Consider the following 72089-nt stretch of genomic DNA (forward strand, 5'->3'; position numbering starts at 1 on the left):
GCCTGCACACCCATGTACCCCTACTACACACATTCTGCACCCCCCATTCTGCCCTATATGAACAAGAGGAGGGAATGGGTGTGCAGGCTGTGTGTGAGCAAGGAGGGGGGATGGGAGTGCAGGCTGTGGGTGAGTAAGAGTTTGGTGGAATGGGGGTTCCCCCCTCCAGATCACCCTCTTCCTCGCACACAGCTTGCACCCCCATTTCCCCCCTTGCTTATACACACCCTGCACCCCACGTCACCCTCTTATTCACAAACAGCCTGCACGCCCATATACCCCTCTTGGAGGGAGCCCCATGTCAAAAGTTCGCCACGGGGCCATTCCTAGTTATGCCACTGCTGTGCACAAATAATACTATATAGCTCTCATATAATACTCCTATACACTGCTCAACTAATATAATTCAAAGATCATCTAGTGCACATTATAAATGACATATACAGTATTTTACTTATGGATCTATAATTATAAGACCCCCTTCCTTACATAGACCTCCTGCGCCCCTATCCCAGAATTACAATGTGTCAATACAATGTGGCGGTTTTTCTTATATGTGGATGTTATATGTTTAATGTTCTTTTCTCTCATTTCTCAGATTTGACTCATTCCTGACATTTTTGGACTGAGGGACAGACTCCGATTCCATTGACCTCAGCCACTGGGACAAGGGTCTCTACGATAGGACTCGGCCACGTTTCCTGTCTCTCCTCATAAGACGATGGAATGAAACAATTCTTCTGTGTATATTATGCGCCTATTATATGACACCTGCACTTAGTGTCACAGGGTACAGGCAGGGCATGATGGGAGTTGTAGTCCTGCACATGCTGGTCCAGACCTCGCCTACACCCTCCCCCTTTCAAATCCTATTCTTGACCTCAAAGCAGCTGCAGCCCTGGACCTCTCGCAGGCGACAATGTCACATGATACAATATATCAGGTTTATTTTCGGAACCCTCCACCATGACCTGCGCCCGCTGACTATTCTCTGGAATACCTCAAGGCGGGAGCTGTATACATATATACCCCGGGGTGTCAGTGTGGGCCGGAGAGGGCCATTATGGGGTATTTCTGGACTCCGGATCATATCTGAGCTCTTGTCTCTACTGCTGAATTCCTATCTGGAACTTTCTATCCTTCTACAGTAAGTAAAGTTGTATTTATAGTTTTTGGCTAAAGGAGGCCTCCACCCTTAGTAATCTCCATAGACATTGTAACGTATCATTGTTATAGGACATTGTTACATGTTTACCAATTCCAAGTGAGCTTTAGTCCATTTGCACTGCTGGGAAATTCCTGTTGATATCTGGAAACCATCAACAAGCTGCTGTTCCTGGATCTGGTATTCATTTTATGTGTTTCGATTTAGTACTCTGAGTGCTATGAGGTTTTAGTCTAAGGCCCTGTGGCGTAAACGCATTGCGGTTCTTTCCGCAGCACTTGTAAGAGAAAGTTCACCGAGTTTTCCTCCGCGGGCTTTCTCTTAACATTATATCTACGTGAAAGCCGCCGGCGTTTCCGTAGATATAATTGACATGCTGCGATTTGCAAAGCCGCAACAGCTTTGCAAATCGCAGCGTGTCCGCACTGCGATCTTTTCCGCAAAGTGGGCATGGGATTCGCATGAATTCCATCCACTTTGCCTGCACTGTACAACGCCGCGATTTTTCCGCTGTGGGCAAATCGCGGCGTTACGTCCCGTGAGGCCCCGGCCTACAGGGGTTTTCTGGGACTTCTTAGGATAGGTTATCTATTGAATGACCTTGGGGGTACAAGGCCCGGGACCCTGGAGGACAGGTCAGCTTCAGGTTCACAGATCATGTGACGTCAAGTCCATTGTTCCATGACCTGGATTGGGGTTGAGTTGCAATACCAAATACAGACACAATATAATATATGGCGCTGTTCTTTCCGATTACTCCAAAGGCTGCAGATTCTTCAAATAGCTGGGGGTCTGGGTGTTGGACCCCTGACCACTCCTAAGGATAGGGTGTGTGAAGGGTCGGCTCTGCATGTTGATGGTTTCCAGAGGTTAGGTTTTTTGTACATTGTACAAGTTATTACTGAATTCAGTCAGACTTGTGGATGACATATTTACCTTAGTAAGTAGAAATATAGAAATGATCCCTGGTGTAAGTATAGGGGTCGCTGCTGCAACTGTGTCCATAAGCCAGGGCCCCCCGTCCCCCTGCTCCCAACACACTGGGGCTGGATAAACTTCTTAGAGCTCCTGTCTGATCTCCTTCGATGGTTGGCAATCTGTGCAATGTAAATGTATCACCCCTGCCCGCTGGTGCACTGTAGTGAGAAGATTTAACATACACAGCCTACTACTGTCAGAAAGGAGAACATTAATCATTTAATGGCCAAAGTAGCAGAAAATAGGTATATAATAAAAGAGGGATAGTTCTGAGTGGTGCAATGACACAAAAGGGGTCACAGTTACTATGTGGGGGCATTACAATGTGGGGGCACTGACGGGACGGGAATAATGAGATGCTTGTGTATACAGACATGTCGTGAACAAGTATTCATGGCGGTCTGGGCGAGATAGATAAGAAAAGGGAAATGTAAATGTATCATCCCTGCCTCTGGTGCACTGGAGTGAGAAGATTTATCATACACAGCCTACCACTGACAGAAAGGAGAAAATGAATACTTTAATGGCAAAAGTGGAGAGGAGAAAAGGGAAATGTAAATGTTGCAATGTTGCTAAAATGTCCGGATGGGACGTTGCTGAGGAGAAGTTGTGCCAGGAGCCAGAACTCAGCATGGACCAGGGGGCCTTTAGTTCTACTTGTCCACTATCCCAAAACACCCGTGAGGCTCCCATGCTGTCTCAGAAGGGTTAACAACTTTCCTGGTCCAGCAGCTCTCTGTTATATGATGTGGAACCTTTATGGGCTGGTCACATCACAAAAAAAGACATCTGGTGCCCACAAAAAACTGGGGGTGACACACATAAAAAAGGGGTTAACATGCCCCCAAATGAGGTAGGGATTTGGACCGCTCCGAGTCCCCTGGGGCCAACGTGTAAAAGTTGACAACTATGCTTTGGTTACACAACCGCGAGCCGATAGTCCATCCCTGCCATTTGTGAGTCTGCAATGGTGGCCATGTTGATAGCCACCCAGCTTTCCAAGGAACTGTTTTATCAATGCTCTTTACACCAATGGCCCCTGGCAGACCCCATTCACTTACAATAGGGTCCACTGGTTTTTCTCTATTTGACAGAGAATGACAGAAGAATTTTTGTTTTGGGGGGCGGGGGGACTGTTTTTGAATTTTGTCCATTTTCGTGAAGGGTTCCTTTAATCGAATGAATGACACTCTGGGTTGGGCATGTTTTGGCTTCATAGTCTTAAAGTTCTTGCATCTTTATTCCTCCAATTGCTCCAGGATCCTCCCTCCCATCAGACATCGCTCCGTCCTCCTTCTCGTGTCCCACAGGCTGCCGGAGCCCTGCACTGCACCGCACTCTCCTCACCATGGGCTCCCTGATCCTGGCGACCTGTATCCTGTCCAGCCTCGTGTCTGTGGGTAAGGGGACGTCTAGGGGATATGTGTATATATATATATAATGTCTGTGTGTATTTGTATGTAAGTGTATCATCATCACCACCTGCATCATCATCATCTTCCTCATCATCACCACTACTACTACACCATCATTATTATTATTATTATTATTATTATTATTATTATTATCATTTTGATACTTTGTATACAATTTGTATCTCTTCTATTGACATCCCTTCTGTTCCGGAATCCCGCACCTTGATACATTGTGTCTTCCTTGCTGCTATATTTTTAGCTTTTGCTGTGTGATCACAACCCCCGTCCCCTCTCGTTGCTGCTATCCTGCAGATGCTCGGTGCAGCCAGCCTTGTTCTGCAGTATTCTGCACAGACTGCACCAAACAGGGCAGGGAAGGGGTGTGAGTGAGCTCTGCTATTTCATGTTATTGGCCGCGATGCTTTAATTCCAGCACCCTGTCTGGGATATCTTGTTGTACAGACAGATCTGGGCAGGAGCGAGCTTGCAGATGTAGCAGAGCTGGGCGTATTAGCAAAGTTACATGGGACTGCAGGTAAATCTACCGGTCTGACGTAGCGTGTAAACAGGACGACTTCGGCTCTGCTATATCTATACGTGCTTAAAGGGATACACCAATAAGGCAACATCATGGGCTAGATTTTTAACCTCTTGTTGCCTGACCAGGTTCATTTAACCAAAATAAGAGTAAAAGTCCATTCTAGAACTTTCAGTGTAAAGATATTCAGCTGCCCAGGATGTAGCAAGGCCACACCTATTGCCTGATTTATGACACACGCGCCTAGTGGACACTGCCGGTACTGCAATGCCTGGTGCATCTGTCTGCAACATTACATAATTGTGTTCTTACAAAATCCATTTCATTTTACAGTAAGAGACGATCAAATGTGGTTTAATTAAGTAGAATTTCTGGAGGATCCGGAATTGCAGAAACAGCTTGTTGATTTTTATTAATAACAGTGCAATGCTTCATTTGTTCTGTGGTGGCGCTACTGGGGAGTTGAGCACTTTTACCTGAGTGCCTTGGTGGATTACTGGGGAGGGGGATCACTGGGGGTCCTGCTATTAGGATGCTGTGATCTGCCAGGGGTCCTTGTAACACAAAGTCAATAGGAAAGTGGAAGATCCCTTTAAGGGTTTATACTCTTCAGCCTAGACTCCTAGTCAGTTGGGTGAAAAATTTGCACTGTTTTATTCTATGTATATAGCTGGTATATATTGTCACTGTATATAGCTGGTATATATTGTCACTATATATAGCTGGTATATACTGTCACTGTATATAGCTGTATATACTGTCACTGTAAATGGCTGGTATATACTGTCCCTGTATATAGCTGGTATATACTGTCACTGTATATAGCTGGTATATACTGTCTCTGTATATAGCTGGTATATACTGTCACTGTATATAGCTGGTATATACTGTCTCTGTATATAGCTGGTATATACTGTCACTGTATATAGCTGGTATATATTGTCACTGTATATAGCTGGTATATACTGTCACTGTATATAGCTGGTATATACTGTCTCTGTATATAGCTGGTATATGCTGTCACTGTATATAGCTGGTATATGCTGTCACTGTATATAGCTGATATATGCTGTCACTGTATATAGCTGGTATATACTGTCACTGTATATAGCTGGTATATACTGTCACTGTATATAGCTGGTATGTACTGTCACTGTATATAGCTGGTATGTACTGTCACTGTATATAGCTGGTATGTACTGTCACTGTATATAGCTGGTATGTACTGTCACTGTATATAGCTGGTATGTACTGTCACTGTATATAGCTGGTATATACTGTCACTGTATATAGCTGGTATATACTGTCACTGTATATAGCTGGTATATACTGTCACTGTATATAGCTGGTATATACTGTCACTGTATATAGCTGGTATATATTGTCCCTGTATATAGCTGGTATATATTGTCACTGTATATAGCTGGTATATATTGTCCCTGTATATAGCTGGTATATACTGTCCCTGTATATAGCTGGTATATACTGTCACTGTATATAGCTGGTATATACTGTCACTGTATATATAGCTGGTATATCCTGTCACTGTATATATAGCTGGTATATATTGTCACTGTATATATAGCTGGTATATATTGTCACTGTATATAGCTGGTATATACTGTCACTGTATATAGCTGGTATATACTGTCACTGTATACAGCTGGTATATATTGTCCCTGTATATAGCTGGTATATACTGTCCCTGTATATAGCTGGTATATACTGTCCCTGTATATAGCTGGTATATACTGTCACTGTATATAGCTGGTATATACTGTCACTGTATATAGCTGGTATATCCTGTCACTGTATATATAGCTGGTATATATTGTCACTGTATATATAGCTGGTATATATTGTCACTGTATATAGCTGGTATATACTGTCACTGTATATAGCTGGTATATACTGTCACTGTATACAGCTGGTATATATTGTCACTGTATACAGCTGGTATATACTGTCCCTGTATATAGCTGGTATATACTGTCCCTGTATATAGCTGGTATATACTGTCCCTGTATACACTCTCTTGTGTCCCATGTTACTGTAGATCCTCAGCGACTGCTGCACCACAATAAGTTCGGACCATCTGCTCCATAATCGCCCCCATTGTCATCCCCGGACCTTGACTTAGTCTTTTCTCTTCTGATATGACATCTGCATTAATTTTGGGAGATTTAGTAAATTACAGTCTATTGTTCTAATCCGCCCTCTGCAGATGTGCAGCTAAGCTAATGAATATACAATCGACATGATGCTGATGTATGCAGATGAGCAGAGATTGAGTTTACATTTAACGCTTTAAGATTTAAAGGGGAAGTCTGTAAGATGTGAAGTCCTATAACTTATATTGAGATGAACACATTCAGCTCTGCTACATCTGATCAGTCTCCATTTGGTCCTGGATGAAAATGAATAGTCAAGGCCAGAAATCTGCTGCAGGGGCTTATTGTGCACTCCATCCGTGCAACATCTCCGCTGTACCTACAGCTGCTATGGGGCCTGTGGGAGGAGGGGGATCGGCGTTGATCTCTTATTGCTTCCAATCCTTCACATTCGTTTTTCTGCATCTACCACTAGGGGGAGATGTTGAGTTCAACGATTGCTGAAATAAATCCTAAGCACTGAGCTCCCCCTAGTGGTGGCTGCAGGCAGCAAGTTTTATCACTCAGAGCTTTACACAGCAGGGATACTAAACTGCAGATACCTGATGCCCTCCCTCCTTGTCTCCTGGCCTCTTCATTATAGACATAGCCTTACAACAACAGCAGCTGGAATCAGCAATCAGCCTTGTTGCCTGCAGACAGCGGTGTAACTAGGAATAGCTGGGCACCAGACAAACATTTCACATGCCCCAACCAGCACAAACTGCATTCCTGCACAAATTATGTCCCATAGTGTCCCCTGCACACAGTATTATCCCCCATAGTGGCCCCTGCACACAGTATTATGTCCCATAGTGGCCCCTGCACACAGTATTATCCCCCATAGTGGCCCCTGCACACAGTATTACGCCCCATAGTGGCCCCTGCACACAGTATTATTCCCCATAGTGTCCCCTATACACAGTATTATCCCCCATAGTGGCCCCTGCACACAGTATTATACCCATAGTGGCCCCTGCACACAGTATTATGTCCCATAGTGGCCCCTGCACACAGTATTATTCCCCATAGTGTCCCCTGCACACAGTATTATCCCCCATAGTGGCCCCTGCACACAGTATTATACCCATAGTGGCCCCTGCACACAGTATTATGCCCCATAGTGGCCCCTATACACAGTATTATCCCCCATAGTGGCCCCTGCACACAGTATTATACCCCATAGTGGCCCCTGCACACAGTATTATGCCCCATAGTGGCCCCTGCACACAGTATTATGCCCCATAGTGGCCCCTGCACACAGTATTATGCCCCATAGTGATCCCTGCACACAGTATTATCCCCCATAGTGGCCCCTGCACACAGTATTATGCTCCATTGTGGACCAACCATGAACAATTATTATAATCTGGCGTCTTTTCAGATACTGATAATATATCAGTGCTTAAGGGACATCATTGGGAAGATGAAGGTTACCTTAGTACCCCCCACAGTATACTGCTACCTTAGAGCCCCCACAGTATAATGCTACCTTAGAGCCCCCACAGTATAATGCTACCTTAGTGCCCCCACAGTATAATGCTACCTTAGTGCCCCCACAGTATAATGCTACCTTAGTGCCCCCCACAGTACAATGCTACCTTAGTACCCCCCACAGTATAATGCTACCTTAGCACCCCCACACAATATAATGCTATCTCAGTGCCCTCCACTCACTATAGTGCTACCTTAGTGCCCCCCACACAGTATAATGCTACCTTAGTGCCCCCACAGTACAATGCTACCTTAGTGCCCCCACAGTACAATGCTACCTTAGTGCCCCCCACTCACTATAGTGATACCTTAGTGCTCCCACACAGTATAATGCTACCTTAGTGCCCCCACACTATAGTGCTACCTTAGTGCCCCCCACATTATAATGGTACCTTAGTGCCCCCCCCCACAGTACAATGGTACCTTAGGGCCCCCCCACAGTACAATGCTACCTTAGTGCCCCCACTCACTATAGTGCTACCTTAATGCCCCACACAGTATAATGCTACCTTAGTGCCCCCCACATTCTAATGCTACCTTAGTGCCCCCCACAGTACAATGCTACCTTAGTGCCCCCCACTGTATAATGATACCTTAGTGCCCCCACACTATAGTGCTACCTTAGTGCCCCCCACATTATAATGGTACCTTAGTGCCCCCCCACAGTACAATGGTACCTTAGGGCCCCCCCACAGTACAATGCTACCTTAGTGCCCCCCACTTATTATAGTGCTACCTTAGTGCCCCCACACAGAATAATGCTACCTTAGTGCCCCCACATTATAATGATACCTTAGTGCCCCCAAAGTATAATGCTACCTTAGTGCCCCCCACAGTATAATGCTACCTTAGTGCCCCCCACTTATACTATAGTGCTACCTTAGTGCCCCCACACAGAATAATGCTACCTTAGTGCCCCCACATTATAATACCTTATTGCCCCCACAGTATAATGTTACCTTAGTTCCCCCACACAGTATAATGCTACCTTAGTGCCCCCACTCACTATAGTTCTACCTTAGTGCCCCCCACTCACTATAGTTCTACCTTAGTTCCCCCCACTCACTATATTGCTACCTTAGTGCCCCCCCACAGTATAATGCTACCTTCGTGCCCCCCACAGTATAATGCTACCTTAGTGCCCCCCACTTATACTATAGTGCTACCTTAGTGCCCCCACACAGAATAATGCTACCTTAGTGCCCCCACATTATAATACCTTATTGCCCCCACAGTATAATGCTACCTTAGTTCCCACACACAGTATAATGCTACCTTAGTGCCCCCACTCACTATAGTTCTACCTTAGTGCCCCCCACTCACTATAGTTCTACCTTAGTGCCCCCCACTCACTATAGTTCTACCTTAGTTCCCCCCACTCACTATATTGCTACCTTAGTGCCCCCACACAGTATAATGCTACCTTCGTGCCCCCCACAGTATAAGGCTACCTTAGTGCCCCCCCACACAGTATATTGTCACTTTAGTGCTCCCCATACAGTAAAATGCCATATCTATCAACTTTCAAAAAACAGAAAGAAGGACAGAATGTATGGTACGCCATGAGCGCCAAACCAAATTTATCCCTACCCACTTTACTTTGACTCCTTCCATACCCATCCATTTCATTTTGTGCCCCCACACTGTATAATGCCCCTGCAGTCACCCAAATATGATATGCGGCCACATTATATTGTCCCCCTTCAATTGCCCGACACAGTATAAAGTCACTCTCTAGCTACCCCCACACCCGACCCCCTACCCCTCGATCCGTCACCTACCTGATGGCCGACCCTGCACTCCAAAGACATACTGATAGGGTATGTAGATTGTGAGACCTATAAGGAACAGTGACTGTCAGGGGCATAACTACCGGGGTAGTAACGGTAGCATTTGCCACAGGGCCCGGGACACTCACATGGGGCACTTAGGGGCCCCTGGTTATATGATCACTGGAGGTCCCAATGACTGGGCCTCCAACGACCGGACACATCCCCAATTTTGTGAGTGGAAAAAACCTCTTTAACCTCTTTGTATGAGTATTTGTTACGTTCTGTCACCTTCCTGAGTCCTCTGAATATTATACTCTGAGATCTGTAGAGACTCCACACCATAATAATGACTCATGAATGGTGAACCCGAAAAATTTTGGAAAATTCCTAATAACTCTGACTTGTTATGAACCAGTTCTCTCATCTCTGACAGTCTCGAACTGTAAATTCCTCCCAATCTCTGTAGTCGTTCTTCGGACTAGTCACTTCTGTAGATGAGGGTCCTAAATGGAAGATCCTATGGATAGGGAATGGCTTGCTTAGTCGGAAGATCTCCAACTTTTCTAAAGGTTGGCAAGCATGCTTCAATGTATACAAGGAAATACTGGTATATAGTCCTATTGGGACTAAGGGGTTGGGGGGGCACAAGGTGCAGTCATACTCAGGTCCTGGAGGTGACCATGTGCCATGGTAGATGGGAGTCCTGTTACAGATTTTCACTGGGTCTGGGAGTCTCGCGTTACCCGTTTGAGTCTTTTAAAGCTTCATCCTTGTCTCTTTCAGGTCAATGTATCACATGTTTTGTCTGTAGAGCGGAAGGAGAATTGTCCTGCACTGGAGAAGAAAGACCCTGTCCTAAGGAATATGTGTGCGCCTCCACCAGCACCATCACCATTATGGGTAGATAAATTTGCTGCTTCTTTTGGGCAAGATTATATTAAGAAACTCAGCAGAAGGTGTCTGACATATAGACATACTAGCAGTACCCGTGACTTCGTCCGTGGAACCCTGACCCCCTGCACGACCCACCTGGAGTGCCCCGCAGGCTTGTTCCTTTGCCTTGTGTCCGCAGCGGGCCCTTCCTACACCTGTGGGCACATGGATCCCTGGGCCTTACCCTGCGTCCCGCTGGATCTCTCTTCCTCCTCTCCCTCCTGGCGCCCGCCAACCCCCTTTCTCCCAACCCGCTCCCCCATGTGCTCACTCATTCCTCCTACCCCGTGCCCCTTTGCCCCCTTCCCCCGTGTTAGCTATCCTGTGCCCCCTTTTTCCCTCCACCCCATGCCCCCTTCCCCGTCTTACCTACCCCATGCCCCCTCCCCCCCCCCAGGCCCTGCCGACCGTGTGTCCCCTTTCCCCCTACCAACCTGTGGCCCTGGCCTCACCACACCCCGGGCTTCCCGTGCACCAACGTTATAGGGGTGCCTATGCAAGCCATGTGGCCCCATGCCATCTGTGGGGGCAGTGGTGGCCCTGTCCCCGTCCCCCTCCCAGGGGCCTCTGGGTGTACCTGCCCAGGCCCCTCTTTCCCGCATCTCTCACTGGACTGGCAAACTCCTCACCCCCAACATCCCATCCGTCTTCCTTCTCAAAGTCTCCCAACTCACCTGTCATCACAGGCCTGATCCCACGGGCGAATGAGAGTGCCGACATCCCCGACGGACTTGTAGTGTCCCGAGAGACCACAGCCGCTGCGGGACAGCTGGCCGAACTGGCATTCCAGAGCCGCAGCAGAGCACTGAGGGCCCGTGGTGAGGCCACACAGGCGGGGCAGTGTATGCACTTGTCACTGCCCCAGAGTATGTTCAGGACGCTCCGGACCTCTGAGAGACGCCATGTTCTTGTGGACGGCGGCCGGCCGATAGCTCCCCCCACATAGAGAAGCAGCACCCAACCAGGTGAGCTGCTGAAAGGGCTGGGATGGTGTCATCCCAGGTCCTGCAGCGAATTCAACAGTGAAAAGCACCAGTCACGGGAGTGAATTGCGGTGGTATATGGGAATTCCATGTAGCCTATCGTTCAATCCGGGACCCAAGGTATGTATGTGCGCAAATTCAGACAAATCCGTTCGCTCGTGTAGGTGTGATTGAGGAACAAACATCCAAACACACAAACCCACAAACATACAAACACACATACATTCACCTTTATAATATTAGTAGGAGTCTACGATTGTATTACATTACAGCTGCTTTCACAGTTGTGTAGGATTCCGAGCAAACATCTGCCAACAGCCCTTGCTTGTTCAGTGCCTGCACATGGTCTGCTCATGGTCTATTTGCATTGCGGAAAGTGAAGTCTTCATCCTGTATTGAGTTTTATTTTAAAGTGTACCTCCGATTATAAAACCAAATTTCATGAATGAATAGTACAGGTGAATATAAGAAACTTTGTAATATATCTTATTCATTAAATCTGTTTCCTTCTCCACTTATCAGGCTGAATTGTGGTTTACATAGAACTCTACGGAGAAGGGAGGAAGAGGAGTAGGCTGCTGGAAAAGACAAATCTGCTACATTATGATTGAGAGAGCTCTTGTGACACTGCTGTGTCTTCAAGAAAGGACGGTGCTACAGAGTGAGGCGAGAAATCCATTTACAGCCTCCCCCTCCCCTCTCCATAGACAGTAAAAACAAAGATGGACTCCATATAAACAAAAAGGCTAAGTGAAGATATGGAGGAAGCAGCCTAATAAATGGAGAAGGAAACAAAGACAGCAGATCTTTTCACTGGTAATACTGGGTGGCCTCACAATTTTCATCCTTGGCCCAAAGCTTGGTTGAATTTTTCATGTATATCTTCTGTCCTTCTCAGACGGGATGCAAACAAAGACATTCACCAGGTCTTGCGAAAGAAGAAACGTATGTGGAGTATCTGGGACCATCGGTTATCAAAGAGGACAAGTTAAGACGGCAACATCCTGTTGTTATACCGATTCCTGCTTTCCTTCTAGCCCCGCATGTAAGTTCCAGATGGGCGTTATCATTGGATGTGGTGTATGTGTTTTCCAGAACTTTACTCTATTCTCACATTCTCATAGTTGATACATACCAAGGGAATATAATCTATACCTTAGAAGCGAACAGATCAGAGCCACAAGGGAACCCTTAAAAGAAAAAACCCAGAGTTGAATTGTCCCATTTTTATAACAGAGGATCCATTTTGGCCTTTTCTTTGAGTTCCCTCTCTTTACTGTGTACATAGTGAGATATAGGACATTATAGAGCCTGATGAAAGTAAATCATGATATGAACAGCTCACCATGTGGCCAGTCATAGTATTGCAAGTGCAGGAACTCATTGGAGGAATGCAGGGAAGAAGTCAGTCCCACTAAACCTATGTTACCACATGGCCCAGGAACAGTAATGATGGGGGACTGCAGTATGGAGGGTGGTAGCAGCAGTTTGTGCTGGATATCTCCCATCTGATGGTGGTTTTGGTGCAATTAATTAATTCATGTAGAATTGAGGAATTTATATAATGCAAAAACTCAGTTTTAGGGAAGTAAGTCAAGTGAATGACAAAAAATAGATTGGAGGCCCAAGCTTGGATACCACTAGTCTGGAGTTGATGGGTGGAGAGGATTCTTCCTGGGGACAGTTTCTCTCTGGTTTTGGATACTCCCCCTTCACTTCTAAATAAACACAAATTGTGATATGTAGGTTCCTAAAAGTTGTCATCAATGATGGACTGAGATTTCTTGGGTCCATTAGATTGAATGGTTCTCTGAGCCCCCCCAAACCTTAAGAAGTAGCCCAGTCTACCATTTCAACTTGGGTGTCTTGTGCAGAACCAGTGGCGTAACTACCACCATAGCAGCGGTAGCAGCTGCCACAGGGCCCGGGACATCAGGGGCCCGGTGACAGCTGCTACCGCTGCTATCATTATTCTCGGAGGTCTTTTCGGACCCCCGAGTATAATGATCGGGGCCCCCTGTTGGTGGAATACTTTCCACCAACAGGGGGCCCCGAAGCTGCAGCAACGGCTGAGACACAGGAGCTGCAGGTCTGGCTCCTCTCAGCACTTCAGGACGTTCCCCCTCTCTCCCCCCCCTCCCTTTCTCTCTGCTGTCCTCTGCCCACCAATGAGAGGGCTGAGGAGAGCCCAGGAGGCGGGGCTTATCCCTGCCGAGCTCCTGCCGTCCTGCACTGGAGGACGAAAGGAAGAAGGAAAATGAAACTAAAGCTACACAGGTACGTACTGGGGTTACTTATTAATGTCAGGCATATGGGGTGATTACTTGTGTTTTAGTAACTCCATGTGCCTCATATTACTAGCAGTTAACCCCATCATCTCCCTCACATTAACCCCTGTGTGCCTCACCATAAGAGTTACTGATATGTGAGACATATGGGGGTAATAATAATGAAGATGCTTTATTATTACCTCCATGTCTCTCACATATCAGTAACTCTTATGGTGAGGCACACAGGGGTTAATGTGAGGGAGATGATGGGGTTGACTGCTAGTAATATGAGGCACATGGAGTTACTAAATTATAATGCACATGACCAGATTTTTTATCCACAATTTGTCCTGGTATAGCGGTCAGCGGGTGACGTGACAGTATTTAGTCCTGTAGGGGCAACTATTGGGTATAATACTGTGTGCAGGGGCCACTATTGGGTATAATACTGTGTACAGGGGCCACTATGGAACATAATAGAGCGTGCAGGAATGCGTTGGAGGGACTCGGTCGAGATCTTCGGTGTCGGGGGGGCCCCATGTCAAAAGTTCGCCACGGGGCCCCGCCATTCCTAGTTACGCCACTGTGCAGAACCATCACTACGTTAGAACCTTGGCCCACCGGAGGCTCCTTAGGTACTCAAGTGGGCCTGTCCGACATTGGTTGTTAGAACTGGCCTGAGGCTCAACGATCCTATTCATAGCTAGGAGGCCCATCTAAAAATTCCCCCAATTTTTGTAAGTATGGAATGAATATGGCCAAGGGCCCTTATACTGCATTATCTACAGGGCCACAACTACATGCCTAATTGTTTCAATTATTTGCCTTTTCCAGTACCACTTGATGATGGACGTAGGAATGGACTTTCTTGTGCCAGCTGCACAGCCCACGACTCCACATGGTGTCTAACTAAAGAAAAAATTGACTGCACCGGACAAGAAAACAAATGTATTTTCATGAGTCACTTATATTCAGGTAACTTAGGATCAATACTGTTTGGAGATGAGAATCCTGTCCATGTATTATTGTGTTGATCCAGAAGAAGGCAAAAAAAATTGTTGTGAGTCACCACTTTGTACTGTCCACTTAGACCCGCCCATGCTTATCGCCCATGGTATGTATATATAGCATTTACCAAAAAGAACATAGGTCAGGACAGACTCAGCAATGAATTGTGTGGTTACAATATTGTTACATGTTATTCTATTCTTATACACCTAAAATAGAATGAAACTAATCAAATATTTACTTTTTACAGGGGCAAAGTACAGCAAAAATGCTTTCCGTGGGTGCGGAACGAAAGCGATTTGTGATCTTGGAAGCCAAAGTCATAATTACGGGTCCGTAAGCCTCTATACAGAGATCAGATGTTCAAACCACGGCCCCAACATTCATTCCAGCTTCCTCGTCTTGCTGTTAACTGTTGCAATCTCCTCCAAATTTCTGATCTAGCCCGTTCCTCGTGGGCGGGGCTCTACAATCCTAAACCTTGCCGCTGTTATCTGAGCGTATGCAACTTTTTGCAGGTTGGGGCAGTGGGAGCACAACATTTACTAGCATTGTTATCATTATTTGTATTGTTTTCTAACCTTAAGCACTTTATTGTGTGCATTGACACTGTATGAATATGCTGTGCATGAGACAAGACTTCACTGCAGGTTACTGTATACATGTCTGCTATGGCCCCATATAGCCCTCAGCCTCCAATAGTGTTGATACCATGACAAAGATATTGGACTATGAGCATGCAAGTCAAAATTACAGCAGACCAGTCACTATACTCTATTGATATACTTATTGATACTATTAAGATTTTCTATTAACCATAATCCTATCCGTATACCTTATTACCATACCTTATGCCCTGTGTTATAATGCAGAGCTACTGGTAGGGTTGACGCTAATCCAAAAAGGCTATAGTAAGGGTTAATGCTGACCCTAAAACTTAATAGCCCTATATTCTGTACTTCAAAGTAGGTACAGGCATGGTTACCTCTCATCCGAACACTAAAAAAACCTACATTATACCCCATAATCTCACAATATAAAAAACTTAAATTTATATTAAAAAATATAATATAAAATTAGGTTGATCAATAATCCTAAACCCCCCCAAAAAAATTTAGGGTTAAGTCTTTAGTTTCAAGAAAACATTGTGGCATTCTTCCAGAAACAGTACCACACCTGAGATGCATGAAACAGTTAATTTTGGGTTTCAAATTTTTGGGTTTACCACCCATGACTTATTATTGTACTCTAGGGTTTCTTCAGAAGGTCAGGGAGGGTTCATACAAATAAAAGCAATTTACTCCGCCAATTATCAGGTTTTCTTTCCCAGACGTCCTTGACATACCAGCAGGTCACTGGATTGTCCCGGTGCCCCTGATGTCAGTGAGAAGGTCGGAAGATGCCAGCGACATCTGGGATAGAAAATGATGCCAAGGAAGGTGAGTATAAAGATAAGGTTTTTGTATATTTTTATTTTCCCTCCCTGGCACCTGATTATTGTACTCTGGGGTCTAAGTAGACCCCAGTATATCCATGTTACTCTAAACCTCAACACCGGCAAATAATCCAGACCCAACAATAGGTTACACTTCTCGCTATTTGCAAACCATTGACCCATGGAACGTTTTTCCCTTTCTGGAATGCCTTGTGCCTTTTCATAAATTCAGCATTTGCTACTGACTGAGATGTTGTGAGTTGACATAAATTTTTTATGTTTTTAGGGAAAGTTTTTATACTTAGAATGAAATTTTCATCTTAGTTATTCGTCGGGTGAGGGGGACCTAGGAGACAAAAACAAATTTGGACGATCCTTAGTGAAAAAAAAAGAAAAAAATTTAGTTACTGAAGTAGTAGACGTCCGGTAATTTTTACGGGACGTCTTCTGACTCCATCTTCCACTCTCTCGAATATGGACAACTACGAGGACTATAATAACAGATGACTTCAATAGATCATGGGGCGGGGAGGGGGGGGGTCACAAGCTTCTACTGTACCGAGTGTTTGCTGTGCTACTGTTACCCTCCATCACAGACTCATGACGAATCTTCATCTTTGCTTCTATTAATCTGCTGAATGATTTCCTTGTTGACTTGTTGACATTTTTCTGGTCTGACGTTCCGCACATACATTATCTAAATAAAATTTGAAAAACCTAAAATTACGTTGGCGTGTGATTTCCATAAAAGTGCTAAGAAGGAAGTGATGTAAAGTTCTTATAAACCAAAACCAGACGGTCCAGAATTTTTGGTAATCCACCCATAGCCAAAAACTGGATTGGACTGACTCGGCACTAGAAGAACTACATCCTTCGGGCCACCAAGGGTCTGACCTAATAGTCCCAAAGGTCTTTAGAGTGACTAAAATCCATGTCCTATAGGTTCAACTTGTCCTGTGTGTGCATTGATAGCAAGAAAAGATTAGGAGGGGATGTCTTCTCTACAGACAAAGGGTCAACATCATCTCCTCAACCTTGGCCTTGATTTCCAAGTAAAATTTTGAATGGTCTAGCCTTGGTCCTTGGTGGAGACTACCTACCGTGAAGCCATTCAGTTAACGATCTACTAGGGTTCAGCCGATCTTGAGACTCGATTTGAAAATCTGATTTCCGATCATTCTCCATCCGATACCGATCGTGAAATTTGCTCACCGATCTTTTCTGAACCCGATCGCTCAACCCTATCTACCAAGGGGTCAGAGCTCGAAGACAGAGACGAGGATGGGAAATGAGTGGGAATAGTTACAATTTTTGGATAAGAAACAAATGCCGCCATTATTAGTCAGATTAAAGTTTGACATTTAATGTCCATTCCCACACATGAAGATTCCAATTATGCCTCTGAAGAATACCATTCATCTCCAGTCAGATATCCCAACTGACTTGCACACAAAAGAACCTTTCTGAGAACAGAAATTTTTGCCATTACTCCAACCCCAGTTATTAACAGCCATGCGATTATTTTTAGATTTGATGGAAATTATTTGGATTCCATGAAGAAAACCGTAGCGTGTCTTGGCTCAAAATAACTTCAAATTTTCCAAAAATGATTCAATGCTGAAAAAAGTTTCCATTTGTTTATATACAGTCTATTTTTTTTTTTTAAAAAAAATAAAATGGAACAAAAACAACCATATAGTGAGGCTGGGTTCAAAATAACTTAAAATTTTCCAAAAATCTGGAAAAAAAAATCCATTTCCATTCTGCTCTATAGCAAAAAAAAATTTCCGTAGCTAGAATCTCATTCACTTTGCTGGAAATGTAAAATGTTTTTTTTTTTTCTGTTGAGTTTCCGCAACAGAGTTGTCCAATGGTTACGACTATGATTTCACAATCTTTCTATGGTCAGAAACTCAGCCATGATGTCCTTATTGTGTCCAGGTTATCAGGCAGGTGCACTACATGTATGAAAAGATATGAAAAGATAACCTGACCACAATAAGGACATCATGGCCGGTTATCAGGAGGACACTACATGTATGAGAAGATAACCCGACCACAATAAGGACATCCTGGCTGGTTATCAGGAGGACACTACATGTATGAGAAGATACCCTGACTAGAGATGAGCGAACAGTGTTCTATCGAACACATGTTCAATCGGATATCAGGGTGTTCGCCATGATCGAATCGAACACAGCGTGGTAAAGTGCGCCAAAATTCGATTCCCCTCCCACCTTCCCTGGCGCCTTTTTTTGCACCAATAACAGCGCAGGGGAGGTGGGACAGGAACTACGACACCGGGGGCATTGAAAAAAATTGGAAAAAGTCATTGGCTGCCGAAATCAGGTGACCTCCATTTTAGACGAATAGTGGATTTCAAATCCGGGTCATATGAGAATGTGAACTTTGTGACTATGAGACAGGGATAGCTGTACAGGCAGGGATAGCTAGGGATAACCTTTATTTAGGGGGGAATGTTATTAAAAATAACTTTTTGGGGCTCTATCGGGTGTGTAATTGTGATTTTTGTGAAATAAACTTTTTCCCATAGGGATGCATTGGCCAGCGCTGATTGGCCGAATTCCGTACTCTGGCCAATCAGTGCTGGCCAATGCATTCTATTGGCGTGATGAAGCAGTGCTGAATGTGTGTGTTTAGCTCAACTACACCGGTGGAGTAGTTGAGCTAAGCACACAGATTCAGCTCTGCTTCAATCAGCGCTGGCCAATGCATTCTATTAGCTTGATGAAGCAGAGTGTGCACAAGGGTTCAAGCGCACCCTCGGCTCTGATGTAGCAGAGCCGAGGGTGCACAAGGGTTCAAGCGCACCCTCGGCTCTGATGTGCGCTTGAACCCTTGTGCACACTCTGCTTCATCAAGCTAATAGAATGCATTGGCCAGCGCTGATTGAAGCAGAGCTGAATCTGTGTGCTTAGCTCAACTACTCCACCGGTGTAGTTGAGCTAAACACACACATTCAGCACTGCTTCATCACGCCAATACAATGCATTAGCCAGTGCTGATTGGCCAGAGTACGGAATTCGGCCAATCAGCGCTGGCTCTGCTGGAGGAGGTGGAGTCTAAGATCGCTCCACACCAGTCTCCATTCAGGTCCGACCTTAGACTCCGCCTCCTCCGGCAGAGCCAGCGCTGATTGGCCGAAGGCTGGCCAATGCATTCCTATGCGAATGCAGAGACTTAGCAGTGCTGAGCCATTTCTGCTCAACTACACATCTGATGCACACTCGGCACTGCTACATCAGATGTAGCAATCTGATGTAGCAGAGCCGAGGGTGCACTAGAACCCCTGTGCAAACTCAGTTCACGCTAATAGAATGCATTGGCCAGCGCTGATTGGCCAATGCATTCTATTAGCCCGATGAAGTAGAGCTGAATGTGTGTGCTAAGCACACACATTCAGCTCTACTTCATCGGGCTAATAGAATGCATTGGCCAGCGCTGATTGGCCAGAGTACGGAACTCGACCAATCAGCGCTGGCTCTGCTGGAGGAGGCAGAGTCTAAGATCGCTCCACACCAGTCTCCATTCAGGTCCGACCTTAGACTCCGCCTCCTCCAGCAGAGCCAGCGCTGATTGGCCGAATTCCGTACTCTGGCCAATCAGCACTGGCTAATACATTGTATTGGCGTGATGAAGCAGTGCTGAATGTGTGTTTTAGCTCAACTACACCGGTGGAGTAGTTGAGCTAAGCACACAGATTCAGCTCTGCTTCAATCAGCGCTGGCCAATGCATTCTATTAGCTTGATGAAGCAGAGTGTGCACAAGGGTTCAAGCGCACCCTCGGCTCTGATGTAGCAGAGCCGAGGCTGCACAAGGGTTCTCGTGCACCTTCGGCTCTGCTACATCAGAGCCGAGGGTGCGCTTGAACCCTTGTGCAGCCTCGGCTCTGCTACGTCAGAGCCGAGGGTGCGCTTGAACCCTTGTGCACCCTCGGCTCTGCTACGTCAGAGCCGAGGGTGCGCTTGAACCCTTGTGCACCCTCGGCTCTGCTACGTCAGAGCCGAGGGTGCGCTTGAACCCTTGTGCACCCTCGGCTCTGCTACGTCAGAGCCGAGGGTGCGCTTGAACCCTTGTGCAGCCTCGGCTCTGCTACGTCAGAGCCGAGGGTGCGCTTGAACCCTTGTGCACCCTCGGCTCTGCTACGTCAGAGCCGAGGGTGCGCTTGAACACTTGTGCAGCCTCGGCTCTGCTACGTCAGAGCCGAGGGTGCGCTTGAACCCTTGTGCACCCTCGGCTCTTCTACGTCAGAGCCGAGGGTGCGCTTGAACCCTTGTGCACACTCTGCTTCATCAAGCTAATAGAATGCATTGAAGCAGAGCTGAATCTGTGTGCTTAGCTCAACTACTCCACTGGTGTAGTTGAGCTAAACACACACATTCAGCACTGCTTCATCACGCCAATAGAATGCATTGGCCAGCACTGATTGGCCAGAGTACGGAATTCAGCCAATCAGCGCTGGCTCTGCTGGAGGAGGCGGAGTCTAAGGTCGGACTTGAATGGAGACTGGTGTGGAGCGATCTTAGACTCCGCCTCCTCCAGCAGAGCCAGCGCTGATTGGTCGAGTTCCGTACTCTGGCCAATCAGCGCTGGCCAATGCATTCTATTAGCCCGATGAAGTAGAGCTGAATGTGTGTGCTTAGCACACACATTCAGCTCTACTTCATCGGGCTAATAGAATGCATTGGCCAATCAGCGCTGGCCAATGCATTCTATTAGCGTGAACTGAGTTTGCACAGGGGTTCTAGTGCACCCTCGGCTCTGCTACATCAGATTGCTACATCTGATGTAGCAGTGCCGAGTGTGCATCAGATGTGTAGTTGAGCAGAACTGGCTCAGCACTGCTAAGTCTCTGCATTCGCATAGGAATGCATTGGCTAGCCTTCGGCCAATCAGCGCTGGCTCTGCTGGAGGAGGCGGAGTCTAAGGTCGGACCTGAATGGAGACTGGTGTGGAGCGATCTTAGACTCCGCCTCCTCCAGCAGAGCCAGCGCTGATTGGTCGAGTTCCGTACTCTGGCCAATCAGCACTGGCCAATGCATTTCTATGGGGAAAAGTTAGCTTGCGAAAATCGCAAACTGACAGGGATTTCCATGAAATAAAGTGACTTTTATGCCCCCAGACATGCTTCCCCTGCTGTCCCAGTGTCATTCCAGGGTGTTGGTATCATTTCCTGGGGTGTCATAGTGGACTTGGTGACCCTCCAGACACGAATTTGGGTTTCCCCCTTAACGAGTATATGTTCCCCATAGACTATAATGGGGTTCAAAACCCATTCGAACACTCGAACAGTGAGCGGCTGTTCGAATCGAATTTCGAACCTCGAACATTTTAGTGTTCGCTCATCTCTAACCCTGACCACAATAAGGACATCCTGGCTGGTTATCAGGAGGACACTACATGTATGAGAAGATAACCTGACCACAATAAGGACTTCATCAGGACATCAAAGAAATTTCCTGCAGTCATGGTCATATCCATTGACAACTCCTCAAGACAACAGATGTCACCACTGAGATCTGCAAAATATTTATCTATTTAAATTTGGAAAAACATTTCACTTCTACATGGATGGCATAGTGGCTATGTTTGTTATTGCAGCTCTATCCTACTCATTTGAATGGGAATAAGCTGCACACAGTCCATGTTACAAATGAATGTGAATGAGCTGATCGGTGGATGCCCTGAGTATCAGACCCCCCCACTGACCACAACTTAAGGAATGGTTATTGATACGTAAATCCCAGAAAACCTCTTGTTAATTCTTTGTAACCTTCCTCTGAGCTCCCATAATGCAATGCTCGGTTATAACAGAATATCAGCAATGCTTATTTTTATTGAGCTTCAGTGACATAAATAGAGAAGTGTCCGTCATGTGAGGATTGTACAAAACATATCAAGTAGTTACAAAGTGTCTCATGATCCCATGTAGATTGTGTCATTATAGATTGTATCATTATAGATTGTATCAGTGTAGATTTTTACAATTTCAACTTTGTCTCTAATACCTTTAGTCCAGATTTCAGTTCAGATTTTAGAGCTATGTGACGGAGGTCATGGAAACGCCTCCCTCTATATACAATGTCACAGTACGGTTTATACATGGTAGCAGCTTGTGGTTGCCATCAACTTGACAATGTATCAGTTATAGATTACTTTCCCCAGGTGTGAACAGCTACACAGTCACAAGTTCTTCTCTTGATGGCGATAAATTAGGCATTGGTGCATTAGAGGAAGAGATCAACAAACTAGGATTCTATTATTTTCAGGTTCGGGTGGAACGTATCCAAGATTTGTTTTTGGTCTGAGCCACACCTTGAAATGGCTTAAAATATAGTCTAGAACACTATTGGGGCACCTAGAACCTCATCCATAAAACATAGTGTAGAATACTCTTAGGGCTCCTAGGAACCTATCTATAATACATAGTGTAGAATACTCTTAGGACTCCTAGGATCCTATCTATAATACATAGTGTAGAATAATCTTAGGGCTCCTAGGAACCTATCTATAATACATAGTGTAGAATACTCTTAGGACTCCTAGGATCCTATCTATAATACATAGTGTAGAATACTCTTAGGGCTCCTAGGAACCTATCTATAATACATAGTGTAGAATACTCTTAGGGCTCCTAGGAACCTATCTATAATACATAGTGTAGAATACTCTTAGGGCTCCTAGGAACCTATCTATAAAACATAGTGTAGAATACTCTTAGGACTCCTGGGATCCTATCTATAAAACATAGTGTAGAATACTCTTAGGGCTCCTAGGAACCTATCTATAATACATAGTGTAGAATACTCTTAGGGCTCCTAGGAACCTATCTATAAAACATAGGGTAGAATACTCTTAGGACTCCTAGGAACCTATCCATAAAACATAGGGTAGAATACTCTTAGGACTCCTAGGAACCTATCCATAAAACATAGTGTAGAATAATCTTAGGACTCCTAGGAACCTATCTATAAAACATAGCGTAGAATACTCTTAGGGCTCCTAAGAACCTATCTATAAACATAGTGTAGAATACTCTTAGGGCTCCTAGGAACCTATCTATAAACATAGTGTAGAATACTCTTAGGGCTCCTAGGAACCTATCTATAAAACTGTAGAATATTCTTAGGGCTCCTAGGAACCTATCTATAAAACTGTAGAATATTCTTAGGACTCCTAGGAACCCATCTATAATACATAGTGTAGAATACTCTTAGGGCTCCTAGGAACCTATCTATAATACATAGTGTAGAATACTCTTAGCACTCCTAGGAACCTATCTATAATACATAGTGTAGAATACTCTTAGGGCTCCTAGGAACCTATCTATAAAACTGTAGAATACTCTTAGGGCTCCTAGGAACCTATCTATAATACATAGTGTAGAATACTCTTAGGGCTACTAGGAACCTATCTATAAAACATAGTGTAGAATACTCTTAGGACTCCTAGCAAACTAATCTAATTTCTAGATCTATTAGGCAAAATAGAGGTCCAAGGATGATGACAAAAATATAAAACATCCATACTCTCCTTCCATTACCTCTTTTGGGCCTTCTCTCTGTGTCCGGCATTCTCCTGATGATGTCATGCGTCCAGTGTCACCACTGAGGCATATACTTCACATGCCCATATTACTACTGATTCCCATCACAATCCTCTGAGGTGACCCCGAGCGCATGTTGTCACCGAAGAGAGTGAAATAATGCACTGCACACTGCAAGTAGGTACAAAAGGGGTAAGAAGGTGAGTATGGCCGCTTTTTTTTTGTGACTTCCCCGTGGGCCTATTATATTCTGGGCTCTCAAGGAATACACTGGAAAAATCTGTTGTTCCATTTTCTTGCTGCGCCACCACAGGACAAATTAAGAATAACACAGAAATGTGCAAAGAAATCTTATTTATGTGTGTCAGGAGATCATTCATATCCTCCATCCTTACTGTCATGTGTCTGTCTGCAGCAGGAGCCTCCCCCTCTTTGCTTCATCTCAATGGCTAAACCCTTCCCCCAGTTGGAAAGGGAACTGATCAGAATACAGAATTTCCACAATTGTTTCTTTCCTCAATGTCTTCCAGCTTTTTCTGGCCTTCTGGGTGAGGTTAGGGGCCACCAGGTCCCTGCTGAGGCTATGACTCTGATGCACCCTGGATGATTATGCCTCGGCAGTCCTTAAGGCTGCTGACGTCATCCCGGAGACATGAAGTTCACCCATGTCAAGTGGAGATATAGCTATCTTATGTGGCAATATAATACTATATAATATAATAAGATTTCATATACTCTTTATATTCTCTGTGACCATGTTCACACTTTTTTAGAATTTTTTAATCTAACGTTATTGTCATGTTTGTGACCAGAAACACAGCCATGTTACTAGCCCGAGTGCAATAGTAACGGGAGTGAGGAAGCCGCCATGTTTCCAGCCACTTCCACTGAAGAGACATGAGTACTTGAACTTCATTTTTAGGGTGCCGAATTGTATCCACTGGGTGCCGAGAGAGCAAATGCTTCTAGTGGCGCATCCACGGATTGCTACGGACCTCCTTATGGGGGCTACAAGAAAACAAAAATGGCATCATTAGAAATCCCTGGATTAGAAATACCCAATTAGAGATGAGCAAAGGGGCCTGGTTTTGGACCATCATCTACTAGATTGGGTTGGAACACTACAGGAAAACCAATGACTTGCTGGGCCCATGGTTGAGTCTTCTCTATTGCAGGGAGGTAATATCTGTTCTGAAGCCAGGAGAGGTGGTGGTGAGATACTGCCAGGTATCTAGTATGAGATCTTGGTGGTATGGACCAGCATCAAGAGATCAAGAGCTGGAGCACCGTGTTGTTTTTGGCTGCTCGTCCACCTTGAGTAGATCATTGTCACCTTTGGTGGAAATGTTCACATTAAACTTTTTATCAATAGGAATGCTGACGGGGCGGCTTGGGGTCCTATTTATTTGGTGGTGGTGCGAGGAGGTCACTTCATGGCCTTTTCATAGCCTTAAGCACGAGAGGTGATGCAACCCCAAACTTTTTACAGCCTGAGAGCTGGGAATGAATTACTACTAGATTCTTATGTTTTAGGACAGGATCTTAATATGGATCAGTGCCAAGTGCTGGAGCATCATGTTGGTTTTGGCTACAATCCCTTTTCTTTTCTAAGATATGAGGCCATGGACTAAGACTTTTGGCTTTCCAGCTGTTGTGAAACTACAACCACCAATGCGCTTGGAATTGTAGTTTTGTAACAGCTGAAGAGCCAAAGGTTCACAAGAGTAGCAAGGTGAGAAGTTGCCTCTTGACCATGGATGAATGCACCCTGGAGGAAAACCCTGTAGCTTCTTCTAAAATCATGGAGAAGGGTTGGTCCATGATTGGGTTTTCCTGTTACAAGGAGATGAATAAGCGTGAAGGCCATGAGGAGTGGTAAGGGGAATTCTTGTCAAGTTCTAATGTTGCAGGATGAGGTCCTGGTGACATGGACCATCACCAAGAGCTGAGCACCATGTTGTTTTTGGCTACAATCTCTCTTCTTTTCTAAGACATGAGGCCATGGACCAGAACTTTTGGCTTTCCAGCTGTTGTGATACTACAACTACCAAACAGCTTGGAATAGTAGTTTTGTAACAGCTGAAGAACAAAAGGTCCACTAGGAAAGCAAGGTGAGAAGTTCCCTCTTGACCATGGATGAATGTACAATGGAAGGCCTCCATGTAACTACTTCTAAAAACATGGAAGGGTTGATCCATGAGGAATGGTGGGGTGAATTACTGTGAAGTTCCAATGATGTAGGATGAAGTCCTGATGGCATGGACCATCACCAGAAGATGGGGCACCATTTTGTTTTTGGCTAGTTCCTTTGTAGACCACGGCTCCTTACAACTTGGCTCATTGGTCGAGATTTACTAACTGGTCAATGCCTACCAAAATGTGTCTGAAGGCCGACATCAGAAACTCATCTTAATAAGTTGCTCCCACTGTCAAGACCTTTGGTGACCATGAGAACATGTTTGGGTCAAGATATGAAGATAAATGGTTGAAGGAGGAATTTTTTTTACCATAATACTCGCTGGTTTGGAGCAGGCAGGCGTCTTCTTCCCCGATACAGTCTATGGTGTGCTTAGAGTAGCACCACTTGGAATATAAAGACAGGCAGGTTTGGCAGGTCAACCCGTTTGGTCTAAAATTATCATCAGGCACTGAAATATAACAAAAATAAATGAATAAAAAAATGAAATAATAAAAAACAAACAAACAAAAAAAAAACTAAGGCTGCAATACACAACACAACCACTGGGTGGCCACATATACACACACATAGTAAACCGTCTTGTGACAGAGTATCACAAAATCAAAAATCATGTTGCCTTAAAAAGTTGGTCATCTTGTGACATATCTGGAATTATACAGCCAACAGGAAAGGTCAGTGGGTGATACTTACATATTGGGGTAGGGGGAGTACAGTTATCCGTGTAACAGCAGGTTGTGCTTCTCCGGATTCTGCCATTAGATGCGCTGATACTCCCGGGGGAGTCACAGTGATGTTTGGGAGCACATAACATGGAGAATATCGTCTCATCTGTAATAAAGGGGCAAGATATCAATGAGGATAAGAAAGATACTAAAAGTGGAACTACAATCCGTATATCCCAGAATAGGGTCCTACTATTCTGAAGCCATTGATGATATTCCATGCACTACAGCACTCCTCTAACTGTAAGGAGTTAATGCAGATCCTCCTGGTTCATGAATAGAATTCCAGAAATAAAGTGAAGACTGACACTAAGACAGTGAAATTGAAGAAAGATGAATTAGACTATGTCAGTATCTACAAACAAAGCGATATCTGTAAAGCGCTGCGGAATATTATAGTGCTACAGAAGTAAGCAAAATAAATACAAATGTGCATAATACATATCATAGAGTGTATAGTGTAGAGTATCATACGTGTGTTTGTCAGGGTGTACGAGGAGGCGCAGACATGATGCTCAGGGCAGACCACGCTGGAGGCAATGCAGGATTTGGCATTTGAGCTTGTACACACTTTGCAGGACAGAGCGTCACCTGTGAGGGGACAGAAAACAACTCAATGAGTGGGGGGTAGGGGTGGGGGGTGTCCCCTAATATATACCATACTATATACAATCCCAATATTGTTAGGATCACCCTCACCTATCTATCTATCTATCTATCTATCTATCTATCTATCTATCTATCTATCATCTATCTATCTATCTATCTATCTATCTATCTATCTCCTATCTATCTATCTATCTATCTATCTATCTATCTATCTATCTTCTATCTATCTAGTGGGGGTAGGGGTGGGGGGTGTCCCCTAATATATACCATACTATATACAATCCCAATACTGTTAGGATCACCCTCACCCTCACCTATCTATCTATCTATCTATCTATCTATCTTCTATCTATCATCTATCTATCTATCTACCTATCTAACTATCTCCTATCTATCCAGGGTCGGACTGGCATGCCGGAGCACCGGGGAATCCCCCGGTGGGCCCCGGGCCCCGACTATACTGCTGCTCATTTTAGCATAGGCAGGGGCCCGATCATCAATGGGCTGGATCAGGATGGTTAAGGGCCCGATCAGGGCCCTGACATTCCAATCGGGCCCCTGCCCAGGTCAGAGCAGGATTAGGGGAGGTGCTTAGGGCGGAAGACCGGGCAATTTTTTTTAATTTTTTTTCCTAAGAACCAGCGCAAGGAGAGCTACCGCTCTCCTTGCGCTTGTTCAGCCATCTATGTATCAGCGTAGGCGGCGTCATCACGCCACCTACGCTGATACACAGACGTCCTGTGAGAGAAGAGGATGCGGCAGTGGGAGCAGCAGCGCGCGGTCGGTCGGTAAGTATAACTCTTTTTTTGGTTTATAATAGGCCGCTGCCTGCTGGAGTATCTACCAGCAGGTAGCGGCCTATTTACCAACCCGGACCTGCTCACTGCCGCCCCCGCTTCCCCTTGTACTTTAGGCCACGGCGGGCGGTAGTGAATATGCCCGGGCCGGGCCGCGATCCCACTGCCACTGATATTATACTCAGGGGTCTTTTCAGACCCCCGAGTATAATAATCAGAGCCCCAGGGGAGGTGAGGGAACATAAACACTGTTACTCACCTCTCCGGGATCCGATGTTAATCCAAGCAGGCTTCGGGCCTATATGGTATTGCCCAGACGTTGCGTGGTCTGAAATATTACCATATAGGCCCGAAGCCTGTGGTAGTAGTAATAACATGTTGGCTGTTACTGCTACCACAGGCTTTGGGCCTATATGTTACTGCTAGCACAGGCTTTGGGCCTATATGGTAATATCCCAGACCACGTGACATTTGACACATTACCATATAGGCCCGAAGCCTGCTAGGAGTAACATCAGATCCCGGAGAGGTAACAGTGTTTATTATGTTCCCTCACCTCCCCTGGGGCTCCGATTATTATACTCGGGGGTCTGAAAAGACCCCTGAGTATAATAATAGTTCCTGGGTGTGCAACTGTGGGGCATAATAGAGCTTGAAGGGTTCACTGTGGCCCCTGTAACCTCTATTATGCCCCACAGTCTATTGTGCCACTGTGGGGCATAATATAGGCTGCAGGGGCTGCTGTGAGATATATATATATATATATATATATATATATAGTGGGGCAAAAAAGTATTTAGTCAGTCACCAATAGTGCAAGTTCCACCACTTAAAAAGATGAGGCGTCTGTAATTTACATCATAGGTAGTCCTCAACTATGAGAGACAAAATGAGAAAACAAATCTAGAAAATCACAGTCTGATTTTGTAAGAATTTATTTGCAAATTATGGTGGAAAATAAGTATTTGGTCACCTACAAACAATCAAGATTTCTGGCTCTCACAGACCTGTAACTTCTTCTTTAAGAGTCTCCTCTTTCCTCCACTCATTACCTGTAGTAATGGCACCTGTTTAAACTTGTTATCAGTATAAAAAGACACCTGTGCACACCCTCAAACAGTCAGACTCCAAACTCCACTATGGTGAAGACCAAAGAGCTGTCAAAGGACACCAGAAACAAAATGGCAGCCCTGCACCAGGCTGGGAAGACTGAATCTGCAATAGGCAACCAGCTTGGATTGAAGAAATCAACTGTGGGAGCAATAATTAGAAAATGGAAGACATACAAGACCACTGATAATCTCCCTCGATCTGGGGCTCTACGCAAAATCTCACCCCGTGGGGTCAAAATGATCACAAGAACGGTGAGCAAAAATCCCAGAACCACGCGGGGGGACCTAGTGAATGAACTGCAGAGAGCTGGGACCAATGTAACAAAGCCTACCATCAGTAACACACTATGCCGCCAGGGACTCAGATCCTGCAGTGCCAGACGTGTCCCACTGCTTAAGCCAGTACATGTCCGGGCCCGTCTGAAGTTTGCTAGAGAGCATTTGGATGATCCAGAAGAGTATTGGGAGAATGTCCTATGGTCTGATGAAACCAAACTGGAACTGTTTGGTAGAAACACAACTTTTCGTGTTTGGAGGAAAAAGAATACTGAGTTGCATCCATCAAACACCATACCTACTGTAAAGCATGGGGGTGGAAACATCATGCTTTGGGGCTGTTTCTCTGCAAAGGGGCCAGGACGACTGATTCGGGTACATGAAAGAATGAATGGGGCCATGTATCGTGAGATTTTGAGTGCAAACCTCCTTCCATCAGCAAGGGCATTGAAGATGAAACGTGGCTGGGTCTTTCAACATGACAATGATCCAAAGCACACCGCCAGGGCAACGAAGGAGTGGCTTTGTAAGAAGCATTTCAGGGTCCTGGAGTGGCCTAGCCAGTCTCCAGATCTCAACCCTATAGAAAACCTTTGGAGGGAGTTGAAAGTCCATGTTGCCAAGCGACAGCCCCAAAACATCACTGCTCTAGAGGAGATCTGCATGGAGGAATGGGCCAACATACCAACAACAGTGTGTGCCAACCTTGTGAAGACTTACAGAAAACGTCTGACCTCTGTCATTGCCAACAAAGGATATAGAACAAAGTATTGAGATGAAATTTTGTTACTGACCAAATACTTATTTTCCACCATAATTTGCAAATAAATTCTTACAAAATCAGACAATGTGATTTTCTGGATTTGTTTTCTCATTTTGTCTCTCATAGTTGAGGTCTACCTATGATGTAAATTACAGACGCCTCTCATCTTTTTAAGTGGTGGAACTTGCACTATTGGTGACTGACTAAATACTTTTTTGCCCCACTGTGTATATATCTATAGGGGTCGGGTGTCTGGAGAAGTGAGGAGTCAAAGATGTCTGTGTTTTAAACTTTACAGAGTCAAGTCACAGCTGGAAGAAGTGGTCATGGCAAACCAAAGGGAAGAGACGGGAAATGTGGGAAGACGTCTCCTGTGAGTATTACTGCACAAAATATCACATTGCATTGTATTTATTGTAATATTGTAATTTATTGTAATGGTACTGCTAGCACCCCAAATTCCCCTGCTGTCTGGGGCAAACGATCAAAAGATGAACAACTCCCCCCCCTTCCCCCCGGATTCAATACGGGGGGTGGGGGTGGGTGGGAGCGTCTTTTGATCGTCTGCAGAGAGGCTAGGTTCACCACTGGGTGAGGGTACATGAAAATGGCCGGCTGGAGAATGTCCCTAGATATTTGGGCCCGCCCCCTGTTGTGAACCTAGCATTAGGCTATGGCTGCTCTATAACTTCTGTCATACAACCAAAGATGTGTCGCCCTGTGATTCTTTCACTCATGTTAGTGAATGAAGTCACATTGCAACCTGAGGGACCCAATGCGGCTCCATTCACTAATGTGAAAGAGTCCCAAAGGGACATTGCGATCTTTGGTTGCATGAAGGAAGTAGTAGTGTAGCCATAGCTGTTTTGCACACTGTATTGTGCATGAAAGTGCACTTTAAACATGTATAATGGCAAAAACTGGACGGGCGATATTACATATGGCAGTAGGGTGGGCCCCTGAAAATAATCCCACTGGTGGGCCCTAGGCACCCCAGTCCGACCCTCTATCTATCTATCTATCTATCTATCTATCTATCTATCTATCTAACTATCTATCTATCTATCTCCTATCTATCTATCTATCTATCTATCTATCTATCTATCTATTTATCTATCTATCTCCTATCTATCTATCTATCTATCTATCTATCTATCTATCTATCATCTATCTCCTATCTATCTATCTTCTATCTATCTATCTATCTATCTATCTATCTATCTATCTATCTATCTATCTATCTATCATCTATCTCCTATCTATCTATCTTCTATCTATCTATCTATCTATCTATCTATCTATCTATCTATCTATCTATCTCCCATCTATCTATCTATCTATCTATCTATCTATCTATCTATCTATCTCCTATCTATCTAACTATCTATCTCCTATCTATCTATCTATCTATCTATCTATCTATCTATCTATCTATCTATTTATCTATCTATCTCCTATCTATCTATCTATCTATCTATCTATCTATCTATCTATCTATCTATCTATCATCTATCTCCTATCTATCTATCTATCTATCTATCTATCTATCTATCTATCTATCTAACTATCTATCTCCTATCTATCTATCTATCTATCTATCTATCTATCTATCTCCTATCTATCTATCTATCTATCTATCTATCTATCTATCTATCTATCTATCTCCTATCTATCTATTTATCTATCTATCTATCTATCTATCTATCTATCTATCTATCTATCTATCTATCTATCTTATCTATCTATCCATCTTTCCTTCCATCTCATCTATCTACCTTAATGTAGTATACTAATATAGTAACACTACAGGCTGGGGATTTCCTGCAGAGTATCACAGCAGCATCGCACCCCTCCTCCCCCTCCTCTCTCCCCCCTCCGTCCCTCATATAATATCTGTATTCTTATCACACACAGACTCTAGATCCAGAATACAGCTCCTCCTCTGCACAGTATACAGTATATACTCTGTATACAGACACGTTCCGCTGCCTCCAGTCCAGCCTGGCCCTCTGACAACCATCATGGGAGGGAAACATCTGTTCTACACATTTGTCGTCACTGGTTTGTTTTGGTCTCCAGGACATTGGGGTGTGGGAGCAATGTCAGGGCGAGGGCGTGGGGAAAGTTCTGTCCCAGCATGACTGTCACTCCCAATATAGGATTACAGCAGACTGAGCGGTACTACAACCCCCATCAGATACTAATACAAGACTATAAGAGCCAGTATAGTGCAGCGGTGTAGCAGAGCTGAGTTTGTTACTTGTACGTTATCTGTGGTTTTACATAGGACTGCAGGTGCATTTCCTTACCTTGGCTATTATAATGTACAATAATCTCAGAGCTTTGTCTGTAGCTAAGATGTGACATTTTCTTTACTGACACAGCAGTGCTGAGTTTGTCGTGTAGCAGAGCCGATCACAAAACTGCAATATCTTATCTTCAGTCTTACATAGGACTGCAGATAGATTTACTCCCTCTGAGTTATCACATTGCACCAGAATACATGCTATACAATACCATCACAGTACCCACTACTGCCCTTAACCTCCGTGTCCCTACGTCAACACTTCCTGTCGCAGAGTCCAGAACCATCATGGGATCTGTCAATGTCCTCAGGGCTGTAATAGGTTGTTCTGTAGGGACAATATTTGGGGATAACCCAGGTCCCTTAATAGTGGGGGCAGTTGTAGGGTTGGTGACACCTAATCCTACAGATGTAGTAAAGGATTGGTCTGACTACTCCAATCCGGTAACAGGACATGCAGGGTTAGTCACTGGTCTGACCGTCATGGTGGAGAAGACTTACCGGGGGTCACCAGAGCAGATAGAAGCCATAGAAGACCAGGGAGAGGCCCCGACCCCATCCCGAAAATCTGCAGCAGAAACAATGTGGATAGAGGATCCTCAGATCCAGCCAGGGAATGTGGAGATGTCAGTGCACAGGGCTGGGGTGGGGTCTGGAGAGGACGGTCACATGTGCCAGAGGATAGAACAACAGTAAAGTCAGTGCTAGAGGAATCTCGGCTTAAAGGGGAGACGGCGATTCTCACGATTTGTGTATTGGACCATTCAGCATGAAATAACAATTCAGGAACAACTTCACTGAAATCCTTGTATCGTGCCGTTCCTCTGTTATTCCTCCGGGAAATGTATTAATAAATTGCCAACTGGGTGTTACCATTTTGAGACAGGTCTCCGTTTTCGTTTTTGACTGACAACGTTCCAAAACCAATAATTCTTATATTTTTCCATATTGGAGCTTCATTTTTGCATCTACAGTGTATTTTCTAATGGAATTATTTAAAATTCCGCATAGGGTAGAATTGGAGAAAAACTGTGTTTGTGCGACTTTTTTACGGACTTGGCTTTTATGATGTTCATTGTGCAGGCGAAATTACATTCTATGGATCGGTGCGATTACTTAGACTCCAAATTTCTGTAGTTTTTTTCAGGTTTTGTATGAAAAATTTCAAAATTTTGCAAAAAAATTTTTGGGAGTCGTCAAATTTTGACATCTTAATTCTTTTTCTTTTTTGTTTCTGTGAATGGAGATGCATAAGGTGTTTTTTTTGTTTTTTTTTGTGGAGCCAGATGTATTTTTTATTTATACCAATTCGGGGAATGCCTATTTGTTTTTTAGCCAAATTTCTATGAGAGATGAAAGCAAAAAAATAAATAAATAAATAAATAAATAAATGAAATGTCTATTTGGCTCTTTTGATTTTTTTTTTAATTTTTTTTAACCATATTGGGAAAAATATATTTTTTGAAGTTTTTAGACCAGGGACTCTTAGGGTGCATGCACACTACGTAACGCCGGGCGTGTATGAGAGCCGTACACGCCGGCGTTACAGCAGGGCTGCCGAACACTTCCCATTCACTTCAATGGGAGCGCTCGTAACAGCGGCGTTTACGAGCGCTCCCATTGAAGTGAATGGGAAGTGTTCGGCAGTCTGCCGTAATGCCGGCGTGTACGGCTCTCATACACGCCCGGCGTTACGTAGTGTGCATGCACCCTTATTCTGTATGTGGGATTTGAAATTTTGACAATTTAAAAAAAAATAAAAATTTGAATTTGAAATTTTTATTTTTCGACTCCCAAGGGGTTTGATCACTAATCCAATACACTGCAATATCAATGCCTGGCGCCTGTGCGGTATTACATACTGTAGCTTACTACGCAATCAATAGTCTGTTCTAAAGAAGAGCGAATTGGTTCAAAACAAATGGAATTAATCAGTTTTTTTTTTCTTTTTTTAAAAATCGAAGTTTGGCCAAATCTGAAAAGTTTGAGTTTTGTCACAAATCATTATTATACTCTGAGGTCCATTACAACAACATTGACAGTGAGGGACGCCCTTTCTTCTTTGCATAAAATTTGATTAGTACAGGAGGCTCCTGAATGGAGGACCCCCCCCCCCTCTGAAATCTTGGAATTTCCTAAAAATCTGTAAAATATGGGTCATCCAAGCCAGATACGCTTTTAGGCCAGGGCCCTAAATCGCGGCGTTGTACAGTAATTGCAAAGTGGATTGGATTAATGCGAATCCCATGCCCACTTTGCGGAAAAAATGAAGCGCAGACACACTGCGATTTCCAAAAATGTTGCGGTTTTGAAAATCGCAGCATCTCAATTATATCTACGGAAACGGCGATGGCTTTCCCATAGATGTAATTGTAAGAGGAAACCTCTGTGAACTTTCTGTTCAAAGCACTGCGGGAAGAACCATAATGCGTTCACGACGCGGTTATACCCGCAGCGCTTTAGCTTGGCGGTTCCAACCCATGGGGCCTTAGCCTTAAAGGGGTCTTAACAGGGCATGAAAAACCTCTCACCCGTCCCCGGGTTGTCTCTGGTATTGCCACTCGGCTTGATTCACTTTAATAATGTAGAGCTGCAATACCAGGCACAGCCTATGGACAGGAGTGGCGCTGTTTCTGAGAGAGGACAGCCATGTTTTTGCTATCCTGATACAACTCCTTTTATCAGAATACAAAGAACACTTCTACGAATTTCTCATATACTTTAAGATCTCTGTATACTGGAACATTGTCCTACATCCAGGGGTTCAATCCAATTCTGACCCAAAAGTGGTGAGGGTAAACTTTTGTTATTTTTTACACCTCCTCGGCCTCCAACATTTCAGACCCCTGAGGATAATAATTTCACTTCCAGTTCTAGCCAATCTTGTTAGACCTGAAACAAATCTTGGACCTGAGCCAGCCAAACCCAAAACGGAATGATATTGGAAAGTTGGTCCATCTCTACTGGAAACACAAAGTCATTTACAAAGGTGAAGAATTGCTGGGTGGCAATTAATAGGACTGACGGTTTCCATGGAACTTGTTGTTCATGGATTACAAAGGGTTAATGGTAGCATCCTAGCTGTCACTGTATAGCGATAAGACACGTGGGTTCACCGACCGCCATCAGCGATGCGGACGCCATTATTGATTCGCTACATTCTAAATATAATGTGAGCAAAATGTAACGTCTGGTTCTAAGCATTCGATACATGGACATCTATATAACGGCGCTTGCAAAAATATAAGACCGCTCCCTCCACAGCCATTTTTTTTTTTTTTTTTGGGGGGGGGGGTTCGTTTTTCACTGCCCACTTCATAGAGCTCTATAGGGGCTTATTTTTTGCAGGACAAAATGTATTTTGTTGAATATTCTGAATTTGTGTCACATTCTTATGAGTTTTGAGGAATGAGAAGTCTCATCTTTATCTTATCGTTACAATAACTTCTCCCTATAGACCGACCTCTTGTATTGAAACTATGTGCCCCCCCCCCCATCATCTTTGATGCCACAGCTCTCCAGCACTACCATAAATCAAACATGACACTTCTATCTACTTGGAGCAAACACATGAGCCATAAAGACCAAAACCCAGACAATTTTCCATCCAACGTTCAAGAGATCGATAAGATTGTCCATGACATCCATCCAACCAGGACTTGTAACCAGAAGTCACCGTGAAGGTCAGCGCTTCCTCCGGTGCAAGAAATCCGGACCTCGACGCTTATACCATTAGTGATCAGCGATTCATTGCCAATATTGCAAATGGTCGGAGTGGCACAACCACGAAGGACGGATTGTTTAGATACAGATCCTGTGGAAGACAAGAATGACCAAGGGTCAATCCACCATCTGTTGAGGTTTCTTGAGAACTGGAGGTGAGAAGGTCTAATAGTGGATCACGGTGATCAGATATCACCTATCTGGGCAACATCTCCAAGACTGAGTGAGGACCAAAACCCAACTCAGCATGAGGAAACCTTTGAGGACTTTGTAACGTATCACGTGCATGGACTATATACAGTATCCAGGAGCCATTTCTGAGATTCTGTCTGGAGTAGTGAAATGGTTGGTGGTAAAAGTCCCTGGTGGTCTAGAGTAATGAAGAGATTGTACATTGACATTCTAAGTCAAGAAAATGGTTCATTCCACCATCCTTGGTGGTCTTGGACACTTGCAAGGGCAACACAAAAGTGAGAAAGTATTCTGTAGACTTGCCATAAGGATTAGGAATGTAATATCCCTTTAAGAACATGGCATTGGCCTCCTTTGCCTGACATACCTGACATATTGGTATACTGCAGAATACACATGGTCTCCTCTCCAGTACACTCCATAGTCCTCCCAGTGTCACACCAGTCCGCACCATCTGCTGTGCAGGTTGGACAAGTCCGACCATTCTTTTTCGTGTTGTCTGCTGGTACTGTAATGGAGATCTATAAGTCACCACTAATACTGTATATCACATGTATATCACCTATATATCACATTGTTACTGGAAACCAATGGACTGATACATTGTCCTAAGTAATGATATCTCTCCCACCTGGGCTACCGTATCTGACTGCGACTCTATAAGACTCAGAATAACCCTATAGTAATCCTATAAATACAATTGTGCCTATACTGTACAAGAGCATCAGATGTCAATGTGTTCCCCTTTAAATTAGGTTGGACATGGCAGGTTTATTCCTACAGCTTTTTATAGGAAATGATGGAGTTGTTGGAACACTTATATACTGTACTGGTGGAGGTACGTATACTTATTTACATAGTTGTGAAGGTACTTACAGTATATATGGGTGGAGGTACTTACGGTATATACTCCTGGAGATACTTACAGTATATATGGGTGGAGGTACGTACGGTATATACTCTTGGAGGTACTTACAGTATATATGGGTAGAGGTACTTACGGTATATACTCCTGGAGGTACTTACAGTATATATGGATGGAGGTACGTACGGTATATACTATTGGAGGTACTTACGGTATATACTATTGGAGGTACTTACGGTATATATGGGTGGAGGTACTGACAGTATATACTATTGGAGGTACTTACGGTATATATGGTTGGAGGTACTTACGGTATATACTCCTGCAGGTACTTAAAGTATATATGGGTGGAGGTACGTACGGTATATACTCTTGGAGGTACTTACAGTATATACTAATGGAGGTACTTACGGTATATATGGTTGGAGGTACTTACGATATATACTCCTGGAGGTACTTACAGTATATATGGGTAGAGGTACTTACGGTATATACTCCTGGAGGTACTTACAGTATATATGGATGGAGGTATGTACGGTATATACTATTGGAGGTACTTACGGTATATACTATTGGAGGTACTTACGGTATATATGGGTGGAGGTACTTACAGTATATACTATTGGAGGTACTTACAGTATATATGGGTAGAGGTACTTACGGTATATACTCCTGGAGGTACTTACAGTATATATGTATGGAGGTACTTACGGTATATACTATTGGAGGTACTTACGGTATATATGGTTGGAGGTATTTATGGTATATACTATTGGAGGTACTTACGGTATATATGGTTGGAGGTATTTACGGTATATACTATTGGAGGTACTTACAGTATATATGGGTGGAGGTACTTACAGTATATATGGGTGGAGGTACTTACGGTATATACTATTGGAGGTACTTACGGTATATACTATTGGAGGTACGTACGGTATATATTATTGGAGGTACTTACGGTATATATTTAGTAGGAGGTACTTACATACTGGCAGTGATGGGGTGCAGTTATCAGTGTAACAACATGAGAACCCCTTCTTGGACTGACTGTTGTAGGTGCTGAAGCTCCCCGGACCCCGACACTGCTTCTCAGGGACACAAGATCTTCCAGAAAATTCATTTTTCTTTACCCCATCTATACAGACAGAAGAATAAGTAATAAGTTACTCCATATTTTACTTTACCTTGTTCCTATACTGATACGATCACCTCTACTGTACCAGAATTTCTATGGGGATATTACTGCTGTATACTGCTGTTTATCCTTTCCATATACATCACTACTACTCCTAATGTTACTACCGCCACCAATGTTACTACCGCCACCAATGTTACTACCACCACCAATGTTACTACCGCCACTAATGTTACTACCACCACCAATGTTACTACTGCCACCAATGTTACTACCACCACCAATGTTACTACCACCACCAATGTTACTACTGCCACCAATGTTACTACCGCCACCAATGTTACTACCACCACCAATGTTACTACCGCCACCAATGTTACTACCGCCACCAATGTTACTACCTCCACCAATGTTACTACTGCCACCAATGTTACTACCGCCACCAATGCTACTACCGCCACCAATGTTACTACCGCCCCAATGTTATTTTTTACAATAAAGTCCTTTCCCCCATTATCAGTCATTGGGGTCGGTGCGCGTCCTGTAACAGATCTGACCCTGCCTTCATTATTTGTGGACACGGCCTTGTATACACATATACACATTGAGGATGTACATATACTGTATATCACAGTACACATATGTGTCTTTACTCGGATTACTACTACCATTATGGATACAGCCGCCATATACTACCACTGCTGCCACTTACACAGTTATATTGGTCACCGCCCTTATACTAGTAGAACATTACTGTCTCCCATAGAGTCAATGACCCGCAGTACACGCTGCGCACCTTCAATGTTGACTGTGTGTGTAGCGGCGCAGACTCTCCCGGGCACGCAGGTGACATTGTTACCAGTACATAATGGCGGACTCTGGACCAAGCAGACGGTGCAGGAGAGCGAAGAACCTGTGCAAGGAACATAACACATGGTAGATATCAGATATGGAGAACAACATTATTTTATATGATTTCAGTGGCTCCCCCCATTGTTGTACAGGGGCCTCCATTAGAAGTATAGTAACCCAATGTTTCCATTCATAAAAAGATCCTATGATCCCTTTAGATTCCTCTAGATACCGCTCATTGAAGGACTCTGGTACAGGACAGTTGTATCTAATCTGCAGTAATGGGATTTGTGAGCTATAAAACACCGGAGCACAATGGTTCCCCTTCCCTGGTGGTCTAGAGTATGAAACTGGCTAATGGTCATTCCCTGGGGGTCTAGAATATAGAACTGGTTGACTGTAAAATCCCTGGGGGTCTGTAGCAGTGAAGGGGTTAATGTTTCCTTCTCCTGTGGTCCAGGGCATATTCCCAGTTCACATTTGCCAGGTTTTCCACCCCAGTTTGCACTCACCTTGCCCCAGAAATAGTGAAATAACACACAGAAGGCCGGCGAGTTTCATGGCGTCGGCTCCTACGGATTGACCACAGTCTTGTAGTATACTTGGTAAACATTATCCAGGTGGGTTGGCGGTTATATATTCGTCAGAGGTGCGGAGGGGATGACGGGCTATAAAATATGAACTTTACAACTTTGGCCGATGTAGACATTTTGATCTTGGTTTAATATTGGAGAAGCTGTAACTGATTTAGCAGAGCTGAGTCTGTCGTATAGTAGTGTATACGTGTCTAGTGTGTATTTCCAGCCTTAGGGTGAATTCACACTGAGTAAACGCTAGCTTATTCTGAACGTAAAACACGTTCAGAATAAGCGGCGTCTAAAGCAGCTCCATTCATTTCTATGGGAGCGGGGATACGAGCGCTCCCCATAGAAATGAATGGGCTGCTTCTTTCACTCCGTGCAGTCCCATTGAAGTGAATGGGAAGTGCCGGCGTGTACGCTCCGGCATGAGCAGAGCTTGCCGTATACGCCGGCACTCCCCATTCACTTCAATGGGACTGCACGGAGTGAAAGAAGCAGCCCATTCATTTCTATGGGGAGCGCTCGTATCCCCGCTCCCATAGAAATGAATGGAGCTGCTTTAGACGCCGCTTATTCTGAACGTGTTTTACGTTCAGAATAAGCTAGCGTTTACTCAGTGTGAATGCACCCTTACTCATCATCAATATATACAGTCCTATGAAAAAGTTTGGGCACCCCTATTAATCTTAATCATTTTTAGTTCTAAATATTTTGGTATTTGCAGCAGCCATTTCAGTTTGATATATCTAATAACTGCTGGACACAGTAATATTTCAGGATTGAAATGAGGTTTATTGTACTAACAGAAAATGCGCAATATGCATTAAACCAAAATTTGACCGGTGCAAAAGTATGGGCACCTCAACAGAAAAGTGACATTAATATTTAGTAGATCCTCCTTTTGCAAAGATAACAGCCTCTAGTCGCTTCCTGTAGCTTTTAATCAGTTCCTGGATCCTGGATAAAGGTATTTTGGACAAACAATTCAAGTTCAGTTAAGTTAGATGGTCGCCGAGCATGGACAGCCCGCTTTCAATCATCCCACAGATGTTCAATGATATTCAGGTCTGGGGACTGGGATGGCCATTCCAGAACATTGTAATTGTTCCTCTGCATGAATGCCTGAGGATTTGGAGCGGTGTTTTGGATCATTGTCTTGCTGAAATATCCATCCCCGGCGTAACTTCAACTTCGTCACTGATTCTTGAACATTATTCTCAAGAATCTGCTGATACTGAGTGGAATCCATGCGACCCTCAACTTTAACAAGATTCCCGGTGCCGGCATTGGCCACACAGCCCCAAAGCATGATGGAACCTCCACCAAATTTTACAGTGGGTAGCATGTGTTTTTCTTGGAATGCTGTTTCTTTTTGGACGCCATGCATAACGCCTTTTTTTTATAACCAAACAACTCAATTTTTGTTTCCAAAATGAAGTTGGCTTCTCCAAATGTGCTTTTTCATACCTCAGGCAACTCTATTTGTGGCGCACGTGCAGAAACGGCTTCTTTCTCATCACTCTCCCATACAGCTTCTCCTTGTGCAAAGTGCGCTGTATTGCTGACCGATGCACAGTGACACCATCTGCAGCAAGATGATGCTGCAGCTCTTTGGAGGTGTCTGTGGATTGTCCTTGACTGTTCTCACCATTCTTCTTCTCTGCCTTTCTGATATTTTTCTTGGCCTGCCACTTCTGGACTTAACAAGAACTGTCCCTGTGGTCTTCCATTTCCTTACTATGTTCCTCACAGTGGAAACTGACAGGTTAAATCTCTGAGACAACGTTTTGTATCCTTCCCCTGAACAACTATGTTGAACAATCTTTGTTTTCAGATCATTTGAGAGCGGGCTGTCCATGTTCGGCGACCATCAAACTTAACTGAACTTGAATTGTTTTCTAGAAAGAAATGGTCCAAAATACCTTCATCCAGGATCCAGGAACTGATTAAAAGCTACAGGAAGCGACTAGAGGCTATTATCTTTGCAAAAGGAGGATCTACTAAATATTAATGTCACTTTTCTGTTGAGGTGCCCATATTTTTGCACCGGTCAAATTTTGGTTTAATGCATATTGCACATTTTCTGTTAGTACAATAAACCTCATTTCAATCCTGAAATATTACTGTGTCCATCAGTTATTAGATATATCAAACTGAAATGGCTGTTGCAAACACCAAAATATTTAGAACTAAAAATGATTAAGATTAATAGGGGTGCCCAAACTTTTTCATAGGACTGTATTTGCAATTACGGGTCCCAAAATGGTCAGGATCAGACTTTTCCAGACCCCTGAAAGGCCAGCCTCCCTATTTATGCAGTAGGATTGTATTACAGAACAGATTAAGAAAAGTGGACTATGGAGTTGACTATGACATTCATTAAAGGGGACCTTTCACCACATCCACCTCTTTGCATCCTTTAATAGTCGTTTCTCCACTGATTCCGGTGCAGTTGGAATTTTTTCTCTAGCCCTTACCGTTCCTGAGCAATCAGTTCTGTTAGTTTAGCATCCAATATTCTAACTGTGCTCCCTACTATCAGGTGGGCGGTCTCTTTTAGTCAAGACAGGACCGCCCACCTAACAGTAGGGAGTGTAATGAGAATATTGGGTGCTGAAACTAATAACGCTGATTGCTCAGCAACGGTGAGGGCTAGAGAAAAAATTCCAACTGTGCTGGAATCAGTGAAGGGGCAGCTATTAAAAGATACAAAGAGTTGAAATTGATAGAGATGGTCAAGGGTCCCCTTTAAGCTTTCCCAAGCTCCTGAATAGTAAATATGCTGTGATACATCACTTGGGCCTTTAGATAGACCTATTGAGTTACTGGATATGAACTTATTTTAAGGATTTGGAGTCTCAAAAATTGCAGAGGCCAAGGGGATTTTTTCTTTAGCTTTGAGTTGGGCTATAGAACTGCATTGAGTTTTTTGTCATGTCTTGGTTTTACACCAATTCTACAATGTTACAGGTTACCGTACATTTCAGCGTACATTTAGTACTGTATCATATATGATTCCAGAATTGCCCCCCACCTATGACCTCAACCCCAATGAAACACATCACACATAACAGAATATACAGGATTTTATTAGACAGTTGAATATTCCTTTACATTCATTGGTTCTTCAGAATGACACAAATCACGGCTGCCAGGATCAATCCGGGGGCGAGGCCGCTGCTCACGGCACCATTGGAGCTGCATTTGAAGCTGTGCTGGACAGAGACCCCCATTATTTTTGCAGTGTATTGCTGAATATCACACAGGGATGGGGACCCACAACCTTCATAGACCGAAGTCTCCCCTGCAAGAAACAAGGAGCTCATGAACACATGAATAAGCAAAAAAAATGTCCTCCAGCTGTGGACTGTTACTCTGCAGTCTCTTGCTAAAGTATTTAACCCCCTACAAAGTGTGGAAATAGTGGTTGGAACAACTTATGTAAAAACCCAATGAGATCCTTCATCTGATTGGCGCGATCATCCTGAACTTTTTGGTGTTTTGTTCAGCTATTCCAAAGATATAAGCCCTGGTGGTGCTGATACAAATTAGGTTCTACTAGCCAAGTGGGCAATAACACTGCATGACATAAGGCATATAGAGACCCTGATCCAGTGTTACCTCCCACTTGCCTTATTTGTATCAACACCACCAGGGCTTATAGCTTTGGAATAGCTGAACAGATTTGGATAAACAATGCTCAGGGTCATAGATGGTCATTGGACTTTTCAGACCTGGTGACAGGTCTTCTTTAACTCCTTCCCGACATCGAGTCATTAAAGAGAGCTGCCGCTATCGCTGCCAGGTCTCCGCTGCTCAGTGTCCCCCCAAAATGACCCCTCAGGGCCAGTCTCCACCAGTCTCCAAAAAGCAATCAAAACATGAGATTGTGACAGGAAGGGGTTAATTTCATTTTTTTTTCCCTTTTTGAAACAACATCCTCTTTAAGGATATGGAATGTTTAGTAATCCCTTTCACATGTCGCCATGAAATTAGGATTTTTTACGGAGCGGTGGTCAGTTATTTAAAGGCGCAGTGCACCCAATTATTGGTGGTCTAGTTACAGTTTTTAAGCATTGACTTCAGCGGGGTAAGAAGTGGTGGCGGTGATTTTTTAGGTGTATCATTAGATATTATGCTCTTCTCCACTATGGCCAAGCTATTCAATGGTATAAACGTTTCCTTCTGTCTTATAATGGACAACGGACAGAACCCAAAATTCAGATTCCATAAAAGACCCATTCCAATATTACATTGGCACATAACATGTTACTTGTGTCTTCTGCCATCCCAGTCGGCTCCCTTTAGATTGAGCTATTAAAATATAAGTCAAATGTCTCTTATTAACCCTTCCCTGTTCATGTTAGTCTGCATTGGCGGATTATTATACATACCCCCCCCCCCCCCATCCCCTGACAACCCAACAAACAGGAGCCATGTGTGTTCTTCCTTATTGACACCTACTCACATATATAGTAACAGCCTACAATACAGTACAGTGTTTTACGTTCTGGAAGAATGTTCTCTGGTCAGATGAGACAAAAGTAGGAAAAGGCATCAACATAGAGATTACAGGAGAAAAAGAGGCCTTCATAGAAAAGAAGACGCCCCCTACAGTCAGACATGGCGGAGGTTCCCTGATGTTTTGGGGTTGCTTTGCTGTCTTTGGCACTGGACTGCTTGACCGTGTGCATGGCATTATGAAGTCTGAAGACGACCAACACATTGTGCAGCATCATGTAGGGCCCAGTGTGAGAAAGCGGGGTCTCCCTCAGAGGTCAGGGCTCTTCCAGCAGGACAATGACCCAAAACACACTTCAGGTCAGCACTAGAAAATGGTGGTGAGAGAAAGCCCTGGAGACTTGTAAAGTGGCAGCAATGAGTCCAGCCCTGAATCCCATAGAACACCTGTGGGGGGGGAGGGGGAGAGATCTCTTGGTGGCAGTTTGGAGAAGGCCCCCTTCACATCTCAGGGGGGACCTGGAGCAGTTTGCCAAAGAAGAATGGTCTAAGATTTCAGCAGAGCCTTGTAAGAAACTCATTGATGGTTACTGGAAGCGGTTGTGCGCAGTTATTGTGTCTGAAGGTTGTGCTACCAAGTATTAGGCTGAGGGCGCCAATACTTCTGTCCGGCCCATTTATGGAGTTTTGTGTAAAATGATCAATGATTTGACTTTTTTTTTTCATTCTCTTTTGTGTTTTTTCATTGCAAGCAAAATAAATGAAGATATTACCAAAGAGTTTGTGCTTGTAATCATTTTCTGGAAGAAACTGAATATTATCTGACAGAATTGCAGGGGGGGGGGGGGGGGCAATACTTTTGGCCAACACTGTATATGGCATAGCTCCTATTGAGTATAAACTTTAATAAGTAAAGAGCGACACCTACTGGTCATCCCCAGAAGAACAGGAACCACAATCTGTTACATTATATATAAAATGTATATACTGTACATCCTCAGAGGTCTCCGCTTCCTTCCATATATCTAATTATTTATTCATTGCATTATATTATTACCTTTGGGCTGATCTTTAACAACAACTATTGCTTATATGAATTATAAACCTGAACATGATTTTATTTGCTAGGTCACCATGATCTGTTTTTCAATAATCCATAAATTTACCTATCAGTGTGTGTGTGTGTGTGTGTGTGTATATATATATATATATATATATATATATATATATATATATATATATATATATATATATATTCTCATATAAACTATATATTTGCACATTGAAATTATTTATCTATTGAACAGAATTATTATTTTTAACTATATGTATATATTTCTGTGGTAGAACAGCACCAGACAACAAGCACCCAACTTTCCCAGGATGGGATTTCTCAGCTTCACAATCTGGCTTAGGTTATAGTTTTTATGTCAATCTAGGACAGATACCAAGGGCTGAGACAAGTAACATTATTATTATTATTATTATTATTATTATTATCTGTGTGATGGAGGACATCACCTCTTCTCCTGTTACACCCCCAGGCTCTTACCTGCGATGAGCTGAGAGTAGGCGACGCACTTTGTCCTCTCCCCGGTACACGTTATATTTCCCGGTGTCTGACATCCTGGAGCCTGGAGGGAGGAGCAGGATCTGCACCGGACTCCATTATATACAGAACTTTCTGTTGACACTGTATAGTCATATAGTATTATATAGTTACTTATATGGGGACAGAATTCACTACTGATACATAGTAACTATACATAACCAGTATACATAAACTATACAATAATACTACTATATAGTAACTATACATAATAATATTGCTATCTACCGCTATACAGAAGATATACAGTATTACTAAGTAGTAACTATACACAATATTACTGCTATACAATAATACTACTACATAGTAACTATATATAATATTACCGCTATACATAAGATATACAATAATACTACTACATAGTAACTATATATAATATTACTGCTATCTATCACTATACATATGATATACAGTAATACTACATAGTAACAATACATAATAATACCGCTATACATAAAACAAGGGCAGAGAAGTAAGACTATTGCTAGCACAGTGCCATCTGCTGGGAGTGAGCTGAATTACAATGCAATTCTTTAGCACATAGAGCTGATGTCACCCGGCACTAGCGCTATAGGCTGTGACACCCCAGTAGAGGGGAGGTGAGTATCTGTGGATTTTAGTTTTCCGCACCTCCCTTGTACCTCTGATTTTTATAACAGAGAACTGTCTATCCTAAAATACTAAAATTTTGTGTTCGTTCAAGTCCAAACTTTTTGAGAAATCCAGTTCGCTCATCTCTGAGCTCAATGAGTTTTGCCTCGGCTGACACATTGTAACAAACTCTGACTTGTAAAATCACGGACCACCAGCAGAGGTCATGTTGGGGATTGATGAAAGTTTTACATATTTGAAACAAAATAGAGAAGTATCATGTGAACGGCTACATAACAGTAAGCGGCTCCTGAGACTCACGCGTCGGTACAGTTGGGGTACAGTTGTTGGCGGAGCAGCATACTATACCCAGAGTCATCTTCATATTGAAATAGGTGAAGCCTCCGACCTTACCGCACATGTGTGAGGGCGCACAGGTCCTGATGATGTCGTACGTGTCTCCTCCATCTAGGTAGAGAATAGATAGGAGAGAAATCTGATTTACTTTCTATAATGAATACATTGATCTGTCTATGAGACCTCCCTGGTGACCACCCTAATGGCACCCAATGTCTCTACGACTTACTCTTAAAGGTTTTCCGGTAGGCCGTGGCGCACTGCTCATTGGTCGGACATTGCACGGTTAAGTCACTTACGCACTGTGGTGCACAACTATTCACAGCCACGCAGGATGTGCAGTTCGTAGCGCCCCCTAGTGGACAAAAACAGTGATGGGGTTACAGGGGTTGTCCAAAGAAAAAATTAAAAAAATTGTCAAAAGCCAGGAACACCATAAAATATAGAAAAGAAAGTTATTTTGTACTTCTTTGGTCCTCACCTAATTCTATTCACTGGCCATGTAATGGCGTCTTGTACAATATACAAACATGTGACCACTGCAGCCAATCACTGACCTCGGCAGTCATAGACTATAGGTGGTCGGACACCATATATTGCTGGTCATGGGTAACTTTGAGATTCTTTGATCAGTTATCATTATAATGGGGACTTCATTGGGTTGTCTACAGTGTCCACCCAGTGTCCACCACCTCCACCCACTCCAGCTCTTTCCATCCCTCACTAGGTGCTGCTAAATTGATTTTGGTACAGTTGGATTTTTTCTCTAGCCCTCACCATTCCTGAGTTCCTGAGCTATGGTGGTCCTCCAGGTCAATGTCAGCTCACCGAGAGGTCCTACCCCCTTGTATTATTTTGGTCCTTCTATTCTATATCCCTCTCCTTATAGATAATATAAACCTACCTGTTCCTAGGAGAGATGCCATGAACCAGACTAATCCCTGAAGGACCTTCATCCTCGACGGATCCAGGAGTCACTTCTGAGACTTGTGGTGAAACGTCTTCATTTATGATACCAGGGCGTGGAGGAAGAAGATCTCCAGTATAAACAGGTGGAGCTGAAAGAAAACAGGCTAAAACCAAACAGATTAAGAAGAAACACAAAGACGCAGCCATTTGGAATACCAGGAAACCAAGACAAATTATAGACGAGCTGATGTTGTTATTAGGAAATGATTGTGATGCGTTATATAGTGGTGTGATGTCCTTATTGTGGTCAGGTTATCTTCTCATACATGTAGTGTCCTCCTGATAACCAGCCATGATGTCCTTATTGTGGTCGGGTTATCTTCTCATAGATGTAGTGTCCTCCTGATAACCGGCCATGATGTCCTTATTGTGATCAGGTTATCTTCTCATACATGTAGTGTCCTCCTGATAACCTGCCATGATGTCCTTATTGTGGTCAGGTTATCTTCTCATACATGTAGTGTCCTCTTGATAACCGGCCATGATGTCCTTATTGTGGTCAGGTTATCTTCTCATACATGTAGTGTCCTCCTGATAACCAGCCATGATGTCCTTATTGTGGTCAGGTTATCTTCTCATACATGTAGTGTCCTCTCCTGATAACCAGCCATGATGTCCTTATTGTGGTCAGGTTATCTTCTCATACATGTAGTGTCCTCCTGATAACCAGCCATGATGTCCTTATTGTGGTCGGGTTATCTTCTCATAGATGTAGTGTCCTCCTGATAACCGGCCATGATGTCCTTATTGTGATCAGGTTATCTTCTCATACATGTAGTGTCCTCCTGATAACCTGCCATGATGTCCTTATTGTGGTCAGGTTATCTTCTCATACATGTAGTGTCCTCTTGATAACCGGCCATGATGTCCTTATTGTGGTCAGGTTATCTTCTCATACATGTAGTGTCCTCCTGATAACCAGCCATGATGTCCTTATTGTGGTCAGGTTATCTTCTCATACATGTAGTGTCCTCTCCTGATAACCAGCCATGATGTCCTTATTGTGGTCAGGTTATCTTCTCATACTTGTAGTGTCCTCCTGATAACCAGCCATGATGTCCTTATTGTGGTCAGGTTATTTTCTCATAAATGTAGTGTCCTCCTGATAACCAGCCATGATGTCCTTATTGTGGTCGGGTTATCTTCTCATACATGTAGTGTCCCCCTGATAACCAGCCATGATGTCCTTATTGTGGTCAGGTTGACTTCTCATACATGTAGTGTCCTCCTGATAACCAGCCATGATGTCCTTATTGTGGTCAGGTTATCTTCTCATACATGTAGTGTCCTCCTGATAACCAGCCATGTTGTCCTTATTGTGGTTAGGTTATCTTCTCATACATGTAGTGTTCCCTCCTGATAACCAGCCATGATGTCCTTATTGTGGTCAGGTTATCTTCTCATACATGTAGTGTCCCCTCCTGATAACCAGCCATGATGTCCTTATTGTGGTCAGGTTATCTTCTCATACATGTAGTGTCCTCCTGATAACCAGCCATGATGTCCTTATTGTGGTCAGGTTATCTTCTCATACATGTAGTGTCCTCCTGATAACCAGCCATGATGTCCTTATTGTGGTCAGGTTATCTTCTCATAAATGTAGTGCCCTCCTGATAACCAGCCATGATGTCCTTATTATGGTTGGGTTATCTTCTCATACATGTAATGTCCTCCTGATAACCAGCCATGATGTCCTTATTGTGTTTGGGTTATCTTCTCATACATGTAGTGTCCTCCTGATAACCAGCCATGATGTCCTTATTGTGGTCAGGTTATCTTCTCATACATGTAGTGTCCTCCTGATAACCAGCCATGATGTCCTTATTGTGATCAGGTTATCTTCTCATACATGTAGTGTCCTCCTGATAACCGGCCATGATGTCCTTATTGTGGTCAGGTTATCTTCTCATACATGTAGTGTCCTCTTGATAACCGGCCATGATGTCCTTATTGTGGTCAGGTTATCTTCTCATACATGTAGTGTCCTCCTGATAACCAGCCATGATGTCCTTATTGTGGTCAGGTTATCTTCTCATACATGTAGTGTCCTCCTGATAACCAGCCATGATGTCCTTATTGTGGTCAGGTTATCTTCTCATAAATGTAGTGTCCTCCTGATAACCAGCCATGATGTCCTTATTGTGGTCGGGTTATCTTCTCATACATGTAGTGTCCCCCTGATAACCAGCCATGATGTCCTTATTGTGGTCAGGTTATCTTCTCATACATGTAGTGTCCTCCTGATAACCAGCCATGATGTCCTTATTGTGGTCAGGTTATCTTCTCATACATGTAGTGTCCCCTCCTGATAACCAGCCATGATGTCCTTATTGTGGTCAGGTTGACATCTCATACATGTAGTGTCCTCCTGATAACCAGCCATGATGTCCTTATTGTGGTCAGGTTATCTTCTCATACATGTAGTGTCCCCTCCTGATAACCAGCCATGATGTCCTTATTGTGGTCAGGTTGTCTTCTCATACTTGTAGTGTCCTCCTGATAACCAGCCATGATGTCCTTATTGTGGTCAGGTTATCTTCTCATACATGTAGTGTCCTCCTGATAACCAGCCATGATGTCCTTATTGTGGTCAGGTTATCTTCTCATACATGTAGTGTCCTCCTGATAACCAGCCATGATGTCCTTATTGTGGTCAGGTTATCTTCTCATAAATGTAGTGCCCTCCTGATAACCAGCCATGATGTCCTTATTATGGTTGGGTTATCTTCTCATACATGTAATGTCCTCCTGATAACCAGCCATGATGTCCTTATTGTGTTTGGGTTATCTTCTCATACATGTAGTGTCCTCCTGATAACCAGCCATGATGTCCTTATTGTGGTTGGGTTATCTTCTCATACATGTAGTTTCCTCCTGATAAGCAGCCATGATGTCCTTATTGTGGTTGGGTTATCTTCTCATACATGTAGTGTCCTCCTGATAACCAGCCATGATGTCCTTATTGTGGTCAGGTTATCTTCTCATACATGTAGTGTCCTCCTGATAACCAGCCATGATGTCCTTATTGTGATCAGGTTATCTTCTCATACATGTAGTGTCCTCCTGATAACCGGCCATGATGTCCTTATTGTGGTCAGGTTATCTTCTCATACATGTAGTGTCCTCTTGATAACCGGCCATGATGTCCTTATTGTGGTCAGGTTATCTTCTCATACATGTAGTGTCCTCCTGATAACCAGCCATGATGTCCTTATTGTGGTCAGGTTATCTTCTCATACATGTAGTGTCCTCCTGATAACCAGCCATGATGTCCTTATTGTGGTCAGGTTATCTTCTCATAAATGTAGTGTCCTCCTGATAACCAGCCATGATGTCCTTATTGTGGTCGGGTTATCTTCTCATACATGTAGTGTCCCTCTGATAACCAGCCATGATGTCCTTATTGTGGTCAGGTTATCTTCTCATACATGTAGTGTCCTCCTGATAACCAGCCATGATGTCCTTATTGTGGTCAGGTTATCTTCTCATACATGTAGTGTCCCCTCCTGATAACCAGCCATGATGTCCTTATTGTGGTCAGGTTGACATCTCATACATGTAGTGTCCTCCTGATAACCAGCCATGATGTCCTTATTGTGGTCAGGTTATCTTCTCATACATGTAGTGTCCCCTCCTGATAACCAGCCATGATGTCCTTATTGTGGTCAGGTTGACATCTCATACATGTAGTGTCCTCCTGATAACCAGCCATGATGTCCTTATTGTGGTCAGGTTATCTTCTCATACATGTAGTGTCCCCTCCTGATAACCAGCCATGATGTCCTTATGGTGGTCAGGTTGACTTCTCATACATGTAGTGTCCTCCTGATAACCAGCCATGATGTCCTTATTGTGGTCAGGTTGACTTCTCATACATGTAGTGTCCTCCTGATAACCAGCCATGATGTCCTTATTGTGGTCAGGTTATCTTCTCATAAATGTAGTGTCCTCCTGATAACCAGCCATGATGTCCTTATTGTGGTCGGGTTATCTTCTCATACATGTAGTGTCCCCCTGATAACCAGCCATGATGTCCTTATTGTGGTCAGGTTATCTTCTCATACATACAGTGTCCTCCTGATAACCAGCCATGATGTCCTTATGGTGGTCAGGTTGACTTCTCATACATGTAGTGTCCTCCTGATAACCAGCCATGATGTCCTTATTGTGGTCAGGTTGACTTCTCATACATGTAGTGTCCTCCTGATAACCAGCCATGATGTCCTTATTGTGGTCAGGTTATCTTCTCATAAATGTAGTGTCCTCCTGATAACCAGCCATGATGTCCTTATTGTGGTCGGGTTATCTTCTCATACATGTAGTGTCCCCCTGATAACCAGCCATGATGTCCTTATTGTGGTCAGGTTATCTTCTCATACATACAGTGTCCTCCTGATAACCAGCCATGATGTCCTTATTGTGGTCAGGTTATCTTCTCATACATGTAGTGTCCCCTCCTGATAACCAGCCATGATGTCCTTATTGTGGTCAGGTTGACTTCTCATACATGTAGTGTCCTCCTGATAACCAGCCATGATGTCCTTATTGTGGTCAGGTTATCTTCTCATACATGTAGTGTCCTCCTGATAACCAGCCATGATGTCCTTATTGTGGTCAGGTTGTCTTCTCATACATGTAGTGTCCTCCTGATAACCAGCCATGATGTCCTTATTGTGGTCAGGTTGTCTTCTCATACATGTAGTGTACTCCTGATAACCAGCCATGATGCCCTTATTGTGGTCAGGTTGACTTCTCATACATGTAGTGTCCTCCTGATAACCAGCCATGATGTCCTTATTGTGGTCAGGTTGACTTCTCATACATGTAGTGTCCTCCTGATAACCAGCCATGATGTCCTTATTGTGGTCAGGTTATCTTCTCATACATGTAGTGTCCTCCTGATAACCAGCCATGATGTCCTTATTGTGGTCAGGTTGTCTTCTCATACATGTAGTGTACTCCTGATAACCAGCCATGATGTCCTTATTGTGGTCAGGTTATCTTCTCATACATGTAGTGTCCTCCTGATAACCAGCCATGATGTCCTTATTGTGGTCAGGTTGACTTCTCATACATGTAGTGTCCTCCTGATAACCAGCCATGATGTCCTTATTGTGGTCAGGTTATCTTCTCATACATGTAGTGTCCTCCTGATAACCAGCCATGATGTCCTTATTGTGGTCGGGTTATCTTCTCATACATGTAGTGTACTCCTGATAACCAGCCATGATGTCCTTATTGTGGTCAGGTTATCTTCTCATACATGTAGTGTACTCCTGATAACCAGCCATGATGTCCTTATTGTGGTCAGGTTATCTTCTCATACATGTAGTGTCCTCCTGATAACCAGCCATGATGTCCTTATTGTGGTCGGATTATCTTCTCATACATGTAGTGTCCTCCTTAAACCAGCCATGATGTCCTTGGCTGGTTTATATCCATTGACAACCAAACTAGACAACACTGGACTGGCTAGAAAAAATCTATAAAACTTTGCAGTTGTGTAACTTTTTATTGTCTACAAATTGCTTCATAAAATACTCCAGGTAAGATAATCTTTTAATAGTCCTGCCATGGGGGAAATACATAGTTATGTTTATGGGAAACCTCCATACCTCTATACCATGCAGGGAATTTGGAGTTTGCATCAGAAATACTGATCAGACTATACAGATATATGGAGAAACAGATCAGCCCAGAATATTGGGTAGTCATATATCCTGTGATACGTCCTCCTGTATTCGGGATACTGTAGCGCTGATATTCTCTTGTCCTGTCTCTTTGAGGTTTTACTTCCTCATTACGGAGCAGACGGAGACGTTCTCTGTAATTTGTGGTCAGACCTGGGGATGGCTGTGGTGTCTGCTGCTTGTTGTTCTTTCATGATAGTCATTTTATAGGATATGAATAGAGATGAGCGAGTACTATTCAGAACAGCCATTTCGAATAGTATGCATCCATAGGAATGAATGGAAGCGGCCGGCATGCAGACTTTTCCGGCGGCCAGATGCTTAACCCCCTGCGTGCCGACTGCATCCATTCATTCCTATGGGTGCGTGCTATTGGAAAAGGGAGTTTTGAATAGTACTCACTCATCTCTAGACATGAATATTAGGACATTACATTTATTGCACTCTCTAGGGGTCTGGAACCCCAGGGTGTCTGATTAGTAATGCAATGTATTACAATGGTAATGCATTGCATAATACCGGCGCTTCTATTGCAAGTTACGTAGCCTAGGTTGCAATAGAAGCGCCGGTGTTATGCAATACATAGACTGCGATAGCACCGTGGATTTTATGCTCTGCTTTGCATAATACTGGTTGGTGGGCGCAATGATCGTCCACATTAACCCTTCCATCGCCTCAGTCACAGCTGACTGAGGCGCCATTTCCTCCGCCGGTGCGAGGGCGCTGCTATGTTCCTTCTCCACGCCGCCACCCAGACCAAGCTCCGGGGTCGGCGTCATGTTGTTATGGCAGCCGGGAGCGTTGCGCAGGGTTGCCGGCCTGTCGGTCTTTTGCGCCTACTGCAGTCTATGCTACGTAGCCTGCAGTAGAAGCGCTGGTTTTATGCTATGCTATAGCAGCACTTCTATTGCAGGCTAGTTAGCATAGGCTGCAGTAGGAGCGAAAGACCGACAGGCCGGGGACCCTGCACAAGGCTCCCGTCTGCCATAGTAATGTGAAACCAGCCCCGGAGCTTGGTCCGGGTGCCGGCGCAGAGAAGGAACATAGCAGAGAAGGAACATGGCAGTGCCCATGGAGGACATGCCTTGGTCAGCTGTGACTGAGGCACCGTTAGGGTTAATAGGGAAGATCGTTGCGGACACCGGACACCCTCACCCCACTGGACTCACCTTGTGCATTCTGTCTAGTCTGCAACATCTGCCGGCATGAGCGGTCCAGTGTAGCCACCCGGCATGCCGGCAGTGTGTAGGTGGTCTGGGATGGCAGCGGCGGCCGGAACATGTGGGCTGCCACCATGTTGACTACCATCTTCCCTGGTCAATCGCCCCATCCACACTTCGCTGGCAACGTATGGTGCTGCAGCACTGGCTCCATAGCCCGCCCACACCCTGCCATGCACCAATAGGAGGTGCATGGAAAGACCTGGGCCGGCGTAATGCCAGCTCCTACAGCAGAGCCGGAGTGAACTTTTGAGGGTCGCGGTGGCGATTTGGGGTGAGTGACCCACATTTAGAGTAGCCTATCCTTCCTTCTGGGGCAATATGACGGTGTGTGTGAAATTTTAACAAAATCCATTCAGCCGTTTGGCTGTGATTGAGGAACAAACACACAAACATCCAAACACACAAAGACACAAACTTTCACCAGAAAACTGAAAAGGTTTTTTAATAAGGTTTTTAATATATTCCTTCATTCTAATTTTCTTCCATACACTCAGTGCAATAGACAAGTACACGGACTTTTACAATCACATTTTTTATGGATTTCTGTCTAAACTTCTTTTTAAAGCAAAACTTTCACCAAAACCAGCAACGTGACTGCGTACATGTAGAATGTCCCTTGGAGATGGGTGCAGCCGCTACAGAAGGTCGTCACAGTCGTATGTAGGCTTCCATAGGTGGCCTGGACATTGCCTAGTATATCGCAGACACTAGCAGTGGCGCAGCCTCGGATGGCGTCTGACGTCTGTGAAGGACCTGAAGACGAAAAATGAAATATTGTTTAAGAAGGGTAAATGACGTGTGAGCGTCCTCCTTGTATTACTGATACATGATTGGCTACATAATGACTCCGTTTCGAGGTTGGAGATTGTTTTTTCTGATGCAGAGCTTAAAATCCAATGTGAATGGATACTTAATATAATTCTGTATGATGTCAGAGTGACTCGAGTCCCAATGGGGCGCGTAATGTCACCCTGGCGGCTGGACGAAGACGCTATGTATAATAATAATAATAATAATAATAATAATAATAATAATAATAATATAAGTCTGGCATATTATTACCTGTTACGAATGTTGACAGGATTCCGCACTTGGATTCTTCGCCATAACATTGTAAGCTTTTGTCCGCATTGCAGTAGACAGAGTTGGCCGAGGCGCACGTTCCGCATGACTGTCCGTTCAGCTTCGTACTATCGGCGGGCACTGCGTAGAGGATTGATTTATTATTTACTGTACTGTATATGGCTTACCTATAGGGTTGAGCCGATCTGGAGATTTCAAGATCAATTTTAAAACCCGATTTCCAATCATTTTACAGCCGATCGCGATCTTGAAATTTGCTCGATCGCCGATCTTTTCCGATCCTGATCGTTCAACCCTAGTCAATGGTTCTCTATGGGAAAGTCACTTTTAGGGTTGAGCTGATCTTGATATTTCAAAATCTAATCATTTTCCAGCTGATCCCAATCCCGATCGCAATCGTGACATTTGCTCGATCGCCGATCAGGATCCGATCTTTTCCAAACCCGATCGGTCAACCCTACTTACTTATATAGCGCCATCATAACCTGCACGACTATACTTTTACAGTGTCAGGACTCACACTCTGGGCTTGTCGGGCTGCAGTTGTCGCTGTTACAGCATGAAGTAGAGATCTTCAGTTTTCCGTATTGAAATGTCAGACTCCCCGTGAGATTGCACAGATTTGTGGGGTAACATCCTCGAGCCAACGATGAATTTTGCGTTTTCGAGCCTGTAAAATATTTGATAGACATTTTTGTGAAGTTCAGAGCCCATTGACCATACTGAAACTTGCAGCCCAGGACAGTTGGGAATGAGACACAGACGCAGTATGTTTGACTTCTAGGGGGCACTAGACTTCTTTCCCAAGCACAAGTGATGATGTCACAGGTACCGCCTCAGGCGGCAAAAAGGCTAGGTTCAACCCTGAGGGGACCTTTCACCACCGTCACCAACTCCAACTCTTCATCCCTCCTCTCCCTCCAGCAAGGTTGGAATTTTTTCTTTGCCCCCACCATTCCTGAGCAACCGGTGTTGTTAGTTTCTCAGGAACGTGCAGGAATCAAAAGAGCAACACCTCTATAGATGTATAATTTGACTCGTGACCCACAGTTCATCTCAAGATGCATAGAACAGAATTTTCAGAGTGAAAGTCAGATAGGCAGAGGTAGTGGAAACCAGGTCATGACAGGGTAGATACGTGACTCACCAATGGTGGTGACAGAGATAGCCGTTATGCAGGAGCTTCCAACTACGCAGGTCTCAGTCTCTCCGGTGCACGGACCTCCATTAAAATTTACACACTTAACACATGATAGAGTCAAACCTGCAAGACAACATGAGTTACGCCATGCACCCCCATGGTAAATTTTCAATTTTCAATTTTAATTTTTTTCCTTTCTGGCTTTCAAAAGCCATAGCTTTTTTATTCTTTCATTTACAGATATATGGGGGCTTATTTTTTTTAGTACAAGTTACAATTTTTAATGCCACTTTAAAATTTTTCATAAAATTAACTGCGGGCTGAAAGGTGGGAAAATGCAATTTTGCTATTGTGGCATTCACCGTGCTATAAGGATGACCTGTTACCTTTATTTCGCAGATCAGCATGTCCACAGTGATACGAAATAGAAGTAACATATGCATATACTACCGCTACATAGTCACACAGCCTTGGTCATTATAGTAACATAGTTGAGAAGCTCCATAAGGTCCTTCAAGTCCAAACTATAACTCTACCATATTGATCCAGAGGAAGGCAAAAATCTCCCATAAGGCTGATGGTAGTTGCCCCATAATAAAATATAAAAAATTTAAAAAAAAATATTCGGACCAAAATTAAAAATTTTGTCATGTTTGTCGGTTTTTAGTATGTAACATTGATGTACTTCTAAACTTTCCTAGTTTGACTATCTATGGAAAGGTTGTTTTAAGCCGGGTTCACACGAGGTTTTTGGTCAGGATTTTGACACAGAATCTGCATTAAAATCTGGCTCAAAAAACTGCCTCCCATTGAATTCAATGGGTTCCTTTTTCGGTGAGCAGTTTGTTCCCGCTCGCAGAAAAAAGAAGCGACATATCCTTTCTTGAGACGGATTCTCGGATCCTTGGCGCGAAACTTCTCTCCCAACTAAGCCCATACATTTGGAGCCGAATACTGCGACTGGATGCCGGTGCACTGTATGCACTACACCGACATCCAGTAATGGCTAGCTGTTTTTTGGACCGGATTCTGAGGCGGCCTGTGCGTCAAAATCCGGTCCAAAAAGACCCTGTGTGAACCCGGCATTAGGCACATCCCATAGTAGTGGCAGGTTCCGGTAAGGGCCATACACTACATAGGGCAGTGGCATAGACTTAGGAGTCCAGCCCTACCAATATAGGGTTATGTAGGGAGTGGTATCCTCCCTCTTTACTACCTATGCTATCTATCTATGTAAACCTGCTCAAATTCCCTACTCATCCCACCATCACGTTGTCTCCTGTAGCCCACACTCCCCACTAGATCATCCATCTCAAAGATGGTAAGACCATATTGGCCATGTGGCCTGATCCTTTTGGGCAGTGCTTTACTCTATTTAGCGAAAATACTCTATAATTTCCAAAAATGTAATATTTTGTTGCATAGTATAATTTATACTATGACATAATGTGAGACTATAGTATAATATAATGTGGCATTCTATATACAGTATAATAGAGTAATGTAGTCTATGGGGTAATGTTCTATATAATAATATTAGAACCTCTTACCTGGTGTGGTTAGAGCAGATACGATGAGCAGGTATCCCAATAGGGCAGCCATATTGAGAAGACTCTCTTGGGTGAGCCTCAGTAGACTGCCGTACTCCTCGCAGGTTCTCCTCCTTATTTATAGTTCGGTCTCTTGTGGACAAATGATAGAGGGAGTTTGTACAGGGAGGAATTCCAGGAAACCCAGCATGGACCTCTCACATAGTAAGGCTTTTTGATTGTTCCTTTGGATATTTTCTTTGTTTCTTAAAGAGTCAGCAACAAGTATGTGACTCATGAGTAATGTATATAACCGCCACCCCGCCATTCCATGAATGGAGAGAGTTGGTTATCAGTGGCCATTGTTTTGTAGCTGGAACAAACTGGCCCCGGCTTATCTCTCGGTACAGTATGTTATGTAGGTTTCCTTGTGCTGTATAGGTAATCGTGAAAATAAGGCGCTCCATAGTGCATAGACTTAAACACTATCAAGATCACCAGAGTCTTATGAGTGGGATAAGACAACACAGCAACTAATGCACCTTTATTGTAGTTTCCTGGTGCCGTGGCGCTGAGCTTTAATCTTCCCTCCACTCAAAAGGTCTGGGATATCCAATATGGTAATATCAATGTGGAATTCTATCAGAAAAAAAAAACCACCAGATAAAACTGGACTTCAAACAGGGCCATACCTCTAATGAGGTGAGGTGAGGCGACTGCCTCAGGCGGTGCTTACATAGGGGGTGAAGTCGAGGCAATTTGAGTTTTTTTCTTTTTTTTTCTAAACTAGAGCAGGACAGGACTGCTATGAAAACAAACCGAGCGGCCTCATCCTGGGCTGGTTTAGATGTCTGCGTCTAAGTGCGCGCAGGAGGTTTCATTACGCCTCCTGCGCTGAGACGATTTTGCAGATGAAAGAGGAGGAGCAGCAGCAGCAAGTTAGATAAGTACTATTTTTTTTTTTTTTTTTTTAATAGGCCGCTACCTGCTGGAGTATCCCCAGGCTGTTACTACTAGCACAGGCTTCGAACCTGTATGGTAAAGTCCCAGACCAGGTGACGTCTGGGACATTACCATATAGACCCGAAGCCTGCTAGGAGTAACATTGTGAGTAACAGTGTTTATTATGTTCCCTCACCTCCCCTGGTCTCTGCTTATTATACTCTGTGGTCTGAAAAGACCCCCGAGTATAATAATAGTTCATGGAGGGCCACTATGGGGCATAATAGAGTTGTGTGGGCAACTGTGGGGAATAATAGTTGGGTGGGCAATTGTGGGGCATAATAGAGGTTTCAGAGCCACTGTGGCCCCTGCAACCTCTATTATGCCCCAAAGCGGCCCCCTGCAACCTCTATTATGCCCCAAAGTCTATTGTGCCGCTGTTTGGCATAATAGAGGCTGCAGGGGCCACTGTGGGGCATAATAGCGGTTTCAGGGGCCATAGTGGTTGTAACTAATTTTTATCAATGGAAAAACAGGACAATTTTTAATGAACAAGATATACTAAGAAAAAAAAAAGATGTTGTATTATAAGTGTATATTACTTCACTGGGATTTTGGCAAATTAAGCCAAAAAATGCACAAAAAAACCTATGATTTGCATGACAAAATGATGTGTTTATGGTGTTCTTGGACACATAGAGTACGTTGATTTTTCTATATATTTCCCAAAGAGTCCTAGACTATAGCTGCTATAATATTTGCTTATACACACCAATCTATATGTAATTCAAAGCATATATATATAGCAAAAAAACAGATTAAAAACTTGTTCTGCAGGTTTTAAAATCAGTCTTGTGACTTGGTGCCCCTTCACCTGTCCCACGTAACACTAGGTCATGTGACCTGTTTATTTCAATAGGGCGAGGTAGATAAGTCATCGAAATAAATAGCCATCTCACCCTCCGTCAGACTTCATATCAGAGACCTTTCCCTCCAAGACTCCTTTCTCTTCCTGTGCCCTCTGTCTCCTGCAAACTTTTGTTATTTCCACACCCCTCCATACCACAGAGGTATAACGTAAAGGCCCTGGGTCCATATGCAAAATGTGTAATAGGGTCCTTACTTATAATATTGGTGTCTTACATTGGGAATCCTCAAGTATCAGGGGCCACTAGATACTCTGACCTCTGCGTTCCCTATAACCATGCCTCTGTATAGACACCAATTTGTTATGTTCCTTTTTGGAATTATTTGTTCCCCCAGTTTATGGCAGGAAATAAATGAACAAAGAGCTGGCCATGGCGTAAATATAGTGTAATAGAGAGGACAGAGCCCGACCGCCAAGTGTGATGGACTCGTGGTCGCTCAGGTCCAACATTATCTCAGTGATCTTCTTGATCTGAAATTAAGAAAGAAAAAAGTTGTCAAGTGCTCAGCACCCTTAAAACCAAGGAAATATCTTAACAAAGAGGGAGCTTTCTTGACTGTAAGACTCCCTAAGATGGTGCCAGAAGTCATTAATACTGGGGAAACTCATAAAGTGTCGGACCACGAGAATCAAGAGTAATCTTCCATGCTAATCTCCAAGTCCTTTCACCGTAGGTCATTTACTTTAGCTCATAGAGTAGAGTAACCATAGAGTGAGATGGGCCATGAGAAGTAGACTCCATTCTAAGGAACAGTGGGGGTCTCAGTGCTCAGACCTCTACCAAACAGCACTTTGTTCTCGGAAGTCCTATAGTGCAAGGTCTACTTACTGCTCCACTCACATGGGGGAAACTGGACCTCGTTTTGAGAATGAATGGTGGTTCCTTTCTATGGTGGCACAACACCTTTACTGTGGTCAATGCCCCCAAGGATTTGGCTTCCCAGCCTCCCTGTGATCTGTATAATGGCAAAGGACCTTCCCCTATAGGCCATTAAGTAAGACCTGTTGGGATTTACCACTCTTTCTTAGGGAATGGGTAACATTGTTTTCCTGGCTACATGGGAACACTTCCAGTGCCCTCCATGACTTCTCCAGTAGGGATCACACACAGCTTCTACCACTCATGCCATTCCTTAGTAAATCCTCATTGGACATGTTTAACAAAAAGAAGTAAACAATGACTTGAGTCACCAGGGGTGAGATTGTCCCGTGACACGTTGGGTGTGATTAAAGGTCAGGACTCCAGCAGTAATGTTACATTGCCGTTGAGATTCATCTCCCTATCTTATAAAAATGAATTCTTGTCTGTCTGTCTGTCTGTCCGTCCGTCTGTCTGTCTGTCTGTACTCTAATGCGAACCAAACGACTGGACCGATCTTCACCAAATTTGGTACAGAGATACTTCAGGTATCCGGGAAGGTTTAAGATGAGACTCCAACTCGCTCGGATGTACCGTTGCTGAGATACAGCATTCCAAATACAGTCCCCCCCCCCCCCTTAGCCAATACAAACCTGCAAGACTTTCACTCATATTCCAACTGCAATACACACGGTCACTCCACATGCACAATACAACACTGATATCCAAACTGAGATACACGCATCAGAGGATTAGATACACAGATCAGCACACAGTATCACATGCCAGAGGATTAGATACACGGGTCTGCACACAGTCCCACACACCAGAGGATTAAATACGCATTTCTGCACACAGTTCCACACACTGAAGGATTTGATACGTGCATTTGCACACGGTTTCACATGCCAAAGGATTAGATACAGGCGTCTACACACAGTTCCACACTCCAGAGGATTAGATACGTGCGTCTGCACACATTTGTACACGCCATAGGATTAGATACACGCGTCTGCACACAGTTCCACATTCCAGAGGATTAGATATGCGCGTCTGCACACAGTTCCACATTCCAGAGGATTAGATACGCGCATCTGCACACAGTTGTACATGCCATAGGATTAGATACACGCGTCTGCACACAGTACCACATGCAGTAGGATTAGATACGCGCGTCTACACATAGTTCCACACGCCAAAGGATTAGATATGCACATCTGCACACAGTACCACACGGGGAGGATTAGATACGCGCGTCTACACACAGTACCACATGCCATAGGATTAGATACGTGCCTCTTCACACAATACCATACAGGGGAGGATTAGATACACGTGTCTTCACACAGTTCTACACGCCATAGGATTAGATACACGAGTCTGCACACAGTCCCACACACCAGAGGATTAAATACGCACTTCTGCACACAGTACCACATGCCATAGGATTAGATACGTGCGCCTGCACACGGTTCCACATGCCGAAGCATTAGATACAGGCGTCTACACACAGTTCCACACTCCAGAGGATTAGATACACAGATCAGCACACAGTATCACACGCCAGAGGATTAGATACACGGGTCTCCACACAGTCCCACACACCAGAGGATTAAATACGCATTTCTGCACACAGTTCCACACACTGACGGATTTGATACACGCGTCTGCACACGGTTCCACATGCCGAAGGATTAGATACAGGCATCTACACACAGTTCCACACTCCAGAGCATTAGATACGTGCGTCTGCACACATTTGTACACGCCATAGGATTAGATACACACGTCTGCACAGAGTACCACATGCCGTAGGATTAGATACACGCGTCTACACACAGTTCCACATTCCAGAGGATTAGATACGCGCATCTGCACACAGTTGTACACGCCATAGGATTAGATACACGCGTCTGCAGACAGTACCACATGCAGTAGGATTAGATACGCGCGTCTACACATAGTTCCACATGCCAAAGGATTAGATACGTGCCTCTTCACACAATACCACACTTTGGAGGATTAGATACGTGTCTCTGCACACAGTACCACAAGCCAGAGAATTAGATACGCGTCTCAGCACACAGTATCACACAGGGGAGGATTAGATACGCGTGTTTACACACAGTACCACACGGGGGAGGATTAGATACGCACGTCTACACATAGTACCACATGCCATAGGAATAGATATGTGCATCTGCACACAGTTCCACGCGCCGTAGGATTAGATACGCGCCTCTTCACACAATACCACACAGGGGAGGATTAGATACACGTGTCTTCACACAGTTGTACACGCCATAGGATTAGATACACGCGTCTGCACACAGTACCACACGCCAGAGGATAAGATAAGCGCGTCTGCACACAGTACCAAATTCCGTAGGTTTAGGTACCCACGTCTACACACAGTTCCACATGCCGTAGGATTAGATACGCGCCTCTTCACACAATACCACACAGGGGAGGATTAGATATGTGCATCTGCACACAGTACCACATGCCAGAGTATTAGATATGCGCGTCTGCACACAGTTTCACTTACTGGAGGATTAGATACGCGCCTCTTCACACAATACCACACGGGGAGGATTAGATATGTGCATCTGCACACAGTACCACACCAACAAGGATTGGATACTTGCATCTAAACACAGTACTACACGGGGAAGGATTAGATACAGCTTTACTCCAGGTATCCATAACAACTGATCACAGGTTTTTCACTGACATCCAAAATGAGATACACATAATCACATGACGCTTATGGACATACACACAAACAACATACAAAATACACCAGTGCAAAATTGGACAATTCTTATGGGGCCACTACACAAACATAAAATGTAATATACCCGTGCGAAGCCGGGTCCTCCCTCTAGTATGTTATATACTGTAGAAATATGGCATAACCATAGTACGTGAGGACGGTATATGGCAGAACACTCATAAAAATAAAGTTACACTATACAAAAAAGAAATGAGATACAGAATTATTATAGCTGGTCAGGATGTCTAGGGAAGGGATAACATACTGTATATATCTGTTTATATGTGTATATAATATACAACAATATAGGTACTAGCGTTGCTGATCAGCAACTTGTGGTCCGTAAAATCATTACGGTAGTGTAAGACCAACCTAACTATTATATACTTTTCTCCAAATGCCAATAATCCCCTCTAGTGGTTCCGAAATCCCCCTCCCCCTGGACCACTTGCTCTCGCTTTACGGTTCCAGTACACAGCTTTGTTCCCTTTATGGGTAATAGCCATTAACATACCATTCCATCCATCAAAGATACACATGTCCATGATAGCTTCCCTGATCTTGATAGAAAGTAGCATTGGCAAAGAATAACGGCTTTTTTTCATATTTTGTGAAAAAATAAATACTTTTTTGAGAAGTTTCAAGTTTGTTATTGATACTTTATACTGTATTTACCCTGTGTAAGGTATTTGATACATTGTCATTTAGATAAAGTTGTTGATGGGAGGTCACAGCCCCCTGGAAATGCAGATTGATGCAGAAGGTACAACAGCAGCAGTAGGAACCCATCCTGAGGATTTGAATTCAATTTATTTGACAAATTGTCACTTGGACAAAGAGACTGGAAGGAGGTATAAAGCCTGCTATAAATGCTGCCAGGTACCAGGACAAAGAGGCTGGAAGGAGGTACAAAGCCTGCTATAAATGCTGCCAGGTACCAGGACAAAGAGGCTGGAAGGCGGTACAAAGCCTGCTATAAATGCTGCCAGGTACCAGGACAAAGAGGCTGGAAGGAGGTACAAAGCCTGCTATAAATGCTGCCAGGTACCAGGACAAAGAGGCTGGAAGGCGGTACAAAGCCTGCTATAAATGCTGCCAGGTACCAGGACAAAGAGGCTGGAAGGAGGTACAAAGCCTGCTATAAATGCTGCCAGGTACCAGGACAAAGAGGCTGGAAGGCGGTACAAAGCCCGCTATAAATGCTGGCAGGTACCAGGACAAAGAGGCTGGAAGAAGGTACAAAGCCTGCTATAAATACTGCCAGGTAGCAGGACAAAGAGACTGGAAGGCGGTACAAAGCCTGCTATAAATACTGCCAGGTAGCAGGACAAAGAGACTGGAAGGAGGCATAAAGCCCGCTATAAATGCTGGCAGTGACCAGGACAAAGAGACTGAAAGGAGGTACAAAGCCTGCTATAAATGCTGCCAGGTACCAGGACAAAGAGGCTGGAAGGAGGTACAAAGCCTGCTATAAATACTGCCAGGTACCAGGACAAAGAGACTGGAAGGAGGTACAAAGCCTGCTATATATGCTGCCAGGTACCAGGACAAAGAGGCTGAAAGGAGGTACAAAGCCCACTATAAATGCTGCCAGGTACCAGGACAAAGAGGCTGAAAGGAGGTATAAAGCCTGCTATAAATGCTGCCAGGTACCAGGACAAAGAGGCTGAAAGGAGGTACAAAGCCCGCTATAAATACTGGCAGTGACCAGGACAAAGAGACTGAAAGGAGGTACAAAGCCCGCTATAAATGCTGCCAGGTACCAGGACAAAGAGGCTGGAAGGAGGTATAAAGCCCGCTATAAATGCTGGCAGTGACCAGGACAAAGAGGCTGAAAGGAGGTAAAAAGCCCGCTATAAATGCTGCCAGGTACCAGGACAAATAGGCTGGAAGAAGGTATAAAGACTAGAGATGAGCGAACAGTGTTCTATCGAACTCATGTTCGATCGGATATTAGGCTGTTCGGCATGTTCGAATCGAATCGAACACCGCGTGGTAAAGTGCGCCATTACTCGATTCCCCTCCCACCTTCCCTGGCGCCTTTTTTGCTCCAATAACAGCGCAGGGTAGGTGGGACAGGAACTACGACACCGGTGACGTTGAAAAAAGTAGGCAAAACCCATTGGCTGCCGAAAACATGTGACCTCTAATTTAAAAGAACAGCGCCGCCCAGCTTCGCGTCATTCTGAGCTTGCAATTCACCGAGGACGGAGGTTTCCGTCCAGCTAGCTAGGGCTTAGATTCTGGGTAGGCAGGGACAGGCTAGGATAGGAAGGAGAAGACAACCAACAGCTCTTATAAGAGCTAAATTCCAGGGAGAAGCTTGTCAGTGTAACGTGGCACTGACGGGCTCAATCGCCGCAACCCAGCTTTCCCAGGATCCTGAATGGAATACACTGTCAGTGTATTCCCGTATACCCGATATATACCCCCGATACCCGTTCCAACGGTGTGCCCCCCCACCTTCACCCCAGAAATACCCTGCAAGTCCCCTAGCAATAGAATTGGGGCTATATACACCCACTATTTTTGCTACTGCCATATAGTGCCATTGTCTCACTGGGAATTCAAAGAATATATTGGGCTTACATATAACTTCAATTCCAGGGAGAAGCTTGTCAGTGTAACGTGGCACTGACGGGCTCAATCGCCGCAACCCAGCTTTCCCAGGATCCTGAATGGAACACACTGACAGTGTATTCCCGTATACCCCATATATACACCCCAAATCCCCGTTCCAACGGTGTGCCCCCCCACCTTCACCTCAGAAATACCCTGCAAGTCCCCTAGCAATAGAATTGGGGCTATATACACCCACAATTTTTGCTACTGGTATATAGTGCCATTGTCTGACTGGGAATTCAAAGAATATATGGGGGTTATGTGCACCCACAATTTTTAATACTGCTATACAGTGCCATTGTCTGACTGGGAATTCAAAGAATATATTGGGGTTACGTGCACCCACAATTTTTAATACTGGTATACAGTGCCATTGTCTGACTGGGAATTCAAAGAATATATGGGGGTTACGTGCACCCACAATTTTTAATACTGCTATACAGTTCCTTTGTCTCACTGGGAATTCAAAGAATATATGGGGGTTATGTGCACCCACAATTTTTAATACTGGTATACAGTGCCATTGTCTGACTGGGAATTCAAAGAATATATGGGGGTTATGTGCACCCACAATTTTTAATACTGGTATACAGTGCCATTGTCTGACTGGGAATTCAAAGAATATATGGGGGTTATGTGCACCCACAATTTTTACTACTGGTATACAGTGCCATTGTCTGACTGGGAATTCAAAGAATATATGGGGGTTACGTGCACCCACAATTTTTAATACTGGTATACAGTGCCATTGTCTGACTGGGAATTCAAAGAATATATGGGGGTTATGTGCACCCACAATTTTTAATACTGGTATATAGTGCCATTGTCTGACTGGGAATTCAAAGAATATATGGGGGTTACGTGCACCCACAATTTTTAATACTGCTATACAGTGCCATTGTCTGACTGGGAATTCAAAGAATATATGGGGGTTATGTGCACCCACAATTTTTAATACTGGTATACAGTGCCATTGTCTGACTGGGAATTCAAAGAATATATGGGGGTTATGTGCACCCACAATTTTTAATACTGGTATACAGTGCCATTGTCTGACTGGGAATTCAAAGAATATATGGGGGTTATGTGCACCCACAATTTTTAATACTGGTATACAGTGCCATTGTCTGACTGGGAATTCAAAGAATATATGGGGGTTATGTGCACCCACAATTTTTAATACTGGTATACAGTGCCATTGTCTGACTGGGAATTCAAAGAATATATGGGGGTTATGTGCACCCACAATTTTTACTACTGGTATACAGTGCCATTGTCTGACTGGGAATTCAAAGAATATATGGGGGTTACGTGCACCCACAATTTTTAATACTGGTATACAGTGCCATTGTCTGACTGGGAATTCAAAGAATATATGGGGGTTACGTGCACCCACAATTTTTAATACTGGTATACAGTGCCATTGTCTGACTGGGAATTCAAAGAATATATGGGGGTTACGTGCACCCACAATTTTTAATACTGCTATACAGTGCCATTGTCTGACTGGGAATTCAAAGAATATATGGGGGTTATGTGCACCCACAATTTTTAATACTGGTATACAGTGCCATTGTCTGACTGGGAATTCAAAGAATATATGGGGGTTATGTGCACCCACAATTTTTACTACTGGTATACAGTGCCATTGTCTGACTGGGAATTCAAAGAATATATGGGGGTTACGTGCACCCACAATTTTTAATACTGGTATACAGTGCCATTGTCTGACTGGGAATTCAAAGAATATATGGGGGTTATGTGCACCCACAATTTTTAATACTGGTATACAGTGCCATTGTCTGACTGGGAATTCAAAGAATATATGGGGGTTATGTGCACCCACAATTTTTACTACTGGTATACAGTGCCATTGTCTGACTGGGAATTCAAAGAATATATGGGGGTTACGTGCACCCACAATTTTTAATACTGGTATACAGTGCCATTGTCTGACTGGGAATTCAAAGAATATATGGGGGTTACGTGCACCCACAATTTTTAATACTGGTATATAGTGCCATTGTCTGACTGGGAATTCAAAGAATATATGGGGGTTACGTGCACCCACAATTTTTAATACTGCTATACAGTGCCATTGTCTGACTGGGAATTCAAAGAATATATGGGGGTTATGTGCACCCACAATTTTTAATACTGGTATACAGTGCCATTGTCTGACTGGGAATTCAAAGAATATATGGGGGTTATGTGCACCCACAATTTTTACTACTGGTATACAGTGCCATTGTCTGACTGGGAATTCAAAGAATATATGGGGGTTACGTGCACCCACAATTTTTAATACTGGTATATAGTGCCATTGTCTGACTGGGAATTCAAAGAATATATGGGGGTTACGTGCACCCACAATTTTTAATACTGCTATACAGTGCCATTGTCTGACTGGGAATTCAAAGAATATATGGGGGTTATGTGCACCCACAATTTTTAATACTGGTATACAGTGCCATTGTCTGACTGGGAATTCAAAGAATATATGGGGGTTATGTGCACCCACAATTTTTACTACTGGTATACAGTGCCATTGTCTGACTGGGAATTCAAAGAATATATGGGGGTTACGTGCACCCACAATTTTTAATACTGGTATATAGTGCCATTGTCTGACTGGGAATTCAAAGAATATATGGGGGTTATGTGCACCCACAATTTTTAATACTGGTATATAGTGCCATTGTCTGACTGGGAATTCAAAGAATATATGGGGGTTACGTGCACCCACAATTTTTAATACTGCTATACAGTGCCATTGTCTGACTGGGAATTCAAAGAATATATGGGGGTTATGTGCACCCACAATTTTTAATACTGGTATACAGTGCCATTGTCTGACTGGGAATTCAAAGAATATATGGGGGTTATGTGCACCCACAATTTTTACTACTGGTATACAGTGCCATTGTCTGACTGGGAATTCAAAGAATATATGGGGGTTACGTGCACCCACAATTTTTAATACTGGTATACAGTGCCATTGTCTGACTGGGAATTCAAAGAATATATGGGGGTTACGTGCACCCACAATTTTTAATACTGGTATATAGTGCCATTGTCTGACTGGGAATTCAAAGAATATATGGGGGTTACGTGCACCCACAATTTTTAATACTGCTATACAGTGCCATTGTCTGACTGGGAATTCAAAGAATATATGGGGGTTATGTGCACCCACAATTTTTAATACTGGTATACAGTGCCATTGTCTGACTGGGAATTCAAAGAATATATGGGGGTTATGTGCACCCACAATTTTTACTACTGGTATACAGTGCCATTGTCTGACTGGGAATTCAAAGAATATATGGGGGTTACGTGCACCCACAATTTTTAATACTGGTATACAGTGCCATTGTCTGACTGGGAATTCAAAGAATATATGGGGGTTACGTGCACCCACAATTTTTAATACTGGTATATAGTGCCATTGTCTGACTGGGAATTCAAAGAATATATGGGGGTTACGTGCACCCACAATTTTTAATACTGCTATACAGTGCCATTGTCTGACTGGGAATTCAAAGAATATATGGGGGTTACGTGCACCCACAATTTTTAATACTGCTATACAGTTCCTTTGTCTCACTGGGAATTCAAAGAATATATGGGGGTTATGTGCACCCACAATTTTTACTACTGGTATACAGTGCCATTGTCTGACTGGGAATTCAAAGAATATATGGGGGTTATGTGCACCCACAATTTTTAATACTGGTATACAGTGCCATTGTCTGACTGGGAATTCAAAGAATATATGGGGGTTATGTGCACCCACAATTTTTACTACTGGTATACAGTGCCATTGTCTGACTGGGAATTCAAAGAATATATGGGGGTTACGTGCACCCACAATTTTTAATACTGGTATACAGTGCCATTGTCTGACTGGGAATTCAAAGAATATATGGGGGTTATGTGCACCCACAATTTTTAATACTGGTATATAGTGCCATTGTCTGACTGGGAATTCAAAGAATATATGGGGGTTACGTGCACCCACAATTTTTAATACTGCTATACAGTGCCATTGTCTGACTGGGAATTCAAAGAATATATGGGGGTTATGTGCACCCACAATTTTTAATACTGGTATACAGTGCCATTGTCTGACTGGGAATTCAAAGAATATATGGGGGTTATGTGCACCCACAATTTTTACTACTGGTATACAGTGCCATTGTCTGACTGGGAATTCAAAGAATATATGGGGGTTACGTGCACCCACAATTTTTAATACTGGTATACAGTGCCATTGTCTGACTGGGAATTCAAAGAATATATGGGGGTTACGTGCACCCACAATTTTTAATACTGGTATATAGTGCCATTGTCTGACTGGGAATTCAAAGAATATATGGGGGTTACGTGCACCCACAATTTTTAATACTGCTATACAGTGCCATTGTCTGACTGGGAATTCAAAGAATATATGGGGGTTACGTGCACCCACAATTTTTAATACTGGTATACAGTGCCATTGTCTGACTGGGAATTCAAAGAATATATGGGGGTTATGTGCACCCACAATTTTTAATACTGGTATACAGTGCCATTGTCTCACTGGGAATTCCACAAATAATTTGGGGATTCATTCACCCTACATCTCAGGCTCTTGCCATATTCACCCAGGTTGTCAGTGCTGCACCAGCTCGTTCCCAGACAGCTCGGCCCGAAAAACGCGTTACCTATATAGAGGATTTGGACAATGAAGACAACATGTTCTAAATCTAATGTCTGCACCTTCTCCAGAATTAAAATAAAGGCAGCGTTTAACTTTCAAATAGCACTGCACAAAGGAAGAGCTTATCAGCTTGTCTCATGACATGCTACTAAAAAGTTTCATTTGTGTATCTTAATGTAAATATAGTTGTATAAGCTTTTTGGGTTTTAGGCACTGCCAAGTTATTTATTACCACCCACTCCCTTATAATGATGATGACGCCAAAGTCACTGTGGGTGTTCAGAGCTCACAGCTTTGGGTGACATTTGTCTTGCTCTCTGTCGGTACCAGCTGTCTTTTTGGATACCGTAAAGTTATGTTGACTTTATTAACAGCTATAGAAGCTTTAGCCAGGTTGTGACGGTGTGTAACCCTAACAACACTAAGTGGGATACACATTAATAGTCAGTCTATGTACGCTAAACGTATCACTGAAGTAATTTTTTTTCCCTCTCCCCTAATATAAGAAAGGAACAGACATTAGACCTAGACCGGGGTTCGAGGCTTGAAAAAATCCAGTATTATTTGTTCTTCATGATGTGAAATATGTGTTGAAAAGCAACCCAAGATGAAGTCAGCCATGTGTGCCAGTGTGTTACTTGGCATGCCTTTGCTGGCCCCAACTGTAAGGGTCACTCTCCATTTCCTCCATTTTCCACTCCCCTTCACACCATTTGTGGTGAAGCAATGGGATGCACTGAAGTGCACCCTCTAGCCTCGTGTG

At 43.7% G+C, this 72089-nt stretch overlaps 3 protein-coding genes across 3 annotated transcripts; 1 reads left to right on the forward strand and 2 right to left on the reverse strand.

The window, feature by feature from the left end:
- The first annotated feature begins 964 nt into the window (after window positions 1–964).
- Window positions 965–16864, forward strand: LOC142209025 (phospholipase A2 inhibitor and Ly6/PLAUR domain-containing protein-like). Its single transcript, XM_075277961.1, has 6 exons — window positions 965–1147; window positions 3403–3543; window positions 10296–10412; window positions 12327–12473; window positions 14533–14673; window positions 14957–16864. The coding sequence occupies exons 2-6, from the start codon at window positions 3492–3494 to the stop codon at window positions 15148–15150; spliced, it is 651 nt and encodes a 216-aa protein (XP_075134062.1). The 5' UTR covers window positions 965–1147; window positions 3403–3491; the 3' UTR covers window positions 15151–16864.
- A 6170-nt stretch (window positions 16865–23034) lies between these two features.
- LOC142209837 (uncharacterized) lies at window positions 23035–33118 on the reverse strand. Its single transcript, XM_075278881.1, has 5 exons — window positions 32995–33118; window positions 27106–27222; window positions 26600–26737; window positions 26217–26357; window positions 23035–24717 (listed from the first exon to the last, which is right to left on the reverse strand). Exons 1-5 carry the CDS (start codon window positions 33050–33052, stop codon window positions 24506–24508), a joined length of 666 nt encoding a protein of 221 aa, XP_075134982.1. The 5' UTR covers window positions 33053–33118; the 3' UTR covers window positions 23035–24505.
- A 2989-nt stretch (window positions 33119–36107) lies between these two features.
- On the reverse strand, window positions 36108–58647 carry LOC142210138 (uncharacterized). The gene is made up of 14 exons (XM_075279164.1): window positions 58519–58647; window positions 56975–57091; window positions 56348–56497; window positions 55807–55947; window positions 55384–55497; window positions 47813–47920; window positions 47092–47217; window positions 46827–46973; window positions 43035–43148; window positions 39776–39835; window positions 39208–39324; window positions 38262–38411; window positions 36776–36916; window positions 36108–36307 (listed from the first exon to the last, which is right to left on the reverse strand). The coding sequence occupies exons 1-14, from the start codon at window positions 58568–58570 to the stop codon at window positions 36108–36110; spliced, it is 1737 nt and encodes a 578-aa protein (XP_075135265.1). The 5' UTR covers window positions 58571–58647.
- Between the last annotated feature and the right edge of the window lie 13442 nt (window positions 58648–72089).

The sequence above is a fragment of the Leptodactylus fuscus genome, chromosome 6 (genome assembly GCF_031893055.1).
Source record: "Leptodactylus fuscus isolate aLepFus1 chromosome 6, aLepFus1.hap2, whole genome shotgun sequence".
Classification (NCBI taxonomy): domain Eukaryota; kingdom Metazoa; phylum Chordata; class Amphibia; order Anura; family Leptodactylidae; genus Leptodactylus; species Leptodactylus fuscus.

Bases quoted from the DNA above. Each gene is read 5' to 3' on its own strand.
- LOC142209837 (XM_075278881.1), bottom strand. From the start codon at position 33,052: ATGGGGTCGGGGCCTCTCCCTGGTCTTCTATGGCTTCTATCTGCTCTG. The intron at 27,223-32,994 runs GTAAGTCTTCTC...GTCCCCTCACAG, and splicing joins ATCTGCTCTGGTGACCCCCG to GTGACGCTCTGTCCTGCAAA. The intron at 26,358-26,599 runs GTAAGTATCACC...GTTATATTTCAG, and splicing joins TACTCCCCCTACCCCAATAT to TGCCTGATGATAATTTTAGA.
- LOC142209025 (XM_075277961.1), top strand. From the start codon at position 3,492: ATGGGCTCCCTGATCCTGGCGACCTGTATCCTGTCCAGCCTCGTGTCT. The intron at 10,413-12,326 runs GTAGATAAATTT...TGTCCTTCTCAG, and splicing joins CAGCACCATCACCATTATGG to ACGGGATGCAAACAAAGACA. The intron at 12,474-14,532 runs GTAAGTTCCAGA...TGCCTTTTCCAG, and splicing joins CTTTCCTTCTAGCCCCGCAT to TACCACTTGATGATGGACGT.
- LOC142210138 (XM_075279164.1), bottom strand. From the start codon at position 58,570: ATGGCTGCCCTATTGGGATACCTGCTCATCGTATCTGCTCTAACCACA. The intron at 56,498-56,974 runs GTGAGTCACGTA...AATATTTTACAG, and splicing joins TATCTCTGTCACCACCATTG to GCTCGAAAACGCAAAATTCA. The intron at 36,917-38,261 runs GTAAGTACCTCC...TCTCCATTACAG, and splicing joins CACCCCATCACTGCCAGTAT to TACCAGCAGACAACACGAAA.